Consider the following 72,089-nt stretch of genomic DNA (forward strand, 5'->3'; position numbering starts at 1 on the left):
GTGGCACAGTACCATCAAAAACAAATCTAATCCACTGCGTCCACAGAGGTTCGGATGTCTGAGAAAATTAAGACTCATGTTCACTTTTACATCAAATACAAAACAAAAAGCTGCTCGAGCGCCGAGAAAATGGAAGACAGCATACCACTGGCTGAGGGTAGAAATATGCTAATACAGGACAGTCCATCAGCGGTCGTGGGCGGGGCTTGAGCAATATATTGTGCAATCTCATATTGTGCAGAAAATCAAAACAGCTTGATTAGTGAGAATGTTTAGGTTTTTTGGGGATTAAAAAATATATAATTTTTTATTTTCATTGTTGGTGGTTGGTGGTTGTGTCCACACACTGCAAGGACACATTTATATTCTTTTGTTTAGAATTTTTGTTTCTTTGTTTCTATGTTCTAGGAGAAACAAGCAGAAACAAGGATCAGAACTTGATGAAATCTTAACCTGTTTGAACCTACGTTCCCATGAACACAAAGGCAGCTGTATCATAAACAAGTGCATCATCTACCGTGCCACTTTGATTTTTTTAAAGGTGAAGTGTATAATTTGTGCACCACTAACACCACCAAACCAAACTTCAAAAAAGATCCAACAAACAGTCCACCCCAAACTCGCAGTCGTGTATATTTTAGCAGGGGCTCATACTGACAGTTTATAAGATATCCTTATGCCTCATACACTAATATAGCATATAGTGTCTCTCCAGGGGCAGATGAAAAGCACAGGTCTCATTTCTCTGACACCATCTCACACTGTTTGTAAGATGAGAGGCCTTTTCCCAAACCTGGAGCCTGCAGACAGCTGTTGTTGCAACTCCTTCTCTGTCTGCCTCATGTTTAATATCAGAGAGAGGTTTTGCACCCCATGTGTTGCAGAGGTTAGCATGCATTGACAACAGTGAATATGAGATTGTACAGAAAATTATGAGAATATGAGATTGGAAATTATGAATATGAGATTGTACAGAAAAAGTCAGAAAATGTGTTCTAGTTTATCCCCTTTATACATAATCTGCAGTAGGGCTGGGCGATTTAATAATATTATTGTATATTGATGATGTCTTGCAAGCATTACAATGTTGATAATAAAAGTCAGTTACAGACGAAAATCCCCAAATCAAGAATTAAAATATATATATATATATATATTTATTTAGCATAGTCCCATAGTTACCATGCACATATTTATTCACATGAAATTGCATGAATGAAATATTTTGTGGCCTTTGCTAGGAGCTAATTAATAGGGAAAAACAAATATATTCTGGAATCACTTAATTTACTTAAGGCCAGGAATTACCCTATTATTTTACTTATCAATAATGTGATTTTATTTTTAATCCATTCTGCAAACACTTCTATAGCCACCATGTACTGTATTCGGAGTTGCACACAAATCCAAAGCATGCACAGAGAGCCGCCTCATAGATTATTTTTTGGACAAATATGCACAAAATTATGTCAAAATATCCCCATAAACACTGTTTTGTTACGTTACTGGTTGAGAAAGAAAATGTGTGTGTAACAGCCTACATTGGATTAATGGATTGACATCAACCTACCCACTAAGGATGTTCATTTCTGTTTTAAATAACAAGAATGTTACATTACAAAAATGTACATTTAATTAGAATGAATAAGTGTCTATGAATCATTAAAAATAACATTTGTTTTCTAGGGGTTTCATTTTACATGAGCAAATACCAGCATAAACAACAGAACAGGATGATTTACATCACATACATGCTGCACAGGATTAATTTATATTAGCATATATATAAGGAATAAAGATGCAGAATATATTCACTTAAAAAATTTACAGATTAACAAAACGAAAGAAAAAAATTGATGGCAAGTAGTAACCTATAGGCCTATGTTGTGTTTGTTTTTATTTTTGCATGCTCTCCTCACAAACAAGCTCAAGGAAAAACTTGAGATGACAGAAAGCCGTATCAGTTTTCTTTATTTTACAAAAACACAATGTTTTGTTTTAAGGAAATTAAAATTATCCTGAAATTTGTGTTGTCATGCAACAACATCAAAAATTAAAGAGAAACATTGGACCTTATGAAAAAATAGGCAAGACACGTTGCTATGTGACATCAACATGCATTTATCATTCTTACAATCACCACCAGAATGTCCACCTTCACAATGAACTCTGCTAATCTCTGTTCAAGTCAACAGTTTTCTTCACGAAACATTTCAATTTCAATTACTGGATAAGAGCAGTTTAGAAATTAACAACACTAACATAATAACAAAGCTAATGTTTTATATTTAGCACAAAGTAAGAAAAGAAAAACAAACCTTTATTTAAATTAAGCTTACTGAATTGCAGGCTAACTGATGTGTGTTTATGGTGCGTGCTGGCTATGTTGTCTCCGGCAGGGGCAGGGCGTGGCTCGAATAGACAATATTATCAGATATCGCATATTTATTAAGGTGATTATTAATAAAATATTTTGTACGTATCGCCCTGCCCTAATCTGCAGCTGTATTATTAATGTGCGAAACTGCATTATAATGCACTGATATTACAATTTAGGTTGATACTGATTTATGGATGTAAGCACTATTCTGTATCAAACACTACAATGTACAGTACAGTATGAAAAATAGAAATTCATGATCATGTGCACTGTTGTGAAAGAAAGGTGTGCAACGAGAGCATCATTGCAAAACTTCAGCACAATAATAGCTGTATTTCAATAATCTTTGCAAGCCAAAATGGTTATTGACAACAACATTTTATTAATCGCCCAGGCCTAAGGCAAAGTTGATCCAGTCCTCCAGCCCATCCCTAGCCTACAGCTACACCTTCATGAGTTTCAGTCAACTAATATTTGTTCATCTTGCGAGATCCTTGTAGAAATGATGTAACATCACCAGCGCAGAGAGCAATAGTCGGTCTGGTTTTCGCCTTGGAGGACTGTCACTGTTCACTATCACTAAAATAAAACCCATTCAGAGAATGTCAAGCAGACAAGGTCAAAAGTTCATTCTTATCCTTTATTCTACTCAGTCTAACAGCACAAAGCATTGTTAAAGAGCAGACGGTTACTTTCACAGTTCTACACTTAAAAGGTTTAATGCACACAGGTGTTTCCAATAAATCTTGCTTTGGCTTCCAAATGCAACTGCAAAATAACCATCAGTCTCAGGCAGCACACTAAGCAATGTTGTGCATAGACTCTAGTCCAGCTCAGCAGTCCACTCCTCCCCCCCAGGACAAATTAATCCCTCTCACAGACTCAGTGAGTGAAGGCTCGTGGTCAAAAAAAGTAATCCAGGGGTTTGAAATACTAGGTCAGATAACGCTAGTGTACATGAGCACACATAGTTTACACCGTCCAAATCACCTGATCATGGTACAGTAAAAAAAAAAAAAGCCATTATGAATGAGATAAAGTGTAAGCGGATCTTTACAGTAAAAACCTAAATCTTTTTCTGCTAATCAGTAAGTGCAATATGGGTAGATTTAGAAAAGCAAATATGAGCTGAAAGACTGTTAGTGTTTAGAAAGACAATTGGTCATTTTGAGATTAAAGGCTAGAAGTCTGAGAAAAGCAAGTACTTCCTTTGTTTTCAAATATTTCAATGAATTTTAAATATGTCTTGCATGTAAAAAAAAAAAAAAGAAGCTTGTTTAATTTACATCTCAGAAGTAAATAGTACTAGCTTATATCTCATATACTCTGTTAATTATATCTGCTTAGTGGGTCCATGTGGAAATCTGATGCCCATATTTCTTTGTGAATTTGTCCTAAATCAGTCTTTGGGGCTCTTCTTTATCTATTTATTTTAAAATCTTCAGTTCACAAGGCCCCTAATTTCCTTAGTTCACCTCACAAACTGGTTTTATTATTAAATTATCTTAAATTATTTTAAATCATTAAAAAAATTTAAAGAAATGTTTATAGTATGTAAAGTATACCATCAAATATGCTTCGCTTCCTATTCATACTTGTAAAAGGTGGACCTGTCTGTTCAATTTTTGCCATCCTCTCTTGGATTTGATGTCTCATTACAGCAAAGCAATCAAATACACAACAAATTATTCATGATTAGAGGAAATGAAAGTAAATGTCTAGAAATCGATCACTGAAAACGCCATATTGATTGACCACTGTACTGCCTGCATGTCTACGGTGGCTCTGCTAACAATCCCTGAGAAAAGCATTACGGTAACATTTTATTTTAAAGTCTCCTCATTACAGTGTAATTACACAAATAATTACTGGGTAACATTAAAAACATGCACTTACTATAGGGTTAGGATTAGTTGCTTCTAATTATTCATAACTGTTGCTTTTATAGTAAGTAGCTACATGCAATAAGAACATAAAACAAAATGTCACCAGCATTACTGAAGCAAACTAAGAATTTATCTAAAAACACCCATTCAAAAACAAAAACTGCACACTCTTCACAGTTTTTTCTGCTCACCAAATCATTAATGAATTGCCATCTTTCCTTGTGTATGTTATTTACTATTTGCAGTGCATCTTATGTAGGAGTAAACAACTGTTTTGATGACTTCTGATGTTTAATATGCTTATAGAATCTGTATAATGTGGTCTGGGCCTATTTGATGATGGGGACTGGTCCAGATATCTATGAATGAAGCAAAACAACATCTCTCGCAAGCGAAATGTCAACTGCCTCATCTTAAATGCAGCGAGCAATATCAATAGGAATGAAGCAGCGATGGCAATATCAGGCAGATCGAGGCCCGTTCTTCTGGCACGACCATCTGAGCTGTTATTGCTTGTCGTCGTCTACAGACAATGTATCATATGAAATGGGCTGTAGGCTGCTACAGATCCCCGCTCGCCGCTACTATAACGTTACGCCCTAAATGATTCAGCACTCCTACTCAATCATATCACACATTTACCTCTCGGGCTCGAGTCCTGCAGGTACGGCGAAGCGGTGGGCGTGACATTCCCCGAGTTCGGTGCTGACAACAACGGGGATCGTTCATCCATACCATCGGAGGCCATCGTATCAGTAGATCAGCACGGAACAACAGGAGAGGGGCACTGAGACTCTGAGCTCAATGCAGGGCAGTGGAGAGGCGGAGTCAAAGACGTAAGCAGGAGGATGAGAAATCACTGCTGGACCGGACGGGATCTCCCTCCCTCCTTACCCCCTTCCATCTGCAGACAGTCAGTAATGTTGCCAGTCTTTCGGCGAGTCTATTTATTTGACATTGTAAAGATGCATTTGGTCATCTCAGGAGAACATTGAATTTTCTGTCCTAAAGCCCACTCCCTCATTCTGCAGGTAGGTCATGTTGGATGACAGTGACAGAAGGAAATGCCTTATTTGGTGTTCATGTTCAGAATGTACAGAGCTGGGGCCAGTTGTATAAACATTGCCACTATGTTAAGATTGTGTCTTTTAAGATTGGGGTAAACCAAGTTCAGGTTACTTTTTTTTTGTACCCTTAGGTACATTAGATGGAAGTGAACAAGTTCAGGCCTTCTACGCACAACACAAACAATACAATATCCAGTAATCCAATAAAAGACTTAAAAAAAAAAGAAAGAAGAAAAAAAAAAGATATTTGGTGTAATTGATTTCAGAATAAAAATAGTCCAATCTATCTTTTTATGCAACTGACTTTACAAAGTTGACAATTTTTTAAAGGTTGAAAATAATAATAATAAAATCAATCAATAAATAAAATAAATTAGAAATTTAAAGTAGTGGTATTTTGTTTCGCCTGAGAAACGACGTACTGCGCATGCGCATGTCAGTGCAAAAGATACACGACAACTGCGTGAGCACCGTGCTCAATAATATCGATTCTTTCAGGTAAGAACAACATCATTTAAAGAAATATTCATATGTGGCACGGAGCAAGCCAATGTTAATCTTAGGCATTGCATTTATCAACTGGTTCCAGGCAAACTAGCCCGCTGCGTCTTTACCTTAGCTTTGTTTTTAGCCAACAACCAGTCATTAGCGATGCTCGCGCACGAACTCGTGTGTCCAGGCCTACCAGTGGTCTTCTATCATTTGTATTTCTATTTTACTTCGGACATTTTTCTGATACATAAACCTAATCGATGTCTGATCTGGCTGGGACTTGCTGACATCGTTTTTATTAACTTAGTTATAACGTAACGTTAACGTTACTCTCTTAAATGCACGACCGTTTCAGCCAAGTAAGTTACTTTAACGTGATTGTATAAGAAACAGTTCTCCGTAGAATGCTTTCTTTTACTGTCTATGGTAGAATGTTATGAAGTTTTGCTAGGTTTAAAATTTTTTTTTCAATAATGAATCTCATCATTTAATGTAATGTACTATTGGGTTCTCAATTAAGATTGTTATATATTTTTATTTTATTTGTTAATCCATTCTGTTTATGTATTAAACATTTTATTTTATTCGATTAACGTTACTTGCTTAAGGATCTTTTTTATTCTATTCGTTAAAGTATTCAATTTTCTATTGAAGATTTTGTCGTATTTGATTCTCTGCTAACGATTCTATTCTGTTCTTTTCGTGTCTCTAAATCAGAGGTCTCCAACCCTGCTCCTGGAGATATACCGATTTCAGCTTAAACCCCAATCAGACACACCTGAACCCAATAATGGTGTTCAGGAACACTTGATAATTACAGGAGCAGGGTTGGAACTGAAGTCTGCAGGACGGTAGCTCTCCAGGAGCAGGGTTGGAGACCTCTGCTCTATAATATTTTCTTCTGATTCTTTAAGATTCTGTTATATTTGACTCTTTCTTTAAGATTCCATTCTATTCGATTCTCTAGTTTTGTATTAGATTCTCTGCTGAAGATTCTATTGTAATTGATTCTCTATGAAATATTGTTTTATTCATTTCTCTATTAGATATTCTGTTTGGTTTCTCTATTCAAGATTCCATTCTGTTTGTTTCTTTATTAAATATCCTGGTCTACTTGGTTCTCAATTAAAGATTCTGTTTCATGTATTTCCCTGTTAAAGTTTCTGTAATGTTTCACTGTATTCTATATTTGCTATTCACAAAAATTCCTGCCGTATGTGATTTTTAAAGAGGTTCTATTCTATTCGATTCTTTATTAAAGGTTCCGTTCTGTTTGTCTCTAAAGATTCTGATTCTTTATTTACCGTTTATTATTATTTTTTAATTAAATATTCTGTTCTAAATAGTTTGGGTGATATTGGATATGCACAGTATTAGTCTAGGCATTCTGAAAAATTCTGGTTTGATCGTAGATAATATGCATTTTTCACCAATATTAAAATTTGCTCTTGTCTCCAGGTGTAAACAATGGGGAAGGCTCTTTCCCACCTGCCGAAGCATACCAGTCATGATGAGTGTAAGGACAACCTGACCTCATCGCATGGGTACAGCAGCATGCAGACTGATGACAGTAAGAACGGGGGAGACGTGTCTCAGTTCCCTTATGTGGAGTTCACTGGCCGAGACAGCGTCACCTGCCCCACATGCCAAGGCACTGGAAGGATCCCTCGAGGTACATTTTTAAACTCATCTAGAGAGTTCCTGTTAAGTGAAATGTTTAAAAGTAACCCAATCTGAAATGTCATCTCTCACTAAAAAAGTAAACCGTGTGACACACTGTGACATGTGTATGCAGGTCAAGAAAATCAGCTGGTGGCCCTGATCCCATACAGCGACCAGAGGCTGAGACCAAGAAGAACGTAAGAAACCTTGACAGATTTTTATCCTGATGCATTTTGTTGAACCAGTTACTTATTGCTCAAGTATCAATCCATTCCTTTCGTGAAGCTATTAAAGATCTTGCATTTGTTTTATGTTATAGAATACTGATCGAACTGTCTAACTAAATCTATGTTATGTATGTCTCACAGCAAGCTGTATGTGACTGCTTCAGTCATTTTGTGCCTGCTGCTCTCCAGCCTGGCTGTGTTCTTCCTTTTCCCACGTTCCATTGATGTCAACTATGTGGGAGTGAAGTCTGTCTATGTGTCCTACGACCAGAGCAAACGCATTGTGTATCTCAATGTCACGGTAAGTTACTGCAGAGCAATTATCACTGAACTCACTTGGCAAAAGTGTAGCTTTTAAAAGTGTTTGACAGTGTATCTGGTTCAGGAGGAAGATTAAGAGATCCCCCAAAAAGACGATTCTGTTGTAATTTGGCTGGAATACATTATACTGAATAAATTATAAAAACAGTGAGAGTCTTGAGAAATTTGCACATTTGTAAAATGGAAAAAATGGGTATCATACACTAAAAACAACAGCTGAGGATCACTTTCAGGTTGTCCCGAACAAAAAATGATCATACAAAAACATGAAACGTGTCTTCGATGAAACCAGATGCATGACAAACATGCATGTCCTAAAATTGGCTCAAAATATTGAAAATGTCCGATTTACTCCTGACTGGATGGAATAAAAAAAAATCAGAGTCATTAAAATAGACCAAAGCTAAAATATAGCTTCCGACTGAAAAGATTCATGGTCTGAAGCTATACAATCAGAATCTGTGCCCATCATACACTATACAGTTTTCTATGAAATCTGCCAGCGGACTGCCTGAAAATCTGCAGACTGGTTGGAGTATTTACATTAAGACACTTGTCCCATGAGATGAGATGATACACTAGACTGGGATCACGAGAATGAGACATGATTTAATTTTTTTTTTAAAGAATCCCTCAATTATGAAATATATAGGGAAACATTGTCTTTTATTTAACTGAAAAAAAATTTAATTATGAATTATATGCAGTAATAAACATGTAAACACTGCTAAATGTTCTGCCACAAACTGACAGGCAAGTAACTGCACAAAATTATAAGTAGTATAAATAAACATAAATAATAAAACACATCCCTTTAAGTGCAATCAGTCACCATAATAAGTGCATCTATAATAAAAGTAATGCTCTCTTAAAACTCAAAGTGCAAAATAAATTTTTTTTTCTTAAGGATGAAAAAGAACCAAGAGATGATAATGACCTACACAGAACAGCCTAAGATATGGTCGTGTTCTTTTTTAAGAATAAAAGCATATCTACGTTTTCTGGCAGCAGTTGTGACCTCTGGGCAGTAACCATGTCTCCTGCAGTTAAAAAGACACGCTCCCTTAGACCAGAGGTAGCAGGGAAAGATATTCTATGACAAGTGGAGACAGCAAATGATATCTGGAGCAGTTTTCTCTCCACCACATCAGAGGGCAGCAACTGAGTGGGATAGATGCCTCTCTTCATTAATACTCTCCATACTCTTCTCATCTTTGGGCTTTAACAGCACAAACACTGGCTTTAACATTAGTACGCACCAAGGCAGTCGCCCTCTCCATTTAACACAAATACACTCACTTTGGTGCAGTCATGTTTCCACTGTCACTTCCGGGGCTTGATCGTGCCTCACCTGTGCTTCATTGGGGCCAAAGACCCGGCTAAAACCTTGGGTCAAAGCGGGCCAGCTGGGGCTAGAGGAGTGGTTATGAACGAAGGTGGAGTTTCTTCGCGTCTGGAGAGCGTCAGCGCTGCGGATCATCTATACCTACAACAGCTATAACACCAGCATTAAAAACTTTTTAAAATAAGTTGAGCTCAAAACTCACTTTCAGTCAACAGCGAGTGTTTGAAATAACTTGATCCGATGTGGATTATGATCACCATACAAGGCAGAAATATTTATAAGCAATGCTAAAGACGCTATGCACGCTAGCCATCAACATTACCATAGTAAACATGGTAAATGCGAAAACTTGAAGAAATCAGACATCAGCTTCTCTATCAGTTATTCTCTATCACAATCGTGCATTTATTTAGTAACATATTTTATCGGCCATAAGTCTCGTCTCGAGTTAGCTCCACGTAGCCTGTGTCATAAAATTATAATAATGTTTTTTGGTCAGGAGCTTTTATGAAAATATCTAAATGATAATTCTTTCTAAATGTGATTTATATTGCCTACTGTGACTACAAATAAACAGAAACATTATTATTATTGTTCATAATACTGTAATAATTTCTGTGTGACTAATTTTCAATCCTGATAAATTAATTCATTATGATCAATGTATCACTTATTATTGTAAAACATTGATGCTTTTGGATTGAAATATTTAACAAAACATGCAAACAAACGGCCGCTTTTATCATGTTTGTTTTGTGATAGCGCTAGTTCCAGGGACTTATTTCTTATCAGTTTTCTGATAACTTCTCTTTGTTGGTGAAATGATGGGATTGTGTGAGGTTGTACTAGAGAAGCATGTAAAGGGCGGGTTTTAGTGAAGTGCAGCAGAGCTTCTTGCTCGACAGTGGAAACGCAGTGCTATTTTAGCCTCAGTGCTACAGGTCCGAGGCCATTATCCCTGCCCAGCCTGTTTAAAGCACTTGCTCGCACTGGCCCGACAGTGGAAAAGCGGCTAATGAGAGACACTGTGGGACTCTTCCCTTCACACAAGACAGTGGTAGCTGTTTATAATAGATTCAGCAGCTTCACAAGGTCTTCGGCATTAACAATGTTGCAGGTGTCCAGTGTGTCAGTGTTTTGGACATTTTGTCTTATGTCTGTGATGGTGAGTGCTGCTGCAGGTAACGAACCAGCATATCCAATGTTGAATTCCATGGTGTGGTGACATCCATTATTAATTTGTGTGGTAGCAGTTGTAGCAGCTTCTGCTTAGACGTCAATATCGTGGCAGCTGATGAACTCCAGCCTGTGTAGCAAGGTTTATTGTGTATGCAAACATTTTATGTGGGGCTCAAATCCTGCCTAACACACATCCACATCCATATGGTCAGCCAAAGAAGCTGAGTACCCGTGCTCAGCATCATGTCCAGAGGTTGTGTTTGGGAAATATATGTATGAGTGCTGTCAGTATTGCTGCAGAGGTTGAAGGGGTGGGGGGTCAGCCTGTTAGTGCTCAGACCATACGCCGCACACTGCATCAAATTGGTCTGCATTGCTCTCATCACAGAAGGAAGCCTCTTCAAAGATGATGCACAAAAAAACCCACAAACAGATTGCTGAAGACAAGCAGACTGAGGACATGGATTACTGGAACCATGTCCTATGGTCTGATGAGACCAATATAAACATATGTGGTTCAGATGGTGTCAAGCGTGTGTGGCGGCAACCAGGTGAAGAGTAAAAAAAGACAAGTGTGTCTTATGGTGGGAGAGTCATGGTATGGGGCTGCATGAGTGCTGCCTGCACTGGGCAGTTAATGTTCATTGAGGGAACCATGAATGCCAACAAGTACTGTGACATTCTGAAGCAGAGCATGATCCCCTCCCTTTGGAGACTGGGCCGCAGGGCAGTATTCCATCATAATGACCACTGCCTTGCTAAAGAAGCTGAGGGTAAAGATGATGGAAGAGCCAAGCATGTCTCCAGACCTAAACCCTAGGACAGAGGACTCCAGTGGACACCTTGTGAAGCTCTGGTGAACTCCATGCCCCAGAGGGTTAAGACACTGCAGGAAAATAATGGTGGCCACACAAAATATTGAGACTTAGGGTGCAATTTAGACATTTTCACTTAGGGGTGTACTCAGTTTTGTGGCCAGCAGTTTAGACATTAACGGCTGTGTGTCGAGTTATTTTGAGGGCACAGAAAATGTACACTGTTATACAAGCTGTAAACTTAATACTTTACATCATAGCAAAGTGTCATTTCTTCAGTGTTGTCACTTGAAAAGATATAAAATATTTACAAAAATGTGGAGGGTGTACTTACTTCTGTGAGATACTGTGTATCCCTTGAAGTTGTACTTTAACTTTGATAATTGTCTTTCTTTCTTTTTAAAGAACTCATTGAATATTACTAACAACAACTATTATTCGGTGGACGTGGCCAACATCACAGCCCAGGTGCAGTTTTCCAAGACCGTGATTGGAAAAACCCGCATTAGCAACATAACCACTATTGGCCCTCTGGATATGAAACAGGTAGAACATTATTTGCACTAGCGGTTAAAAATAAGCATGTTTCAGCGTATAAAAAACAAAATGTTTTGTAATACTTCTGCTTTTCTTTTTTTTTGTCAGATTGACTACATGGTGCCCACCACTATTGCAGATGAAATGAGCTATATGTAGTAAGTTTAAACACTTTTCATACATGAAAACATAAGGTGTAATAAATAGGTATACTTTTTTCATGGCAGACCTTTTCAACTTCCTCTGTTTTCCAGTGACTACTGTACCCTGCAGAGCATCAAGGTTCACAACATTGTGGTTATGATGCAGTAAGTATTGCGCAAAACCTGTACTGTACTTTAAGTATTTGGGCATTAGCAAGGGGATTGATTTTTAACAATAATTTTTAAACATTTAAAGTACCGCTATGGTTAATCAAAGGTTCATATTTTGAATTTAGGATTCCCCAACAACAGGTTGACATGCATGCAAGGTCAAAAAACACTTTTATTGTTCTAATATGCATTTTTTTTTTTTTTTACCTTACTTGCTCCCAAACGATTTGCTTAACGATTCATTTTTTCAAGCCCCTCCTTTGTGTTGACACTAATCTGCTGTGATTGGTCTGATTTTCATTTCATCATGTCTATAATGCCTGATAAAGCAGGTTTGTGAGCCAGTGCTGCTTTGTGTACAGCGTTCCCAGGAAAACCACTGTTTTACAAAAGCTACACCTAGTGGCAAAGAATGAAATGCACTTTTATTCAGACCACTGGGAAAAGACCAACAAGTGGGCGGGCAATATGTTAATGTTTCATTTTGTCCTCAATGCTTTTGTTCAAGCCATCAGCCCATATTCATTTAATATAGTTTTTAAATAATCTTGTTTAACAGCAAAATTCCAGGTGGAAAACTATATTGGTCATAATTCAGCTTCAAAAGGAACTATTTAATTTTTGATAACACAACGGAGTTGCTCTCAAATGACAGATAATTTGTGCACATTAAACATTTTTGAACATTCACTGAACAATTTTAAAACAATACTTTTATCCAATAAATCAGTAGTTTTAACTTTAGTCTTTAGCTGTCATTTTCATTTGATTGTTAGCCTCTTATGAGATTGTAGTTCTTTCCCTCATTATAGCCATCAGATCTTTTTGTTAGATTTTCAAATACTATTTAGCTTAAGTTAACAATGTTTATTTACCTTGTAGCTTATTGGTTTGGTTCATGTTTTATAACTCTTTAACATAAACTATAAAAAAATCCCTGTGTGGAAAATTACTTTCAGAACCTAGGCCACCGAAAAAATTTACAGACACTGTTGAACTCCAATGTCATTTATTTCTAAATACTTTTTTTTTTTTTTTACTGACATTAATTGACATCAGTAACACAGACAAATGAAAAGTCATGAATCAGTTGTATTATCTCGTTGACAATATTTAGTGTTTAGTTCACCCAAAAATAAAAATTCTGTCATCATTTACTCCAAAGCTGTATGATAATTTGAAGAATGTTGGTAACCAGACAGTTGTTGGTACCCACTGACTTCCATAGTATTGAAACAAATAATATAGAAGTCAATGGCTACCAGCATCTATTTGGTCACCTCCATTCCATTCAAAATATCTTCTTTTATCTTCCAGACAGATGAGCTAACCCTTTAAAAGTACTGGTTTTATTAGTATTAAATTAATTGAAATGGAAATATTTAACTATACATTTATAAAATAAATTAAATACGCATATGCCTTAATTCTTTGTACACAAAACATGTTCAGCAGTGATGCTCACACAGGAAAAGCAGGTTCGAGTAATTGTTGTGCAGTCATGTTAATGAGCTTGGTTTACTTGTTATTAACTTGGCTTGTTGTTCTGCAGGATAACCGTCACTACCGTGTACTTTGGCCATGCTGAGCAGGTGTCTCAGGAGATGTACCAGTATGTGGATTGTGGAGGAAACACTACTGCTCTGCATGAGTACAGTCTGAATACCCCTGTGGGAGGCTAGAGCTGAGCCTGATAGTGTAACACATCATCACCCTGTCCCTCACCGCTCCAGTCCATGTGTCATTGTTTTGGTGAAACCGGTTGAGGGTTTACTGCACTTCTGCCAGTTAACCACTAGATGTCAGGCTGTGTGCAATTCCCAAATGATGCACTTTATTGTCCATGTTCTCCAAGCAATATGAACATTGCGTGGTCTCATAGTTCTCATTCCAGTTCACTTTGCAAAACTGAATTGTACCCTGCACATTTCTTTTTTTGACAACGTTCTCTTATTTTCAAGCACTACCTATTTAAATCCTTTATTTAAAGACCCTGAGGTGGCATTACATGACGCTGTCTTCTGAGGGGGTGTATATTTGAGACTACTGAGGGAATGTCAGTGTATTTAGCGAACAAGTTGGTAAAAGGTAAACGCTTCAATCTATTTATTTTGTTTGGACTTTAATAGCAACGTTTCTCATTGTTAATCTGTCAATCTCTCCATGAGAAATTGCCTCCAAATGCAAGCTGATAACACTAATTACACAGAACAACAATCACTGTCATCTGAGAGCATCCGGCTGCTTGAACAATGGAGGATAGCAGAGATGATCAGTCCCTAATGTTCACTAGATGTGATGTTTAGATTGAGAGAACTTTGATAACATTTTTTACATTTCTCAAAACGTTACATTTTTAAACATTTTAATCATGTTGAGAAAAAAAGCTTCACAGATTATTTTTGCTTAGAGATGGTCTATTTCCTGTAATAGAAGTGGCTGCTAACACGACGTTGCATTTATGCAGTTCATAACCGCTGGCTTGATGTACTTGTTTATATGGAACGCTTGTGGTTTTTGAGAAAAGGTGTTTGGAGAGACACTGAAATAAAAAGATGCTGACTGTTTTCCATTAAATAAACTTCTTTTGAGCCACTTGTCTCTTTTTATTACTAAATGTCAGAAAAATAATAATAATAATAAAAAAAAACAATTTTATTTTAGGAAATGCAGAAACCCCAAACCTTGAGTATCTTGCTTAAGCCCTTGATTAAAAAACACCTTTAAAAGTCTATTTCTAAATCTATTTAATGCTACCATTTTAAATATACTTTTCCTTCAGCCTGAGGTTTATTCATTAAAATGTTTGGTGTGGAAGGATTTTTATATTTGCTATAAATAGAACTTCTTATATTAAAAACAATCAAGCCCAGCTAATATTTAAAAATTAACGCTAAAGTAACGTAGCGCATTACTTTCCATAAAAAGGAACTAAATAACATAATTAGTTACTTTTTTAGGGAGTAACACAATATTGTAATGCATTACTTTTCAAAGTAACTTTCCCCAACACTGATTATTTTATACACTAAATGGTGCCCATGTCCATATGAAGTGTATATCTATTATCTAATGCGTAAAAGGACCTCTCAGCCAATCAGATTCGAGAACCAGAAAGATTGTTTCGTTGTATAAATAAATAAATAGCATGCACTTATTCTACACTTTATTTCTCTCTATAAAAGTATTTGATTAAGACTGGAAACCTGTATGTACTCGGCAATAATGTTAGAGCAACATGCAATGAAGTGCGAAAATAACTCCACGTAATTAGGAGATTTTCATTTCTGATGCTTCACCATGACAACAATAAAGTAATCATGTACAATTAGCTATTGTAACCCACTGTCTAATTAGTGTTATTTCATAACCCCAATACATACCGTAACCAGTATTTAGAGCTTATACAGTGGCAGTTCAAACAGGGAGCATGCTTTTATTAGCTAGCTATAGACAAATTACTCGGTAGTTGTCATGGAGACAGAACTAACAATGAGAAGCATGGTTTTGTTCAGTTACTTGCTATAATTATGTCGCCATCGCTCGTCTCTTTAAATAGAGGTTTATCAAAACTGCAGAATTGTTAATGCGGGCACTGGGAAACTTTGGGAAAAGTTTATCTTCATTCGCTAGATGCAAATGGTATATGAACACAAGCCAGAAATCAGAACCTGAAAGTGAGGCGAATGATTTCTTTAGAGCCTGCAGTGATCCTCACATTTGATCACAGTTTACTTTTTTTAACTGAGGGTTTTGCCACAACAGGGAGTTATATGAGAATCACCCCAGGCCTCTTGAGTGATGCTTTTTCATTATGGGAGGATCTGCATAATACACTGCTGAGTTTGTATCACATGATCAAATTTTCAAATTTTCATGATCGTTCACAGATCCACAGAGACCCAGATCTGTCCAAAGCACAGATTCCTCAAATGATGGTTATCATGGAGACAGAACTGCAAGTTAGGAGACAACTGAACTCTATGGGGCAATTAGGCTACATATAATTCTAAACATATGCATATGCAGTTTATATATCATTTTCATAACCATATGCATTGTATGAGCTAGCCTGAGATTTTGTGTAATCACTTACTGTCTTGTCTGTGCAATACATGTAATATTTGTACTCATTTAAACCTGGTAACCTCTGCATAATAATCATGTGAGGATTCCAGAAAACAAGTTTAACATAAACATGTGTAAAGCATGACTTGGCACAAACTTCACCCAGATAGATTTCCTTGGAAATGCATAGCCGAAGGTATTCCTTGTTTTTTTTTTTTTCTGTGGTACTCGGCGACATGCCACAGATTCTGTTGTTTAGACTTAAGTTATAATTAAAGTGTTTTGGAAAATTCCTTTGAACACAGATTGTTTACTGGTCTTACTTTCAGTTCAAATGAACTTAATGCTCAGTGACAATAAATATTGTTTCTGTAGAGCTCGACCAGTGACATGTTTCAAAACATCTACTTATTATTAAAGATTTTTACATTTAAAATAATAATAATTACCTCATTAAAATGATATAACAAAATAAAAATAAACTTGAAATAAAGTATAAATTGATATATTAATTTTTTTTTAGTTTCCAAGGAAATATTTCTAAATGTATTTTAGTTTTACTTGACAAAAATAACTAAAAGTAAAATGTAAAGTAAAAGTATAAAAACCATATAGACATTATTTTTTTTTAATGAAAACTAAAAATATAAATGTTTATTGTATTTAACATTTAGTTATAGTAGCTGCAACATTAAAAAAAGATGCAACTTTAAATTAAAATGGTAAGATATTTGTCGTATAATTATCATTTAAGGAATCTTATATTTAAATGTTAAATAGCATAGGTTGCACCCTATATAAGTGCTCAGTACTTCAGGAGCAGTGGAATGGCGTTCTTGAGCACAATCCCAGCAGAAAGCTTCTCATGTGGGCCTACAGATTGGAAATGGTCCCTTTTATTCAAGATGAACCAGTTGTTAAATAGAAAGCAATACTAATTCAACATGACTATTTTTTCCCTGAATGATTTCTTGAGAACAGTTTCACCTGGGTCACCTGGGTAAGGTTATCATCATCATTCTGACATCAGTAATAAAACGTCTTTTAACCCTAGAAAGCCTGTACTATATCATATTTGATACACTTTTTTTTGAACACTTAGAAGATTAACACTTTTATCCAAAGTGACTTAGAAATGAGAACAATAGAAACAATCATACAGATATCACAGCACTTATAATCAAGATTCAAGATCCAAGATTTTTATTCGTCACATACACAATGGACCGCTCCATGGACAGTGCAATTATTAAAGAAAACAACACAGATGAAAATATACATAAATATAGCTATGTAAGAATTAAATAAAAGTAAACAATAAAAATATAATAATATAAAAAATGTATATTGTAGAATTAAGTATAGAACGCAAAATAATGTGCATGAAAGTAAACTGTAGACTTAAATATTAAGATACACAGCGATGTACAATGTGCATATGTGCATTATACTGTAGTCTTAAATATTAAGATACACAGGGATGTATAATGTGCATATGTGCATTATACTGTAGTCTTAAATATTAAGAGACACAGGGATGTATAATGTGCATATGTGCATTATACTGTAGTCTTAAATATTAAGACACACAGGCAGAGAGGCAAATGTGCAAACAGATTGACTCTGTCAGTGTGTCAATGTGAGGTAGTGAATGATGAAGATAAAGTGAATATTAAGTGAAGACATGAAGATGTCAAGAGGCTGGTTTTGAGTTTATAATCATATAAAATAATAATAAATGCTAATAAAAGTCTCGGTTAGCCTAACGAAGTACATGTTTTATTTTAGTATTATTTTTTATTAGAAAACAAGAAGATAATCTAGAAAACTAATACAGAATGCTAGTGTTAAAGCCTGTTTACACCAAGAGTGATAACTATAAAGATAACAATACAGATATAGTTCTAAAAATCGTTCGTAGTATTAAAGTATAGCAGAGTCCACACAGCTATAACGATAAAGGCACAGAGTAGCAATATCGTTGGAATCACTTTCAGAATTATTTTTTTTTCCAGCTGATGAACGATTGACAGCCAATCAGAATCAATCCTGCTATAACGAGCTCGAGAGCTAAAGTGGCAGATGAGTGTGTGCTTGGAATAATGTAATACTAATATAGTTATCTTTATAGATACTGTTCTTGTTGTGAACTGGCATTTTTTAAAGAAAAGAATGAGTTTGAATAGAAATAGAATTTTAAATATAATTTTTTTAAGAATTAGAATACAGAGTGCTAGAGTTAGAGGGTCTAATAAAGATGGAAGGATGTGTTTTAGCAGTTTCTTGAAGATGGTGAAGGACTCAGCTGCTCGGATTGAATTGGGCAGGTCTTTCCACCAGGAGGGAACAGTTTGGGGGGGGGGGGGGTGAAATGCTCGTTTTCACTCAATATCCTGTTAATCTTGAGTACCTATAGAGTAGTACTGCACCCTTCATAACTCCAAAAACTCTTTAGTTTTATTATATTTATAAGAGAAAGATAGTCTGTACCGATTTTTCCCGGAAAAACACGAGCGCCTAGAGGCGTGACGTGAGGGCAGAGCTAAAGAATCATGAGCGCGAGTAGGATTTTGTGTTGAGAGCGTCTGGAAGCTGTGACACAGATCCAGAGGCTGAAATTGAACAAGAGCAGCATCAGCAAAGGCGTCTTTATGTGGTATGTACTGAAACTGTATATATTTGCTTAGCGGTTTTGGAAAAAGTTCCACTTTATGTCGTCTTTTTTTTTTTTTTTTTTTTTTTTTTAAGCTGTACATGTGGAAAGTGCAGTTTGATGACATCGCATTTTGTTTACTTGATGTTTTTTTTTTCTTCTTACTTTTAGATGTAATTTTTTTTTTTTTTTTTTTTTTTATTGAACCACACAACAACAAGATACATACTCTAGCAGAGGAACAAAAAACAATACAAACGATTACAATAAGGGGCATATTTAGAAAAAAGGAACCAAACCCAGCCACATATACATGTCACAAACAAACAAAAAAATTATAATAAAATAAAATAACAAGGGAGCTATAAATTAACCTGTACAACAACCTATAGAAACAAAGGAGCAGTTCAACACTCTAAACAGTAAAAATTCTGTTATGTCACAAAGTATTTTTTTGGCTGACTTGTACATTTTAATTTTATGGAGAGATGAAAAAAAAAGTTTGAAATCATTGATGAAACAATTAAATGACGGCTTAGAATTTTCCATTTACTACAGTGAATATGATATTTACACAGAAGAATGATCACATTAATTAAGTCCGATACGGACAGATCCAAATTATCCACAAAATACAGAATATCAACAGTATCAAGCAAAGGAACACCATCTATTTTTAGAGACAACAAATCCTTTATATCTTTCCAAAAGTCTTTGGTAACCGGACAAAAGACAAATAAATGTTCCACAGTTTCCTCGAATTTTCCACAAAATACACAAGCGTCCACCACGAATTTAAATCGCTTTTTAAGAAATTCAGCAACTGGATAAATATTACGTATTATTTTAAAATAAGTTTCTTTAACTTTGGGAGAAACAGGCCATCTAATAAATTTTGAGACAGCCTTTACCATAGTGGACTGCGATAGAAATTCAGGAACCAGCAGTGGTTTGTTAAAATCTGTATATATTTTAGATCTTAACACCAAACCCATTACTTTATTATGACATTTCTTATCAACTAAATCTAGACCGTTTACCATTATATTTTAAAATACCACAAATTAAATGTAAAAGGGGAAGAGGAACGGCTTTACAGATTTTGTCAAATTCTTTTGTTGTACAAGCCACGTCGTATTTCTCTTTGAAACTCTCAAAACTAAGGAAATTACAACTGTGATCAAGGATATCAGTCACAAATAAAACGCCCTTCTCAAACCAATTCCTCTTAAATAATGATTTTTTATTTATTAAAATTACCCTATTATTCCAGAGTGTGGATCTATGGGGAGTAAAATTATGTGTAAATATCATTTTCCAAAAATGAAGGATTTGCTTATGGAAATTAGACAATCTAAGAGGGATTTTATTAACTTCAAAATCACACCTTAAAAGAAATTCCAGGCCACCTAACTTATGGAACAGCCTTCTGGGAATGTGGAACCACATTGAATTTGGTTGAGAAAGAAACTCTTTAATCCACTTAATCCTAAACACACCTACTAGTGCCTCAAAGTCAATGGCCTTAATTCCACCTTCATTATAATCTCTGACTAGTTGTGATCTCTTAATATAGTGGGTTTTATTTCTCCACAAAAAATGGAATAAAACAGAGTTGGCTTTACTAATATTGCTGGAGGAGACATAAAGAGAGTGACAAGGATAAGATAATTTGGATATACCTTCAGCTTTAGTCAGAAGAACTCTACCAAATACTGTTAAATCTCTGGTTAACCAATGACTTAAAGACTTCTCCGTAACAATGATTCGATTGGCAATATTTACATCTTGTCTTCTAATTGGGTTTTTAGATATTGTGATTCCTAAATATTTTACTTCTTGAACAATTTTAATATTACTAATGGTAGAATCCACACTTGTATGAACTGGAAGTAATTCACATTTATTTAAATTAAGAGTTAAGCCAGAAGCTTTAGAGAAAGTTTGAATGATATTAATTGTTTTTTTCAACCATAGATTTGTCTTTTACAAATATAGATGTATCATCAGCAAATTGGCTTAACCTAAACTCTTTATCAAATATAATAATACCTTGTAAATCATGTTAATTATTAATAAGTAATGTTAATAACTGAGTAGTCAAAATGAAAAGTTTTGGAGAAATGGGGCAACCGTGTCTTATTCCTCTTGACACTATAAAACTAGAAGTCATACCAGAATTTAACGAGACATAGCTACTAATATCAGTGTAAAACATTTTGATAATGCTACAAAATTTCTCACCAAAACCAAGAAAACGTAAAGATTCTAAAAGGAAGGGATGTTCAATAGTGTCAAATGCCTTAAAAAAGTCCAAAAACATAATATAACTCTCTGTGTGTGACGGCTGGTGAAAGACAGTCCGGAAACAAATGCGAGTTAACAGGATTTAATGAGATAAAGACACACTCAAAAAAATGACTCTTTGGCTGAACATGATTCTATCATGGACAGTGGTTCCACATGTTTGTACCATGTTATTTGGACATGAATAAATCAAGTTATAAGGACTTGTCTACCTTTAGTTGAGTTTACTCAGTTTGCTTTAGTTCATCCTACATGAAATATCTGAGTAGAGATAATATGTTTACATCATGTAGAACCACTGTCCATGCAAGTTTAGCCAAAGTGTTATAAAAACATTAGCAAGTAAGATATAACTTTTCTTTACACATGATGTTAATTGTTTGCAGTTTAAGGATGTTACTATGTGTACATCATACACTAGCACTCTCATTAAAGTTGCTTTTTTTTTAATTAAGTATTTTAGACGTTCTTTCAACCAGGTCCTCAACCCAACCACAAGCTCCACACTTCACCACAATGGTAACTCGCACAAAATACACCAATATAAAGTCTTTTAAAATGCCCACATAATAGAGCATTATACATGAAAAAGTCTCCTTATTATCACATTTTATTAAAAACTGCATAAAATAACACTTTATTTCAACATTTTCTCTCCCCATATCCAGTCCTGTGCAAAGCATGATGGGAAGTGTAAAACTTATTTTGAGGGACTTGATTGAAACATGTTCTTTCAAAATGAAAACTTTATGTTAAACCAACGAGAGACAGGTTTAAGTCAGTTTAACATGACACAATCATGTTGAAATGAAAAATAGCCAAAATGGCATTAATTCAACATGAATTGTTCAGGTAAAGTGAACAAAACTAAAAATTCATTTTTTTGAGTGCAAGTAGAACAATGACACACAAAGACGATGGGACGATAACACTCCAGGGAGACGGTGGTTGGTGAGTAATCCAGCCTGAAGTGGAGTGTAGGTGGGAAGTCCGGGTCTTGGTGGCGTGAGGCAGCAGGAGAGAGTGGCACAGGAACTGCGGGGAATAGAGCCGAAGGTAAGTGTCCGTGGCTGAGTGATCCTGCGGAGAATGGATGAGGTTCTAGGGAAAAACACAGACATCCAAACGCAAACTAACACTAAAGCCAGACGGGGGTAACACAACGACATGAAACAACGATCTCACAAACACAAGACGTGAGACAAGCCATTATATAGGAGATGAGTAATGAGTGGCAGCTGTTGCTGATACAATTAACGGAGACGCCCACAACTAATCAGTGCAGACGCAGAACACACAGAATTCACCACAAAGTGTAAACAACCCGAGATCACGGTTTACCAACCGTGACAGTACCCCCCCCTCTAAGAACTCCTCCTGGAGTTCCCAGAAGGGCCTACCTGCTGATTGAATTCATCAATAAGGGAGTGATCCAATATGTCCCTAGCAGGTACCCAACTCCTCTCCTCCGGACCGTAACCTTCCCAGTCCACCAGATACTGGAATCCTCATCCCCTCCGTCTTGAGTCCAGAATACGATTAACCGAATATGCTGGTTCCCCTTCTACGAGACGCGGCGGCGGGGGAACCGGAGTAGGCGGATTAATACGTGCATAAAACACGGGTTTAATTTTGGACACATGAAAGGCGGGGTGTATCCTCTTGTACGCAAGAGGTAGTTTGAGGCGGACTGTCACCGGACTAATGATCTTGGTGATAGTGAACGGGCCGATAAATTTGGGAGCTAGTTTGTTAGAAACGGATCGCAATGGAATGTTACAGTATTGTTCAAAATAATAGCAGTACAATGTGACTAACCAGAATAATCAAGGTTTTTCGTATATTTTTTTATTGCTACGTGGCAAACAAGTTACCAGTAGGTTCAGTAGATTCTCAGAAAACAAATGAGACCCAGCATTCATGATATGCACGCTCTTAAGGCTGTGCAATTGGGCAATTAGTTGAATTAGTTGAAAGGGGTGTGTTCAAAAAAATAGCAGTGTGGCATTCAATCACTGAGGTCATCAATTTTGTGAAGAAACAGGTGTGAATCAGGTGGCCCCTATTTAAGGATGAAGCCAACACTTGTTGAACATGCATTTGAAAGCTGAGGAAAATGGGTCGTTCAAGACATTGTTCAGAAGAACAGCGTACTTTGATTAAAAAGTTGATTAGAGAGGGGAAAACCTATAAAGAGGTGCAAAAAATGATAGGCTGTTCAGCTAAAATGATCTCCAATGCCTTAAAATGGAGAGCAAAACCAGAGAGACGTGGAAGAAAACGGAAGACAACCATCAAAATGGATAGAAGAATAACAAGAATGGCAAAGGCTCAGCCAATGATCACCTCCAGGATGATCAAAGACAGTCTGGAGTTACCTGTAAGTACTGTGACAGTTAGAAGACGTCTGTGTGAAGCTAATCTATTTTCAAGAATCCCCCGCAAAGTCCCTCTGTTAAAAAAAAGGCATGTGCAGAAGAGGTTACAATTTGCCAAAGAACACATCAACTGGCCTAAAGAGAAATGGAGGAACATTTTGTGGACTGATGAGAGTAAAATTGTTCTTTTTGGGTCCAAGGGCCACAGGCAGTTTGTGAGACGACCCCCAAACTCTGAATTCAAGCCACAGTACACAGTGAAGACAGTGAAGCATGGAGGTGCAAGCTTCATGATATGGGCATGTTTCTCCTACTATGGTGTTGGGCCTATTTATCGCATACCAGGGATCATGGATCAGTTTGCATATGTTAAAATACTTGAAGAGGTCATGTTGCCCTATGCTGAAGAGGACATGCTCTTGAAATGGTTGTTTCAACAAGACAATGACCCAAAACACACTAGTAAACGGGCAAAGTCTTGGTTCCAAACCAACAAAATTAATGTTATGGAGTGGCCAGCCCAATCTCCAGACCTTAATCCAATTGAGAACTTGTGGGGTGATATCAAAAATGCTGTTTCTGAAGCAAAACCAAGAAATGTGAATGAATTGTGGAATGTTGTTAAAGAATCATGGAGTGGAATAACAGCTGAGAGGTGCCACAAGATGGTTGACTCCATGCCACACAGATGTCAAGCAGTTTTAAAAAACTGTGGTCATACAACTAAATATTAGTTTAGTGATTCACAGGATTGCTAAATCCCAGAAAAAAAAAATGTTTGTACAAAATAGTTTTGAGTTTGTACAGTCAAAGGTAGACACTGCTATTTTTTTGAACACACCCCTTTCAACTAATTGCCCAATTGCACAGCCTTAAGAGCGTGCATATCATGAATGCTGGGTCTTGTTTGTTTTCTGACAATCTACTGAACCTACTGGTAACTTGTTTGCCACGTAGCAATAAAAAAATATACTAAAAACCTTGATTATTCTGGTTAGTCACATTGTACTGCTATTATTTTGAACAATACTGTACTGGTAGAAAGCCACACTTTTTGACCCACGACGTAGATGGGAGGCTTTGACCGGTGGTAATCGGCCTTGGCCTTAGTGCGCTCCCTCACCCGGAGCAGAGTCTCACGGGCTCTGGTCCAGGTGCGGTGGCACCTCTGGACAAACGCGTGAGCGGAGGGGACCGTGACTTCAGATTCCAGACTGGGAAATGCTGGTGGCTGGTACCCTACACTACACTGGAACGGAGAGAGGCCCGTAGCTGACACTGGCAACGAATTGTGGGCGTACTCCACCATAGAGAGTTGTTGACTCCAGGAAGAAGGATTCTTGGAGACCAAACATCTCAACGTCCTCTCTAAATCTTGGTTGGCTCGCTCAGACTGTCCCTTGCTTTGGGGATGATTACCCGACGACAAGCTAACTGACGCTCCTAATAACTTGCAAAATTCTCTCCAAAATTTGGATATAAACTGGGATCCCCTGTCTGAGACCACGTCTACCGGGAGGCCATGAAGCCGAAAGACGTGATCTAACACAGTAACCGCTGTCTCCTTGGCTGTCGGTAATTTGGGCAAGGGAATGAAATGTGCCGCCTTCGAGAACCGGTCCACTACAGTCAAAACGACTGTCATGCCATTAGAGGGCGGGAGGGCGGTAACAAAATCTAGAGCGATATGTGACCAGGGTCTCGAAGGGACAGACAGCGGTTGAAGGAGCCCATTAGGAGGTCGGTTGGATGACTTACCACTGGCACACACTGAGCAAGCCAAAACAAAATCGCGGACGTCGCGAGCCATACGTGGCCACCAGAATCGTTGTCTAACCAACCCATTAGTTCTACTTATCCCTGGATGACAAGCCATGTTGGAACAATGACCCCACCGGACAACTTCGGACCTTAACTCCTCCGGCACAAATAAGCGGTTCGGTGGGCAACCGGACGGAGGCGTTACCCCTTCTAAGGCCGAGAGCGAATGAAGGCTCCCTTGGCCTTCTCCAAGTATAAATTGTCAAATTTCGCTTGTAAGTTATTTAGCGGAATCTGTTGATCTATAGTTAAATCAGTTTTGTTGCCAAATTTGTGCATTTCATTTATCAATTCAAGCCGTTTCATACTTTTAAATTTGCTAATTTGTTTACCAGTCTCTATAGCTAATCCTCTAACATTAAATTGAAACCATTCCCATTTACTCAGGGGTGACTTTTCCATTGCATTAACATCTTTTAAAGCTTCTTTAACCTTTTCACAGAAACCCTCATTTTCAAGAAGACTGTTATTAAACTTCCAAATGACACTGCGCTCACACCCTGATTTAAGGAAGGAAAAGGATAGCAAAACTGCACAATGATCGGTTAAGGGAGAAACTGAAATGTCACATTTCGATACGTTGTTAATTAGATTATTAGATATCAACCAGTAGTCAAGTCTTGAGCATTGGGCCTTATTAGAAGAACTGAACCATGTAAATTGTGATTTATGAGGATTACTCCATCTCCAATAATCTGTTAAGTGTAAATCTGAAATCAAATCTGAAATAACTTCCTCATAACAATGACAATTTGCTTTTGGAGGAGAACGATCGAACCAAAGATCATGAACTAAATTAAAATCCCCTCCCAAAATAATTCTATCAACAGCATAGGTGATTCTCCATTTTTTGACAGACTCCTTAAGAAAAACAAGCAATTCCCTATTCAGTGTTTTTTGGTTATATCCATAAATACACAGTAAAATAAAATTAACACCTCCTTGTTCAATTACCACCATAAGCCAATGACCCTTTGAATCACTTAGGTGGCACATAACATTACCTGGTAGCCTATTAAACAGAACCATAACGCCTGCAGAATGGGATGTACCATGACTAAAAAAAGCTGAATCCCCCCACTGATTCTTCCAAAATTTAACATCAACTTCCTGAGAGTGAGTCTCCTGTAAAAAAACACAATTCGTCTTTTGCTCCTTGCAATAAAGAAAAATAGCCTTACGTTTTAAATGATCTTTTAGCCCCCTACAATTTAAAAAAAGAAATGATAACACCATTAATTCGAACCTCAAAAAACCAAACAACAAGGACGATGCGCAGGAACGAGAAGAATATGTTCCTTTAAATTCTCAGCAACAAAGGAGATGCAACAAACCAGAAAAGCACTTGTCGTCAAGTCAAAGATTACCTCAGATTACAAAGCATTAAATCAGTCATTCGGGGTCCAAACGCCGGTTATCAATCAAAGCGTAACCTTGTTTAAGCAACGCTCGCGTCCCCCTCTTCCGAGCCTCTTGAACCAACGGCCATAACTTTGCCAGAGCTTCCCGGTCTTCTTTGGAAAAGTCCTCCTTGAACCGAATATGCATTTCTTTGCAAACTCTTGCGTCCTTGGACTTTCTCCAAACATCATCACGTACATTTCTCATTCCGAACTGAATGATGATGGGCCTTGGTGTGCCATCACTTCTCTTGATCCCCAAATGGTGAACAACGTCCACCGTGTCTCGTAGCCGATCAACAGAAAGCGGAACCTCTCTGGTTAAAATCCCAATCACCAGTTTTCTTGCATCCTCTCCGTCTTTTTCTTGTAGACCAATCATCTTCAAGATTCCATCTTCGATTGTAGCGAGCTTGTTCTTCGTGGGCTTTCTTGAGCGAGCTGTTCACTATCTGTAATTCGGCGACTTTCTTCTGCAACAAAGAGATTTCTGCCTTGTTCTCAGAGATGGCGCCCTTGTTAACTTCAATACGCTTATCAAAGCCTTTCAACAGCTCGGTCTGCTCATCCACTTTTTTGGTTAACAGTTGTAAGGCACTGAGAATAGCCATACTAGTTTCACCTTCTTCCACGGATCTCAACCTTTTTGGGAGCGGGCTATCAATCGGCGTGTGAGTAGGATTGGTAGATTTTGAGCTGGCTACAACCATGCTTTCTAAATCACTTTCGTCGCAAGCCTCCTGCAGGGCTAACAGATTATAGTTTTGAATAGACATCTTCACAAAACTGAAAAAAAAACCTTCAGTGCGACTGATAAATACTCCAAAAGTATTAAAACAATACTTCCAATGAAAATTATATTTGCTGCATCTTTGAATGTCAAAATCTGGGAACTAAATAACAACTAATATACAGAGCCTGCAAAAGTTAGACCTCTCATTCCGCCATCTTGGATCCTCCCCTTGTTTACTTGATGTGCTTACGCGCCGATAGCTAAGTTAACAACACAGAGATATTTGAAGCAGTTTTACTCCCCGCATGCGGTTCCAACACACAATCGTGACCCTTTTCGTTGGGACTGCTTTATCCTTAAGAAATAAACTATGTGCAAATCCGGCGTCAAACTGGACCTTGTTTGTAAAACAAGCATCTTCGAAATGCAGGGAACAAACAAAAACACTTGCACAACTCCTGATTTTTTCACATAATTTCACACACTTTTGCAAGTACTGATAATGTGCAGGATTTGTTCATTTTTGTTATAGATTGTAAAAGTTCAATTTGTCATGGTTTATTTGGCATCTCTCAGTTCATGCTGTTGAGTAACAGCCTGTTCCTCCGGATTCTGAAGGGTTCAATTAGCACCTGTGTTGGTTTAGACTGTGATGATTTGATCTGACGGGTTGATTTAGTCTACAAAGTGTTTCTTCTTTTTATTATATATGTCATATGTTATTCTCTACACATAACATGACCTGAAATGACAAGTCAAGCCCGGGAGGAAATTATCCTATATCATTTAAAAACCTGGCTTGCTGGAGGCTGCATTGGGTGGAGTTTTTAACGTTTTGACTAATTGTATTGCATAGTTGTGGATGCTTCGTTTTACCACAATCCTCCACGAAGGACTAGAGGGCACCTCACTGGAACTCAAAGGTTCATTTCCCAGCACTCTTTGAAGGAAGCGACCGTACCGTATATGACAGTTACACCCTTTACCTGAAACATTGCTGAAAGATGCACACAAATGTTTCCTTGTTAGTCACATGGGTAAACCATGTGTCAGTGAAGGATTTGCTGCATGAAGTAACTCCTTGTTTCTTGTTTAAAGTGAGATCTTCATATAAAATTACCTTCCTCTTAAAAATGTTTTTTTCCAGTAGTTTTTATTATATATATATATATATATATATATATATATATACATTTTCTACCTAACCTAATGTAACCTCAACCCCACCCATCTTAATGAATCACTAATTCCAGCTGCAGCTGAAATATTTTCAATATAATTTATGATACATCTTCAATGTTGATGCAAAATAAGCTTTCACATATATAAATCGTGCACAAGTGTATTTGTGTCCTCAGAAAAGATTTTGATGCTAAATTTCTATGGGACTAACTGTGGTAGATGTGCATGCAAGTGTATACTCAGTGTATATAATATCCAAGTGAAAGATATATAAATATAATATATATATATAGAGAGAGATTTTAAATATAAAAAATGTGGTAATGTGCAGGCCCTGCAGGCACCCTTTCAAACTTTTGTACTATTCCAAATGGTAGACAATCATCTATAACTGTGACCCTGGACCACAAAACCAGTCATAAGGGTCTATTTTTTCAAATTGAGATTTATACATCATCTGACAGCTGAATAAAAAAGCTTGCCGTTGATATATGGTTTGTTATGACACTGTAGGACAATTTGGCCGAGACACAACTATCTGACAATCTGGAATCTAAAGGGTGCAAAAAATTTTAAATATGGAGAAAACCGCCTTGAAAGTTGTCTAAATGAAGTCCTTAGCAATGCATATTACTAATCAAATATTAGGTTTTTATATATTTACTGTAGGATATTTACAGAATATCTTCATGGAACATGACCTTTACTTAATATCCTAATGATTTTAGGCATAAAATAAAATAATAAGAATGTAATTTTGATTTCTTCTGCTATTGTTAAAAATATACCCCAGTGACTTAGTTCTGGTTTTGCTGTCCAGGGTCACAAATGTAAATAAATTAATGTAGTTTTAGCTATTTTATATCAAATCCCCCTTCATTAGGGATTACTTCTACTACATTTACTATTACTTCTCTAGAGTTTCGGTACACCACTTCAGACAACACTTTCCGTTTCATTTTCATTATAGAGTCATTTAAGTTAATTAATATGCAGTAGGTAAATGCAATAAAAGAATACCACATGACTCAATATCGTTTTATGCTTCTCCCTCTCTCTATGCATGTTGAACTACTTCACAGTGTTCCTGAACACGCCCACTTAAAGTGTCAGTGGAGACATCTGCACACCACTGTTATTATTTCAGTGCTGTCAGACCACTGAAGTACACTGTCTGTCTCTCACCACATCTCCATCTGACCGCTCTCCAGCATGGGGTTTCAACACAAAGAGTTCGAGCAGGCTGGCCAGCACCCAGGTCTACAGATATGGAGAATTGAAAAGATGGAACTGGTCCCTGTGCCTGAAAACTTACATGGGAGCTTCTATATAGGTGATGCCTACCTGGTGCTCCACACGGTCAAACAAAATCACTATAGCTTCTTCGATCTGCATTACTGGCTGGGTAAGCAGTGGATTTCCTGTCATTTATAAAAGAGCTTAGGTCTTTTGAATCAACTTTTTTATGTTTTAAATACTCTTTTTATATATGTACTATGTATAATATTTTCTATTACTTAATATTGCTTATGACTCTGTAGTTAAACAGTAAAGTGTCTAATCTCACTAGCTTGACTTATATAGTTCCTTAATGTTAAAGAGGGTATCAGTTAAATTGTCAAATTGTATTCATAAATTATTCCAGAACCGTGTGGTTATTTTAACGTTAGTTAAAAAAAACAAAAAACAAAAAAAAAAATCTCAGTCACTTAAAAGGTTGAGGAAAACTAAGGCAAATTGGCTGACAGGATACTCAGATGTGCGCATTGTAAACACGCCAGCAGATAATCTGAGTAAAGCAGAGTATATGGCCCTATAAAATGTTGTAAAGTTTGTTCTCAGAAGCGGGCACTGCATGGGTCACCTGAAATTAAGACTGAACTTTCACCTATATACATTCTGTATGAGCATGATTTTTGATCTGATACTTTGAACCTCAATGCTGCATAGGTCTGGATGAATACATCTCTTAAAATACTTTAAAATGTGATTTTAAAAATTATGAATAGTGCATTCCTAAAATATGGCTGGGTTGCTTTAAAAAGATGTCTCACGTCAATTTCAAAAACCAACTTCTGTGGTTAAGTTGCAAAAGAACAGAAAACATGAAACTCACGAAGATGAGAATTACCATGGTTTATGCATTTTTACTATTGTAGACTCTACAAGAAAAATATTAAAGTTATGTTAAAGTCACCAGTTTTCTCAAAAAAGATCACAGCAATTTAGAAGCCATTTAGTGGCCAGGAACCGTGTGCATTTAATACAGTTTCCTTCCTCGCTGAGAGAAAGCACTTTCTCTTCTCCATGTTTCAGAACTGTCAATATCACTAAGATGTTATGGCCTTGAGCGTATTTGTGGCCATACCCACACACACACACACACACACACACACACAAACGGATTCCATTATAAGTCATTAACCACTTCCAATACAGATGGATTCCTTGATGTTTCTGCCCATAGTGTCTTTTATTGCCAAGTCATTTGCCCTAAAAAGCCTACTACAAAATGAGCAGATCGCGTAGAAGGAGCATTTTACCTCTGACAACATCTTTGGTCACAGGCAACAGCTGATATAGCAGGCTTTAAAGTTTAAAAATTTATGCTGGGTAAACAGAACAGACACTTTGGCTATCAGTCGTCATCAAGTGAGAAAACAAACAACTCTGTTTGGTTTGCAGATGCAATGTTCATGCATCTGATGAGCTGAAAGTGTACAAGAAAAAAAGAAAAAGAAAAACAATCACTTAATTATTAACCTGAATGAAAAAGGATGAATAGGCCACAGAAGTAGGTGATCCTTTTTTCTCTCTTTCTAGGTAAGGAGTGTACCCAGGATGAAAGTACAGCAGCAGCCATCTTTACCATTCAGATGGATGACTACCTGGGAGGAAGACCGGTCCAGTACCGTGAACTCCAAGGTTTTGAGTCCACCAACTTCACCAGCTACTTCAAAGGAGGGATCACATACAAGGTTTGAGATGAGATATAACCCTCTAAAACTACTCTCACAACACTTTTCTTTTAGTTTTTGTGATCCACTTAAAACAGCATGTTATTATTATTCACGTTATTTCGGGTTTGTCATAGGTAAAACATAAAGCTACTGTTTAAACTGATGGAAAGATGCTGTTTTTGCAAACAGAGAAAAAAGTTCCTAAAGTTCACCGTGCAAATCTATAGGATTAGCCTTTTTGTTTACAATTTGGGTGAGGTAAAACCTGCTACTCTAATACATTCCCACTGTACATAGGACCTTATGTTTTTCAGAAACAGAAACTTAAATATGTGGTCTGAGGGAATGTTGTGTTACAGCATGTGTTTGGGAGCATTCTCCTCTGTGTTGCAGTTGGCCTCAGAATGAAAATGACTCACGGGTTTATAAACTGGAAGGGTTTAAAGTTGGAAAAACAAGAAGAAAGATAGGGGGGAAAAAATATTTATATTTTCCAACCTTCTCAGGCCGGAGGTGTGGCATCAGGGTTTCATCAAGTGGTCACCAATGATCTTAGTGCGCAGCGACTCTTCCACATCAAGGGCAGACGCACTGTCCGGGCCACAGAAGTGCCTCTCGCCTGGGCCAGTTTCAACAATGGCGACTGCTTCATAGTTGATCTGGGAGCGGTAAGATTTGCACAAAAACATACAAATGGCTGTGTTAGGTGTTTTTAAAAGAATGTTTTACCTTAAAATGAAAATTCTGTCAACATCCATTCACCTTCATGTCACTCCAAATGGATGATTAGACATTTTTTTTGTATTTTATTTATTTTTTATACATTTTATGTGGAACATCCATGGAATTGTTTAGCAAAATATCTACACTGTACTTTTCCATATACAGCAAAAAATGGAAAACCGCAGCTGGTAAAGTACAAAAAGTGATCCACATCTATAACGACTTGTGCAATGTATTCCAAGTCTGCTGAAATCAATAGTTTGTGCAAAACATAAGTCTTTTTTTTTTTTTTTTTTGCAAAGAAATCTCAAAATCACTGCAAAATACCAAATGATGACTGATTAATTAAGAAAGAGGGCAATCATCTTTGATTGCTAAATGACCAAATTCATATTTTTTATTTAATTTTGAGTAATACAAACCTTTTTTAACCCTTCAGACCTTTCACAGATAACACATAAAATAATAATAATAATAATAAAAAGTACAAATATAATAAAATAATTAAATAAGTATATTCTCAGTAAGGATAATCAAGATAGAATCCCATTAGAAATGCCATATTTTATACTTCATTTCCCATAAACAATAACTGGCTGGTTCACTTGTGCTGCGTGCATTTAATATCCTCTTTGTATGCACTTTGGGTGGGTTTGATAATTGGATTGCTGTCGAATTACTTGACTGTCAACATACTGTGTCAAACTAATGTTATGGGAGCACAAGGGCTGAACCATGTCTCATGCCTAAAACCAGATGCATCTATTAAGCTTTCACCAGGCTCTTGCTGACCATTATAGGATAGTTTGAAGGAAGATTAATAATGAAAATGCCATTTGACAGCACACTTAGTGCTGTACTCTCTCACTTCTCCAAAGGAATTTACAGACCGCAGTTAAACAAACAGAACAGACAAATCCTGATTGATACCATTCCACAATGACAATATGCAAAAACAACTATATGGTACCTTTTTTTAAAGGTAAAGGTGACAAAGAAATCTTGTCACCAACAAAATTACCAGGAACAAAACAGAGGCCATTTTCTTCCTAGGAAGTCTGCTATTGTACTTCTAAGAAACATAAGCACACATTGCCAAGCAATCAATTAAACACATTTCTGAAACTAGGAGATCTACCAATGGTGTGGGTCTAAGTGCAACAAGTTTGAGCGCCTCAAAGCTGCACAGGTCTCCATTGGTATCCGAGACAATGAGAGGAACGGACGGGCCAAGCTGGTGGTTGTAGAGGAAGGACAAGAGCCTAAAGAGATGATAAAGGTATCAAATAAAAATGACCATCAAACATCTTACGTAAAAAATAATTTGCATGCAACCCAATCTTATCCATCCAGAAGAACTTATTAAAGTTTATTTTTGCTGGTAGAGCTTATCTTTCAACCCTGGTTATTTTAAAGTTAACTCAAAGTTTGCTTTAGGCAGTGCAACATCAGGTTTAGCTGGAAGGTTTGACATTTTTATACCTCGTCTTTGCACATCACAGGTTCTCGGTGAGAAGCCTGTCATCCCTGAAGGGGACGAAAATGAGGATGTGGTTGCAGACGTGTCAAACAGGAAAATGGCCAAACTTTACATGGTAAACAAGTCTATAAACTTCACCTACAGTATATGCAAATTCAATAGACACACGCACACAGTGGAAATGTAATATTATATAAATACAAATGCACTTTACAGGTATCAGATGCAACAGGGAAAATGCAAGTTACTCTCGTGTCAGAGGAAAATCCGTTTAACCAAAGTGACCTGTTGTCTAAAGAATGCTTCATTCTGGACCATGGAAAAAGCAAAATTATCTTTGTGTGGAAAGGTATCAGTAAACTGAAGCCATTAAATGAAGGGGTTGTGTAACCGTCTTACTGAGATTCCTTGACCTTATTTTTTGTTGATCTAGGCCACGAAGCAAATCCAAATGAAAGGAAGGCGGCCATGAAAACAGCTGAGGGCTTCATTAAACAGATGGGATATCCTGCCAATACCCAGGTTCAGAAACATTAAATATGCATATATGTTTTGCTGCATTATAATTTACATTCACTTGAATGAGTGAATCACCACAGTTGGGTGTAGCTAAACTGTCAGAAACAAAATATGCAAAACATTTACAAGAGCTTATGGAGCTGAGTCTATGGAGCAGAGCACTAAAACGGACAACTTTGTACCTTATTTACCCCTAAATCAAGGGTGTCCAAACCTGTTCCTGGAGGGCCATTGTTCTGCAGAGCTTAGCTCCACACCTAAACCAGCAAAATTAAGGTCTTTATACTCAATAAAATCTTCTAGGCTAGTGTTTTGGAGCTGGTTGGAGATCAAATCTGCAAGATGTCAACCCTCCAGGAGCAAAATTGGACACCCGTACCCTAAAAGGTTCATAGTAGTAACTTAGGGTACATGTTACTAATATTATTTGCAACAACTATAAGCTGTTGCATGCCTAAAGGTAAAATGTTTGCATAAGGAAAATGTATAGTATTTTTTCACCCAGGTCTTTTCACCCTGTACACAGATCCAGGTTCTTCCGGAGGGTGGAGAGACGCCCATTTTTAAGCAGTTCTTTAAAAGCTGGAAAGAAAAGGACCAGGCTGAGGGTCTAGGCAGAGTCTTTGTCACTGAGCGGATCGCCAGGATTAAACAAGAACAGTTTGATGCCTCCAAGCTGCACAAGTCTCATGGAATGGCTGCTCAGTTCAACATGGTTGACAATGGCACTGGACAAACACAGGTCACAATTTGCATACAAGAGATCAGAGATTGTATAAGTTCAATTTTGCTGGCATTTAGCATAGGTGCAGATGAGCATCTTTCTTCCAAAATGATAAAATTCTGATAAGCTGCTGAACGACTTTTGCTCTCTAAAGGCGTTTACCGTTGTTCGGGGAAAAAGTGTAATTTTATCTGTCGCCGTGCAGATTTTGCAACAGGTTCAAGGTAGTCACGCAGCATCTGCTCTTGTTTCATAGATTTGGAGGGTGGAGTGTGGTAATACCACAGGTGATACCAAGGTTCCTGTTGACCCAGAGACATACGGCCAGTTCTATGGAGGAGACTGCTATATCATTTTATATACCTACACCAAGGGAGAAATCATTTACACCTGGTGAGCCTCAAAGAAGCAGATAGTTTCCAAAGGGGAAGTCAAATCATACACAAAAAAAGTCAAATATGGCTTATCGCTCTATGCTTTCACCCTCAGGCAAGGTTCCAGCAGCACAATAGATGAACTGACAGCTTCAGCCTTTCTCACTGTTGAACTGGACCGTTCGCTGGGAGGAAGAGCTGTTCAGGTGAGTGCGATTTGAATTTTATCTTTAGACCGTATTTTCCGGACTATAAGTCGCACTTTTTTCCATAGTTTGGCTGGTCCTGCGACTTATAGTCAGGTGTGACTTATTTATCAAAATTAATTTGACATGAACCAAAAGAAATAAACTAAGAGACATGAACCAGGAGAAAACATTACCGTCTCCAGCCACGAGAGGGCGCTCTATGCTGCTCAGTGCTACTGTAGCCTACACTGAAGACATAGAGCGCCCTCTCGCGGCTAAAGACTGTAATGTTTTCTCTTGGTTCTTGGTTCTAAATAAATGCGACTTATAGTCCAGTGCGACTTATATATGTTTTTTTCCTCATCATAATGTATTTTTGGACTGATTTGACTTATACTCAGGTGCGACTTATAGTCCGAAAAATACAGTACTAATTTACTGAATGTAACTGGGTTTGGACTACGGACTAGATAAGGAGTGTGCTCTGAAACCCTGATTGAAAATCTAGAAGAAAACATAACTAGACTCTTATTTTAATAGTTCCGTCCGTTTCATGTCCTTTCAGGTGCGAGTGACTCAAGGAAAGGAACCACCTCATTTGCTGAGTCTCTTCAAAGACAAGCCTCTGATCGTGTATAAGAACGGGACTTCTAGAAAGGGAGGACAGGCACCAGCACCTCCAACACGCCTCTTTCAAGTTCGCAAGAACCTGGGCACCATTACACGGATTCATGAGGCGAGTAGTAGTAGCTGGTCCTAATTGGTTTAGTTTGTTGATGAGCTAGACTACCATGTAGTAGAGCTGAGGACGACTACCTAAGTCATTCTGGTTAGCACTGGCAGATCACTTAGACCAAGATAGTGGAGATCTGCTTAATTTTCCAACACAGCGTTTAGCATCTTTGGTTAGGCTGACCTATTTTGAAGTGTCACTTCAGATTAGATATGTCCTTAGAGAGTGCTGGTTTGTGGTCTAACAGGTAGATGCTAAAGCAACAAGTTTGAACAGCAATGATGCCTACCTGCTGAAGTTACCTGAAGGGGATGGGTATTTGTGGAAAGGGAAGGGGGCCAGTGATGAAGAGGAACGAGGGGCAAAGTACATGAGTGAGAAGCTGGACTGCAAAATCAAGCCAATTACTGAAGGAAAAGAGCCAGGTATGGGCAATGTATTGTGCAATACTCAATTCATACTCTTCATACTTCATTCTCACACACTGGTAACTTTACATACTTGTTGCTCATTTTCCCATTTGAAGAGGACTTCTGGAATGCTCTGGGTGGAAAGATGGCATATCAGACGTCTGAGATGTTGGAGAGCAAATCTATGACACATCCTCCCCGCCTGTTCGCCTGCTCCAACAAAACTGGAAAGTTCATTGTGAGTATCCCAGACCTGATAAAAGAAAGCCAAAGTCCAGTTCAGTTTCACATTGGGCTTTTGCTTTCGAACACGTCAAACACGACTTGGCTTCCTGTGCTAACTGCTCAGAAACTGCTACATACAGGCAGACTGTTGTTTGGACTCTAAACATTCATTTTTACCACTGTAGATTGAAGAAGTGCCTGGCGAGTTTAACCAAGATGACCTGGCAGAGGATGATGTCATGTTACTGGATGTCTGGGATCAAGTAAGAGAGCTATCTCTCTTTATGTCTTCCTCCGGGAATATCCTGAAGATTCAAAGGACAGCAGTTATCACTGATTAGATTTCTGACTATCTTTATTCAAGTTTTTAAAGATATCTCCTGTCTTTCATGGATTAGCATTCACTACGTGCCACTGATCCTTGTTTTCATCTCTCAGGTGTTTGTGTGGATTGGAAAGGATGCCAATGAGGTGGAGAGGACCGAGTCAGTAAAATCAGGTGTGATGCTTTAGGCACACATTCCTTAAAACATTTTCTGCATAATCTGAATACAACCTGAAACCACTTAATACATCAACAGCATACTTGAAAAACCACATTATTCTCACATCCAACAGCAAAGGATACATTTTATGCATAACAATATGTAAAATACGTCTTTTTTAATCATGTCCTCTCTGTTGTAATCTATTATAGTCATTCAGCTTTTTTGAATATGCATTTGTACCTTTGCAGCAAAGACTTACATTGAGACGGACCCATCAGGACGGGACAAGGGGACATCTGTTGTGGTGGTAAAGCAGGGACATGAGCCCCCCACCTTCACCGGCTGGTTCCTGGGGTGGGACACCTCTCGATGGGACAGTGACCTCATGACAAGAGCAGTGGAATCACTGATGCTTTAGTGAAATCCTGAAACCCTTTAAGTCAAAAGGCTTGACTGGAATGATAAAACTGAAAGTTGTTTATTAGTCTATTCCATAATAAAAGCATACAAATATGGCATCATGTCCAACATGTAAAGTTACCCAATATACATCAGATCTTAAAGTTGTGTATTTCAGATTTATATTTCTGCTCTGGATTCCTGTATGCATGATCGGAATTCAACAATAAAAGAATCAATTAACTTTTTCAAAAATGTCTTGTTTCAGTCAATGCGGTACACAAGAGCCCCCTAGAGACGAATAAAATGTACTACAACACGAGTAATACAAAATAAACGTTCAAGAAGTGATTTTGTGGTTTTGCTGACCACCAGGACACACAAAATACTAGAAATACTATGATTAAGTGTTGGTATTAGAAAATAACACTATATTACTAAACTTCATGTACATAGTGGTACATGGGTGAATTCGTGGCCTAGTGGTTAGAGAGTTTGACTCCTAACCCTAGGGTTGTGGGTTTGAGTCTTGGGCCGGCAATACCATGACTTAGGTGTCCTTGAATAAGGCATTGAACCCCCAAATACTCCCTGGACACCACAGCATAAATGGCTGTTCACAGTTTGTGTGTGTGGACTTTGGATGGGTTAAATGCAGAGAATTCTGGGTATGAGTTACATCACTTTCACTTTTTACATCCAGGTACTACAATGGCACATGTCATACACAAGCACACTGATTATAATTTAAGAAATGCACATTTCAGGGTTAAAATTCATGAAACCCAATGAGCTGCTTGTAAATATTTACCTAATTTGCATGCAAATTGTAAGTATTTGATCCTAGAAGGAAACAATATTGTAACATTATTTTAAAACTAGCCTGCACATTACTGATGGGGATTTTCACTATTAATTAATCAATCAGCATTGGAACAATGGTTAAATATGCAATGATAATGTATTGTACATGGACAATGAACAGCTAAATAGTGTCAAGTGCATGAAACGCTTGTAATTAAAGTCATTAAAGAAGGCGAGAATCGTATTATTTTACCATGCTAGTGAGAACATCTCATAGAGTACCATTGTTTGTATATTAGGCTAATCATAACCCGACCTCTACCCCTTAAACTAACCCTCACCTGCACATTTATTATATTTAAAGACTAACATCATCTTGAACATTTATGAGCATTTTTAACTTGTGGGGTCCCAGGCTCAATAGATGGTGTTCAACAGGTTTTCACATAGTGAGGACAGAGTATTTCCACACTTGTACACAAAAGATTGCTCTGTAAATGTCAGATTCACATTCTAGCCCCCCAACACTCCCTGCTGTAGCAGCTGTGACCAGGAATGATACTTTCAATAACTTTCAATACCACAAGATGGCACACAAGTGAAACAAAACGTTTAACGCACAAAATCCATCATTGGAAATTCATAATCCTTCATACAAACTATAAATTTCACATATTGAGTGCTTTTTAATCTATAAAATGCTATATGTTTAAATTTTTAAAACAGGAAAATTGTTACCACAAAAGGCTTTTTAAGTGATAGACTAATGTATACTGAATTGACTATAGTTTATTATGAAGATCAAACGAACGATTGTTTGAAGACAGGCAATCGTGCAGTCAAGTGTATTGAGTTAGATCTCCGGTGGATGAATAGAAGTGACTGACAGCACGTCTATCACGCGCTGATTCTGTTTTGATAGCACGTCTAATTGTTCTGACACCTCCTTTCTTTTGATAGTGCTGGGTCACTTATGTTTATTCCCATTTACTTATACGTTTTCCTTCAAGATCACATTTTCTTGACTTCTTTTAAAGTTAATATTCAGCGGCACGCAAATAAATTATGCTAAATCCATTGAATTTGAAAATAGTTACCAATCATGTGTGTTCTGTATTTTCTCTCTTTAATAATCTTATAGCCTACTCGGAACCAGTGATGTCACCAAGACAACTAACAACCCAACATGTTATATTTGAAAACATTTTCGTCTTAAATGTTTTATCGCCAGTTATTTGACCGCACCATTTCCCTTAAATGTCATAACAGTTGTTACATTTGCCGCTTGCTTGCAACTGCTGTGTTCACAAAAGCTTTGCGTTCAAATATTTAAACTCAAATCAATATCTAGTGTCTAATTATTTACTTATGTGGCAAGTAGCCGTGTAATAAGCGGGACACTGTACATATTATGTATACCTTACACAATGCATTGAACAAATCCTGCACAACCATCCTTTAGTTAAATAATTGAAATACTGATAACCTAGTAACGCTCACCTGTAAGCGCGTCTCTAAAAGTTTAAACGCCTAGCTACAGGAACAGGTGATGAAGGGGCGTGTCCAAAAAAAAGACGACAGGCTTGACTTTTCACCAATCAAACTCCAAGGAAAATAACACGCGCTGACTGAATTGAGCCAATCAGCGCGTTGTCCCACACAGTGGGCGGAGACATCCCTGCTAGAATGAAGTGGAAGCGGCCGGCTGTCGAGTCAGTGTACAGGCGCTGTTTTAGGGAGAGGATACACTTGTCTGCTCAGCTGATCTGAATAGCAACAATATTTTGGAAATCATCATCTAACGAGTAACGCAAGGGTCGCACTAAATAAGGTGGGTGCCGAACGAGATTTTATTTCTAAATGCGTGTGCTTGCAAAGCTTACATTGTAGAAAGATAACTGTTTAGAGTACCTTGCTAATTAATCTTTTGCGTCCTGAAGCCCGTTAAATATTTTTAGTGCACAAATAATAAAGATTATCATTTTGAATCACTTGTTGGGAGAAAATGATGAAAAAATTAATGTATTTATGTATGGAGATGAGCCCCTCCTTGAGCGCTTTTACAGATGGCCATAGAGATCTGCGACAGACTCGGGTGTTCACCGTTTACACAGGCCAGGTTGTGCTTTTTTCTCTGCAACTGGCAACTACGGTTGAACAATAAAATGGCAAGAATAGATTGACAGGAGCCTTTGCGCCCGAGGATTTTTACCAATGCGTAATTCTGGTACCCCTGTGGCGCTACATGTGTAAATGGGCTTCCTGCTGTTTCATCCTTCATTCACCATCACTGGGACTGAATGACACCCAGCTAGGCTGAATCCATGTGCCTTTTAGAATGACAAAGTGAGAGCTGTAAAAGTGTGTGTGTGTCGTGGTGCTCCACTGCTGGCCTCATTGCATCATCTCCTTTTTCATTTGGTTTCAGGTTATAGCAGCAGCAGCTTCTCAGGGGAACGAGAGAAGCCTTGTGAATATTTGGTGAAGCATCGGCAGTAGCAGCGGCGACACTTGGTCTCTTGAGTCTCCGCGTTCACTTTCATCCTCATCAGAGTGACGGAACAAGATGGGGAATGGATTATCAGAGCCCCATGCCCTCTTTCCCTGCCTGCCGTCCTTTCAGGCCCTGCACATTGTTATTCTCGGCTTGGACTGTGCCGGTAAGACTACCGTATTGTACCGGCTACGCTTTAATGAGTTTGTGAACACTGTTCCCACCAAGGGCTTCAACACGGAGAAGATCAAGGTGACTTTCAGTGGGAAAAGCCGGACTGCATCTTTTAATTTCTGGGATGTAGGAGGTCAGGAAAAGCTCAGGCCTTTGTGGCGCTCCTATACGCGGTGCGCCGATGGCCTTGTGTTCGTAGTGGACTCAGTAGATGCCGAGCGCATGGAGGAGGCCAAGACGGAGTTGCATAAGATCACACGGCTACAGGAGAACCAGGGGGTGCCCGTGTTGGTGGTGGCTAACAAGCAGGACCTACGCAGTGCGTTGCCATTAGGTGAGGTCGAACAGATGTTGGCACTGAACGAGCTCGGCTCTCATACACCATGGCACCTTCAACCGGCCTGTGCCATCATCGGAGAAGGTCTACAAGAAGGCCTGGAGCGTCTCCACTCCATGATCATCAAGCGGAGAAAGATGATGAGGCAGCAGAAGAGAAAAAGATGACTGTTTGGTGATGGGATGTGAGCTGGATGTGGTTGTAGGCCTCTATGATGGCTCTGCTGGTGACGTGCCATGGGCCATTGTGGCTCCTGACTTCTTGGAATTATTGTTTCAGGGGCTGAGTTCTATCAGTCAGATAGTTCTGGAGAAATAGAGTTCAGAGAACGCAAGAGGACAATATTGATTTACCACATTGGTTGTTGGATTGTAGCAACAGTGGGACGATGACATGGAACATTTACATCAATACGTGTTACACAGTGTCAACAGGTCTAGTGGTACATTGAGTTCTCATGAAGGACAACACTTGCGTCTGCAGTGTTACACATATCCTAGTGTCCTAGCATTCATGTAAAGTCTAGAAATAGAGGGATTGATTACCAAAGCTGCCATTGACATCATGAAAAATCCAATGTGAACATTCAGGTGATGTGTTTTCCTACATTGGTTTTATCCAGAATGGCCAACCGTCATTTTCCCTGGGTGTTTGTTGTCCCGGCGGTCAGGGGAACCAGAATAAGCTTTATGGATCACTTGTTTGGGAACGCACAAATATTTAAATCTGATTGGAGTCATGGAGAAGGGTATTTGGTCGACCACTAAAGTAGTTCAACAGGTGAATGTGGTGATTGTCAAGATATGTAAGAGATTAAAGGTGTACTATCCTTCTCGACTTGTTGGTGCAGTAGTAGCTTCTCCCAAGTTTGAGGATTACTGGTGTCATTTCTAGCTAAAACCACATTGTGTGCTTCCCTGAACGACAAGAGATGTTTAAATGCACTTTAGCAATTCCCTTTTCTAATCTATGAACTTACAGCATCTGATTTTTTTGTAAAGAGTTTATCATACTACAAAAAAAGAAGTAATGTATTGCTTCGAATGAAGCGGTTTTTTTTTTGTTTTGTTTTATATCCATTTCCACATTCAAATGTGTCAGTTTGTCACTCAGTGCTTGTGTCCTGGGCGTGTTCATATTTATGTTTCTGAATTTGTACATTTTGAATAAATCCACAACTAAACTGAAGATAATAGGTTTTGAGTCCTACTTATTATCTGTTGCATGATAACTCATGCTTATTATCAATGTTTATGTACTAACAATGTCTCTGATTGCATTTTAAGTCTGATAATCGTTTGATGCACTTTGAAGCTGAGTCACCGAAGTTGTTCCTTTATAGAGTCATTATGACATGAAAAAGAGGTAACATGACATGAACGTCCGGTTTTAGGCATAGGACCGAACAGGATGTACTTTGTACTTAGTCTGACGTCAAACACCTATATAAATGTTGAGGGTGGTGCAAGACAGCAATTATTACATCTCCATATTCAGTGTAAAAGCTTAATTTAATTTGTGCATTGTGTTGTTTGTGTGTTTCTATTTAATTATGTATTTCGGAGTCATCCATGTTAAAGGGTAAAGTGCTCATTTCTTTGTATGGATTTATTTAAAAAATATATATTTTTTATGAATTTCCAGTGAATGCAATTCATACAATGATTTTCTATTTCTGAATTGTCAGAAATGTCAGGATACAACTTATTTTGATATCAAAATGAAGAACAAATAATTTGTAAACAAACATGACATGACATTTTCAGACATTAACTTTTGTTGGAGTTAAATAAACAAAAAAAAAAAAAAAAAAAAAAAAACGCATGAAACCAACATGAAAACAAAGAGTACATCACAACTTTGGATGTGTTTTAAACTAGTTGGTTTACTACTTCTTCATCATCGACAGTCTTACCTGTCATTGACCCACAAAACTGTTCTTGCATAACAAGCCAAACCGACTGAGAGTTCATGCTTAAACATTAATCAAACAAGACTGCACAAACAGAATTTGCTCTTTTACAAACTGCAGTAAGTAACTGCTCAGAGTTTTTAAACACAGCTGGTTTGCACAAAGCCCCACAGAGTTGCATATTGTGTTTGGAGAGGATCTGGCACAGCTGGTTCTAGCGCAAGAGCATTTTCCCTGGGAACAATGAGGCTTTAACACAGCATGAGAGGGCCCTGCACACCAGATGACCAGTTCAAACAGGAATCCTTCGTTGGACGTTGGTCTGTTCAGAATTCTGATGGCAGGTGGATGACAGACGGAGATCACATGATACCAGCTTCAGAGATAACAGAGGTGGGATTTGCTTCAAATTGGGTCTCAAATCATGAGAAAAATGCACACATATCCACCACAAAAGCCAAGGCACCAAGCTCATTGGAAAAGCTACTGTATTTGTTGCTCGTACAAGGAGGTGGAACAAAGAGAATTCACCATTTGGCATCTAAAACAGTTGCAGGCTTTTATATATATGCTATTTTGGAGGGCAACAGCTTTAAGACAGCTTGGCTGGGCACGAGGCTTTGGAGCGAGGTGTGATCTGGCTATCTGACCGTCTGCTTTGATTTGTTTGAGAACAGCACTGGAGAATTATACCTGACAACCTCAGCTTCACAAGCCATGTAGATGAGCTGAGGGATTTTAATTAACCAGTGTGCCATGCCTTTTGTCTTTGCTTGAAAGTACAGCTCACTTCTATAAGTAATACTGCTGAGGGGGGCTGGTATTATGCTCAATGCTCCACTAAACCATCATTTAAGCAGAGCAGAGGTTAAGCCTTGTGTGCCGTTCTCATGGCAGTTCAAGGAAAAAAGCCCAGTTTATCAGAATCAAACTGAGGTTAGCAGTTCCCACACTCCCCTATCACTCCTGACTCTTCCTGTTCAAGTTCAGGCCACTTTCCCTCTGATCCTGTGATATAAGTGACGTGGGACTGAAGGGCCAGTGTTGGTAAAGGAGATCCGAAATCAGAGCAGGCTTCCTGTTCGCTCCACCCTAGAACACGCTGAGTCAGTTCATGGCATCGAACACTCCCTTCACCGGGTGTCCTGCTTTCCTCTGCACTGCTGCACGTCATAAAAGAGCCACTTACGCTTGTAAAACTGTAGCTAACGGTCATAAAAGGTTCACCAGGCCATCATTAAGTCCATTTGGGAATGTAGTATCAATCTGGAACACTGAACGTTTATGCACAGCAGATGTTTACTGTAATTTGGTTTTTCCGTGACTTGGAGATAAATGTTTCTAATGAGCAAGTTTATATATTTCCTCAGTCTATTGGCTACATATTCTGTTGACACAATATGGTGATACATGAGGAATTATGACAGCATGTTTCACCAGTGATTCTGAATAATGAGGCAAATATGTATTTGAAATAATAATGTATATCTGAAAGCAATCATTCTTAAAGTACAAGTCACAGTTGGTTAACCAAGACTAAATATTTAACACCATTTAAACTTGGTAATTACGTATGAAATGCAAAACTGTGATCGTAATCCACTAAGGCCAATTTTTCACATTTTGTGTCTACTACAGCATTCAACATTTTTAAGCTAGTAACTTTTTTTAAAATAACTGTACTTTTATTCAAAAAGGATGCATAACATAGATCAGAAGTACAGTAAAGACATTCAGAATGCATTCATTCAAAATTTGTTCATCAAAGAATCCTGAAAGAAATGTATTACAGTTTCAACAAAAATAATAAGCAGCACAACTGTGTACAACATGGATACTAATAAGAAATGTTGAGTAACAAGTCAGTATATTGGAATGATTTCTGAAGGGTCATGTGACACTGAAGTCTGCAGTAATGATGCTGAAAATTCAGATCTGCATCACAGGAATAATTTACAGTTATTTAAAATTGTAAAAATACAAAAAAAATTAATGTTTACTGTATTTTTTGTTCAAAGATATGCAGCCTTGGTGAGCCTAAAATGACATTTTATGAATCATACCAACTTCAAACATTTGAACAGTAATGTAGGCCTATATGTAATATTCACTCTTATCAATAAAGCTATTAAAAAAAGACATTTTCAGCAACTCTATCTGAACTTGAAAACGTAATTGAAAATGTGTTATACTGTACACAAGATCCACACTTCTGCATTTTATCTACAGCTGAATTATGTGTGTCACATGCATGTGGCTGATTGACAGATGAGTAGACAGTCCTACAGATCAGCATTTACACTTCAAATGCAATGTAGCCACACATGTTTCCGGCTGTCTCCTAATGTGCTTTGTGTAATTAGATCACAAAATGCCTCGGACGTCATCTGAAATGGGCAGAAAAACCAGAATCAAAGAACTCCTTCAAACAACACACTATAATCATTACTTTCATTTGTGTTCCTGTTTTTAGATGGCAGAGGTACCTGGCAGACTTAATGTTTAGGCCGTTTAATGCTTGGCCTTAAAAGTGTGAGTCTCATCCTCAGAGCTTGAATTGTGATTAACATATGTTTGAAGTCAGCACATTTATCTGTGTTGTCTGGCTTCAGTGGTGAGGTGTGAATATCTGAGCGCAGGGGCGAGTGTGGTGTAAACGGGCGGGTGGAGGATGATAGGCCTGAGTTAGGGGTTAAAGCAGAGTGAGATAAGTGCTCCACCACTCCCTGCCCTTCCTGAGAAGCACAGCGGCTCCCGCCCTTCTTAACACACACGCCAAGCTACGATGACACAATCATGATGTTTATTCATCTCTGTTACAAAGGAAGTCTTTTCCCTCTCTTAAACACAGTCCTTTTGGATAACTTACTTTTATTGGCATTCAGAAGTGTCCTGGGTTTAATTGTACTGAGCAAAATGTGTAGTCACTTGGAAAATATTGTGCTATGGTGCTTTCACACATTGCAAAATCCAAATGATGGAGCTGAAATGAAAGAATTAGACAAGAAAAGGACCAATAAATGAGACTTTTAACATCAAAACCACCAGAAACTACCATACACCTTTAGTGAGAACATTTCTCTTTATATTCAGTGCTTTAGGATTGGTGAGGTTCAGATGACGCTCAGTGTGTCTTATGCAACTGGTTGCAAATTTCACGAGTAAGTGATCACGGGGGCACTTTCCGGGGAGGTTGTTTAAAAGATGTTTTCATGATAAGGGTACGACTTTATGATTTAAACAGTTTAAGCCAACTTTTGAGCTCAAATCAAACAACTGTTTATACTTATGTTGATTAAACCAATTCTCAAATAATAGTTCAGGAGTTGCATCATGCTTTTCTTACTCCCTTAATTTTGGCCCCCAAACCATACCATAACACAGCACAATACAACACAACACGCAACACAAAAAAAATATCTAGGAGGGGATTAATAGCAAAATAATTAAAAATTCAGCATTCATATCTGTGAGCATACAAGAGGAGAAGAGGGAGAGAGAGAGAGAGAGAGAAAATGTGCATTTGAGTATCTTAGTATAAATAGTAATTTAAAAAAAACATAATTAAAATACACAGACAGACAGACAGACAGGCAGATAGATGTGTAAGAATTCAGTTTGAAGGTGCTCTGTCCTCTGAATGAGCTCTCATGAACTGTGATTCTAGACAAATGCCATCATTACTTCATCCACAGACTGATGATGATGGGCCTGACCTGATCTATGAAGTGTATTTAGTAAAAGTGCTGTTATCTCCACCACATAATAAGGAGTATGAAAATGCCCCATCATGGTGCAATTCATAGGCATGATCTTTTACAGACTGTCCTTGTCATGAGTTTAGATATGGATACTTGGTAACCTCTGTAACAGCTACAAAACGAATGCAAATACTATTAAATACTATGCAAATAAAACAAACTATAAACACTAATTAGAACAACATTTTTCATACTCTTTATGTTGTTTGTCATTCTCATCTCGTAGCCAAAATCAGTGCACACTGTATATATTTTAGTATAAATTGTTTGCCTAAAGTATAATTGTGGTCCGTCTGGCTGGAGGCACACTAGGGTGGTTTGGGGAGGGTGGGAGAGGATGACAGGGCAGTTTCAGTGGACAGGAACTCAACTGTTGGGTTTTGTCTAGAGAGCTTTTGTTAACACAGAGGGTGTGGATGTCCAGGGCTTCCTGTCATGGTCTTGAGAGGGCTGTACAGGGCCAGTTCAGATAAGACCAAGTCAAACAGAAAGGCAAAGAAAATGGGTGGAAGAATTTAGTGGAGAGCAGTTCATCAATCAAACCTCTGCAAATGCAGTTTGGCTTGAAAATCAGTTCATATACAAGCTCAACTGGAACAATGTTGAATTTCATATAGGAGTTACCATTATTATTTTATATATTTGGTTATTTGTTATTGGGAAAGTAGTGGCCTAATGGTTATAGAGTTTGACTCCTAACCCTAAGGTTGTGGGTTTGAGTCTCGGGCCGGCAATACCACGACTGAGGTGCCCTTGAACAAGACACCAAACCCCTAAACCCCCGGGCGCCGCAGCATAAATGGCTGCCCGCTGCTCTGGATGTGTGTTCACAGTTTGTGTGTGTTCACTGCTGCGTATGTGTGTGTGCACTTTGGATGGGTAAAAATGCAGAGCATGAACACTGAGTATGGGTCTCCATACTTGGCTGTATGTCACGTCACTTATTTTAATAAAAGTACAAAATAAAAAATGCAGAATAAAAAAAAAAATTCAATATTTTGTCCCACTGGCTCAACCACAAAAAAAAAAAAACAAAAAAAACACTAAAATTAAAATAATTTTATATGAAAATATAGTTTTTCATTAAATGCTTTCTTTTTACAGCAACAGGAACAGCAATAATAATAATAATAATAATAATAATAATAATAATAATAATAATAATAATAATAATAATAATAAATAAATCCATGATTATATTTATACATATTGTATTATTAATAAAATAATGGGATATAATGAAAATATTATACTTTTTCATAGCGAGTGATGTATTTTAGTAAAGTATATTTTAAATATTTATTTTAAATGTTCAGGGGTAGACCTTCATGTGTACTTACTGTAGAAAAAAGTATGTTACCATACAATTCACATTCATAAATTATCACCACCTCACAAAAGTTTGACATTATCCCGTGGGATCGGATTGGGACATCTTTACTGTTGAGTCCTGACATGGCATGCTTCAAAACTATTTTTAACGTCTCCAAGAAATCTACTGCTCCTTCCTCTTAAAACTTAACCTTCATTTGCACCTTTCCATCTCACCCTGTGGAGCAAGCCTTTGCCATGTGCCGTGTCATCCCCTTTATTAAACATTCATTTAAAGAAACACCTTAGCACCTCCATCACGAAGCCACTCTGCTTAAGAGCGTTTTACTGTCTGTGCTCTCCTTGCTCCTCTACGCTCCCCGTTTATGCGCCAAACCTTTTCCAGGACACCTCAATGCTTGACAACAATCACTTCTGGAAATTATTTAATGTTTCAGTTCTCATGCACATCATATGCTCACAGAGCCAGAGGAAACATAAGCCTTTTTGCTGCATTAAAGCAGGAAATACCTTGGGGTTATGCAACTGTTGACACAGTACTTCAGCAAACCTCTGTGAAAACAGCATGGAGGTAACGCTGGAACCTGTGAGAGTTAGGCAGCTGTAGGGCCACTGTGAACAAACCTCTGAAAGCTGTCAGCTCTTATCTGAGGCAGACTGAGAGCTGAGTGAATGACAGCTGTCGGGAACAGGGGCTTGTAGATGTGTGTCTGAGAGGAACAGCGGCGTACGGCGGATGTTTACTTGTGGGAGATTATCCTCTCAGCAGGTGAAAGTATCAGAGCGCCGGCTCATTATCACTGCTGATGCCACAAGGAAATGAGACATTGTGAGACTGTAGACACTCGTTCATTTACACAGAAAAATACTTTTGGACTCCATTTACACCTATTTTAGATGATCTGATTTCAGGATTGAATACAGGTGGTCCAAAATGTTGTATGATCAGATGACTCAAACCACAACTGAGTTGTGGTAAAAAAAAAGAATTGGACCACATCACATTAGGAGTTTAAACAGAAGCAGAATCTCTTTAGGGCAAGTCATGTGATTCTGTGCCCATTTTTAGTGTTAATAGCCAATGCGATCTATTTTAATGGAAGAAGACAGAAAATTATTTAACAGTTTTAACATTTCATAGTTTTTTTTTCCTTTAATATTTTAAAATAAGTAAAACAAGGAATCAATAAATTGTATTGAATGTTTCTTACAGTCATCAAAGCTGCATTCATTTGAATAAAAAATATTATGGAGTTTGTATTTTATACAGTATTTATATATTGAAATATTAATACAATTTAATATACCTGTTCTCTGCTAGAATATATTTTCAAATTACATAAATGCCTGTGATGCTGAAACTGAATTTAACCAGTTTTCAGTGACATGGTCCTTCAGAAATCATTCCAACATGTTGATTTGCTGCTCAAGAAACATTTCCCATTATTATCAATGTTGAAAAAATGTATATATGTAACAAATGTGTATATATATATATATATATATATATATATATATATATATATATATATATATATATATATATATATATATATATATATATATATATAAACACATATACTATATATATAGTTTACTTATAATTTTTTCCCTATTATTTTTGCACTTAATCACGTAATCAGCATGCATAGTCAGTGACATATGAAGTTAAAAGAGATTTTAAGACAGTTCAGATGCACGCTCATTCCAGGTGTAAACAGAGCCTCAGACTAAATAAAGTTTTCCAACTCTCTCAGCAGATGACATATTTCTGAGGTGTCTCAACCACTTCTTAAATGAGTCCAAACTGCTCTGGAAAACTGGCAGAGCTGCTCTGATGCTGGCAGAAACAATAACACAGTCAAGGACCGCCACATTTGAGCTGCAGTTTCCACATGTCACACAAATCTTCCACCATTGTCCTCTTTGTGGCCACAGCACCATGTTCCTTATGCAGATGAAATCTTGATTTAGCTCCAGTTCAATCCACATTTGCTGTTATATGACACAAAGATCATTTTTTTCCCCCGATCATGATAATTTTTGGGATGAAGCTGGCTGTGAAGATTTGGGCATGATGATAAGACTGTGGTTAGCATTACATACATTACATTATACACCTTATTACACAAGCCATGTGCCCTCTGTGAACGCTGATAAAACATTGACGGAGCTACACAGAAAAATTCAATAGGCTGTTTTTAGTACTTAGGCTATTTATTAATGAACCTCTGCTTTTCATGCAATCACACATAATATATGAGTGATATCTTTTCTCTTTGACTGATCTTATGTATTAATATATTCACAGAGCCTTGAAATTTAAAAATAGCATGCATGCAATTACGATTTGAATGGCTAACAGCTTATGCAAAGTGTGTTACATTTTGGCACACTGTTAGATTACGCTAACAAAAGACCACTCACAACTGAGCTATTTTGAGTTGTGCAAGTTCTGCCTCTACGTCACAACACCATATGGGAAAAAGCCGGAGTAAAAAATCCCTGATTTTAATGTCATATTGGCTTTGTCTGTTTATCCCATCATCTTTTGCACTTTTTCCTGTGCGGGAACTGTTACCTTTGCTCTTTCCTGCTCGCTCATATTCCATCCTCATACCCTTTCCTTTGCCGTCATTTGCACTCAAACATCTCCTAATTCATTTCCAGTGCTTTCCCTGTACAACATGTTCCTGGATCAACATCCTTGTTGATCCTTGAACAACATTCCAATCTACCAATCAGAATTCAGATATAACTTTTCGGGAAATATCTGTTTTAGGCTTAAATTTGGGTTTAGGCGTTTCTCTTTTTAATCAGCTATAATTTCCTACAGATTATGGGTAAAGTTAGGTTTAGGGGTAGGGATTGGGAATCTATATTTTTAATAATAATGTTGATTAAAGAACATGTCTCGTTTACACCTAATATGAAAATCTGTCATGTGTTATCTGATCACAAATGATCACGTCATGAAACAAATAATAACATAAACTACCATTCAAGAGTTTGGAGTCTGTAAGATGTCTTTAATGTTTTAAAAGAAGTTTCTTCTGCTTACCAAAGCTGCATTTATTTGATTAAAAATACAGTAAAAGTGGTAATATTGCATACAATTTATAATAATTGTTTTCTAATAATTGACAAGAGTGAGTAAATAACATTTTTATTTTTAGGTGAAAAGCCGTGTCAGCCATTTCTTAAACATTTTCCTGACATCTCTTCCTTTGCACACCTCTGTTTCGCTCACTTAATTTTTTACATCCTCTAAAGGTCTTGTTGATATGAAGTTAATTGGCCTGAGGGTGGAAAAACAATTGCAGGACAAAGATTTTCTTCACCTACATTCAAAATGCACCGCAGGGGGAGGATGTTGCCAGGAGCGCTTTGTGTGGTGCCAAAGGCAATGGTCAATCATTTAATTTGTGATAGATGACCAGCAGAGTGGCTTCTCAGTGTGAGCCTGATGCTTTTGCAGTTACTAAAGCAGAGCTTCTTTGAAACAAATCATTTGTAAGGCGTACAAAACACCGTAAGCTAAACCTTTTTAGCATTACCTTTAACTTCTGAAAGACTGCCCAGCTCTGCTCCCTATCTTACTGATTTTCTCTGTCTGGCTCTGATCAGTGAACTATTCAAGTTCTTCTGTCTGTTTTGGACCAGATGAGATTGCTGGACTCGGCTTACACCAAAAACACTTGTGGCTGTGTTACCAAACATCTGGGGTTCCAGGAAAAGCACAAAAAATGGATGGAGGGAACTTAAGATCCGTCAGTGTTTTTTTTTTTTTTTTTTTTTTTTTTTTTTACTTTAGGGGAAGAAGAGCTGTAATTTTATGCTTTTACCCAGCAGGCTTTGAGGTGCCAACTCAGTGTCAAAGAGACAGGTGACAGGTAGTCTCAGCCTGAGACGGCATGACCCATGGACTGCAGACAGTCTGTCTGCTGATGTCTGATGCATATTGCATCCACTGGTAAAGACTGCCCCGGTATTATTTATTTTTCATGCAAGCCTTTGTTTGTAGTGTACTCCATTTCAGACAAATCCATTCCTACACATCACATAAAATAAATAAATAATAAAAAACCATAGTTAATCATTTTACATGTTAATCAGTCAAACAATCTCTTCTTGTTTAAAGGGATAATTCACCCAAAAATGTCTTCGTGTTTTTGTTTTGTCTATTCAAAGAACATTAATGGGGTCCTGTGTTGTTTTGACAAAAATAGTCTTCAGAATCTTCTTTTGTGTTATGCAGAAAAAGGGAAGGTTGAAAGGCAGGTTTGAAATTTTCTGAATTGTATTTTTGGGTCAACTCTCCCTTTAAGAAGCTTGCATACTCATTGTACTTCCTGTACTCATTGTATACAACTTTTGTAGTAGTGGAAAAGCATGTGTAAATGTGGGATCTGTTTGACCGTTACACTTGCAAATCCAGATTTAGTTGAGGCACTATCACCACAAACATTGTATTTGAACATCAGCCGCTCTGCTGCATGTCAATAAAGAATATAGAGGCCAGAACAGTTATATTTATGATAATCTTTCTTAAAAAGTCCTACTAAAAATTCAGGGCTAATCCCTTGTACTGTCATAAATTGGATGCATTCTCTTGATCCTGCTCCTCTGCCTGAGGCCTAACAATTATACTGCATGCCAGTCCCATCACTGAAGTACAACCTGATGATAAACAAGAGAAAATGCTTTGTTGCACAGAAATAAATTACATGGAATGATATTTGACAAATATAACATTAATCATTGATTTCTCCTGTTTTGTATAGCAGATAAGCCTGTGTGATGGAAAATTTAAGAAGTTTTATTGCCTTGGTAATAAAGTTGTAGATGAAAGCACAGACGCCCTCACCTCCCCATGGTGATAAGATCACGTCTGTCATCAGTCGTTCCCATCTGAGCAGCACAACCTCCCTCTGCTGCACTGGGAACACTGGAGGAGGTCTAGGAGTGTGTTGAACGAGCAGGAAGAGGAGTGTGTTTGTGAAGGAGACAGACACACATACACAAATAGCATGTAAAGGTTACGATAATGTGTGTTGGTGAATGCCTCAAAGTTACTTTGAGGGATCTTTCTGATTTAATCTACCATTATGTAAGAGTCACACACCCAATTCCTAAAACTGTGGAGAGGACTTGACCACAACAACAAATTCACACAATGCAACTCACATTTGTGTATGTAGTAAAAACAAAAACAACAAGCAAAAAATAACTAAAAACTAAATAAAAAACATAGACAGACCACAATAAAACAAATCAAAACACAGAGACATTCATAAGACAAAACAAAGAGATAAAACATAGAAACAGACAAAAACATAAACATAGACAGGCTGAGAAAAATAAAATAAAATAAATAAAACACAGAGAAAGACAAAAAAAATTAGAAAGAAACATTCAAAAACAGACTGAAAAAAAAAAAACAGGAGACAAAACAAAATGCACTGACAGAATGAAACAAAGCAAAACAAAATGAAACCAAATAAAACACAGAGGGAGACAAAACTAAATACATAGACAGGCCAACACAAATAGCAGAGAAACAGGCCAAAACAAAACTATAGACAGGTTGAAACTAAACAAAACACAAATACATATATATATATATATATATATATATATATATATATATATACAAAAACTGTAAACAATAGTTTGAACGAATCACAAGTTAACTATTGTGTTCTGATCCCAGTTAAATATTTTCCAGTGCTGTAGTGTGTGTTCAGATGGAGATAATTTTGATGTCTTCACTGACTAACCATATCAGTGCAGTGGTAACCGATAATGACTTTGTTGAAGGACAAACTTTGTTGTTTGGTGCCTCCTGACTAAAGGTCTGTTGAAACTAAATATAGACAACAAATGACATGACACACAAACATACAATGCATAGACTGACTGCATGATGTAATGAAGCCTCATGACCTTTATGAAGAGATGAGCAAAAAAAAAAATATATAATAATTAAACAACTAAAAATTAACTATTGATTTCAGCAACTGCTCTGGATTTGCCCTGTGGCTGAAAGGCTTACATCTCAGTTTACAGCTCCACACATTTTAAATCGAAACGTTTCCAAAGCTGATTTTGATTTGGAATTCCCCATTTCATTCCCTATCTCGAGCTAACAGTCATCTTTGGCTTTGTATGCTAAAGCACCTCTCAAAAACATGTGCTCTTCAGCTCCAGAGTGCAGATTAGTAGCTGCTGCCTAAAGGGCAAGCAAGCCTGTTTAAACCCAGAGTGGAAGCCAGCACAACCGCATGAACCCAGGACCTGCGCTTGATGAGCCAAAACTCAATCAGGGTGAATCCTTTTTAAGCCATCCCAGGAATGCAAGACACCTAAAATAATCACTGTAAAAATACCTCATCAACATAGCCACAGATGTAAAAACACAGCTATATTTAAACCCTATGCAACTGCAAGCACTCATGATGTGTGTTTGTCAATGCTTGTCCATCAGTGTGCAGTTTTGTGAGTTAACTTAGATTAGACTCTCTAAATTTAACATGTGAAAAATAGCATTTGAGGATTTTGTTTAAGCCTGGGGTTGCAGTTGTATGTTTTAGGACTTAAGACATACATTTACATTTTTTTTTGTAAAATTAATATAAACGAAGAAAGATGATTCAGTTTTGAATATAATATTTGACCTGTTTTTTTTTGACATAAGGAAGACAGCTGAGTAAATCTCTGTTTGTAAAAAATTAATTAAATGTGAAATCGAAACAAGTTAAAAAGCTCTATATCATATAATGAGGCAAAATGTTTAAACCAGAGAAAAATAAATAAACACCACAACAACAGTTTCAATACAGGTTTGGTTAAAATAGCACCTACAGTAGAAGTCTATGGGACAAGGCATACTAGAGAAACATGCAGCTTGTATTTTTTTACATAATTATATTAATTCTTCCAAAAAAATATGTTACTTGAGGTTTAGTAGTCTAAATGGTTTAGTTTTACTTTATTTACATCATGGCAGTTATTTATGGGTTATCAGGGGCTATTGTCTCATGTGAACAAGTCAAATTTTTTTTTTTTTTGGTGCAACATCTTAGACTTGCATCGTGAATTCACATTTTTAAACACATTGATGAATGAGTCACAATAATTTTCTGTGGTCAAAGATGCTGTCAATAGAGCTTAACTTGTGTATATCCCATAACATTCCTTTAACCGTTAACAGTTTTATGGCTTCAGAAAGACCAGCATTTAGCATTCACTGCAGGAATCCAATTTGTGTGTTTCTATGGATGTTTTGTTCATAAAGATTCCCTGAGGCTTAAGCATTTCTCAAATTCTTCAGGTTCTGTATATTTCGCACATGATTTTTGGCAGCAAACATGCAATGATATGATACCATAATCAGAGCTTGCTGAATGGTTTAGATTGAGCACTTTTGGGTTTATCTTTAACCACGCAATCCCAAAATCCCTCATTGTTTCCAAGAACGCTCCCAGCACACCCCATTCAGTTATCAGCTGCATCATTAAAAGAGGTTTTTCCTGAAATCTGCAACACTAATCTGTTATCCACATGGTCTAATCTCCATTTAAAGGGGTCCTATTATGCTTTTTCAATTTTTGAATTTTAGTCAGTGTGTAGTGTGTATGTTTGGGCATAAAAAAATGCACAAAGTTACAAATATCAAAATCCACTCCAGGGAGATCTTTTGTTAAAAAAAAAAAATCCCTTTTCAAGAATTACAAAAAATTACTCGTTTGGACAATAGTGTGGTTTACCGTGTTATGTGATGTCACAAAACAGCCCGTTAGAATATCATCAAAATAATGGAGCAAGGTCATGGTTAGAACGCTTGGTTGAGTGCATCAGACAAGAAGACAATGAAGAAAGGCTGCTGTAGCTGTAATATGCAGAATTTACACTTCAATTTTGAGACTATGGTATAAATAAATTTAATTTAATTAAATTCAGTTTCACTGCAATTCATGTTATAAAGTTAACATAACACATATGCAATTATCTGTATATAGTAAACCGAGTTATTTTTAAGAGGTTGTTGACATCCTATCCAAAATGTGATTTAACAAAAACAAAACAATAACATTACCACTCTAATATGTCTTGCAATATCCGTGCGTGCAAAGGTTCTGCGCAATTCTCTTGTTCAGTATTCTCGGGGTCTGAATCCGGCTCAAATTGACATGGCAATATTGACGGGATCTTTAACTATCCTGGAGCAGACGGAACTTGCTGCTTTGGCATAAAATAAAAATGTATAATTTAGACCCATACAATGTATTCTTTGCTATTACTACAAATATACCCCAGAGACTTAAGACTGGTTTTGTGCTCTAGGGTCACATTTATTATGTAAACAAAAACTTTTATTTTGGATGCGATTAATCGTGATTAATTGATTTGACAGCACTAATCTAAATACCTTATTATGCTATATTATTACCAAATGGATTCAATCTTTTCATCAATTTTTTTTCTTTTTAGAACTGATTGATCATCGACCATATTAATCTTCATTAAATATTGAATTATCCACAAGTAATCTTTTTTCAATGAGGCCTATGGCTAATCAGTTGTGCTAATTTTAATTAATCTAAGATTTGGTTATAATAAAGCATAACAAGGCATTTTAAAAAGGCTGGGCATTTTTTACTGGGAAATACAAATTAGGTAAATAATTTTCGGCACAGCATAAGAAAATACAATATTCCTTAATTTAAATATATATCAGTTAAAGGTAGTAATACAAATTACGCATAAATTGCTCGGCATTAGATATTGTGGGCATCGATAGACTTGTGGGCAGTGCGCCGACATACAGCACTGTTCCACTATGGGTGTTCTGAATATGAATCCCAACTTGAGGAACTTTCCTGATCACGCCCCCTCTCCTACTTCACTTCCTGTCAGCTCTACACTGTCTTATCATAATAAAGCATACATGCCAACCCTCCAGATTTTTCCGGGAGACTCCCGAATTTCAAAGCCCCTCCCGAAAATCTCCCGGGCCGACCTTTCTCCCGAATTTCTCCCGATTTCCAACCGGACAACACAATTTCTACACCATCCGTCACTTGGCGCCGTTTCAGACCGAACAATAGGGACTTAGCAACAGCCTCTGGTGGAACGGCAACGCCATTCTGGCGTTATATTGCACATGCGCGAATTTAACTGCTACTTTGTGACGTTCTACTTTAACGGTTTACTACGGGAGAACAGCTGATTTGCCGGAGTCGCTTCAACGTGAGAGATTAGGTAAATAAATGTTATGGCATATGACACTGTAATTTGCATCGGTTTATGATTGTCTGATCACAAACGATCTCATTGGGAATCCCGAGAACATCTATATTAATAAAAAAATATTTTATTTTACCATGATAGGTAAAAAAAAAAAAAAAAAAAAAAAAAATATATATATATATATATATATATATATATATATATATATATATATATATATATATATATATATATAGCTTGAATGCACTGTAAGTCGCTTTGGATAAAAGTGTATGCTAAATGCATAAAAAAAATAGTAAATAAAATTGGACCCAAGACTGATCCTTGAGGTACACCACAAGATACACTCAGAGTTTCTAATTTGGAATTATCAAAATGAACACACTGAGTTCTATCTGCCAAGTAGATGTAGATGGTCAGAAAAAACATTATTTCGTAGCTTTTCCAGCAAAATGCAATGGTCCACTATATCAAATGCTTTGGCTAAATCTATAAAAAGAGCTACACAAGTGTTCTTGCTGTCCATTGCCTCAATAATGTCATTTATGACCTTCATTGCAGCAGTAGTACTATGCTGCCTTCGAAACCCAGACTGTACGTCAGAAAAAATATGATGGGAAGACAATAAATCTTTTAACTGATCAACAACCAATATTTCTAACACTTTAGCTAAAATCGGTAATTTGGAAATTGGTCTGTAATTATCCAAAAACAAGGAATCTCCTCCCTTTAAAAGAGGGAGTACATATGCCAATCTGATTTCCAAATTCGTGTTATCTCATTGTTGACTAAGGTTTGATTAAAAATAATTACAATTGGTTCAGCAATAAAATCAGCAGCAATTAACAAAAATAGCTGGATTTAAAATCTTCAGGAGTACTGAGGCTATTAATATAAGGGCCAGGATTAGGATGTACATTTCCAGAGATCAGCAATAAATTACCATATATGAGCATATATGTTGTATATATGCAGCATATATGTGCATATAAACTGCATATAGGTTTCATATATACGCATGTATCCTCATATAGGTTCTTTCCATGTGGGTATTGTCATAACCGGTTTATGAGATGCAACCAACATTATTAACATTAAATTATTGTATTATCCTTTTATAACATTATTTTATCCTTTTATTTGTCCATCTGCACTAAGTGAGGTAGCCTGAAAAACCCTCTCAGACACACATTCAAGGACACAAGCAGCATATACCTTAGAAGAGTTGGATGCACCAAGGCTCCTCCATAAATATCCCACATAAAAAAAGGAATTCTTCATCTACTGGCTATTAATGGCAGGCCTGCTGCACTAAGTTCCTCTTCCACGCCTGCTCCAAATCAGCAGCTCGTTAATCTTCCCATGAATACATCGCCCCGTTCTGTCCCCCTCCGTCCGCATCACCCTAAGGGCCTTTTAGAAGAATGACTCTCCATCACTTTGCTCATCTTTAATTTTGTCGCCTGGTTCTTCACTATTTGTCCAATTAGATATATAACACATGTCAGAATCCGAAGACAGAGGAGGTGTATTTGACTGTAATTTCCTAGAGTCTCTGTGCTTTTCTTTCATTAAATTCAAATAAAGGGTTGTATTGCTCACTAATATTCAATAAACTTACATTTTTGTTGTTTACATCAACACTTTCCTTCACAGGTACACAAGAACCCAAGAGACACACATCATGACCATGTTTTTTTAGCTCATGTTGCATACAAACACAAACTCAAATACAAACAAACTGAGTTAATTGCATCACGGCCAATCTCAGCGTGATTACTGTTTTTCACATCACTGTTTTCACAACTGTTTGATGAAGAAGGCGAAACACAGAGAGCAAGCGAGAGAAGATGACTGAAGATAATGTGCTGAAAAAACTAATTAAAGAAGAAGGCCATGGTCCATTATCAGTTACCCAACCGAGCCTGAGTCACCCATTTTTAGATCAAACAGAAGTTGGTGCATTTCAGCTTTCTTGTACTCGTACAAAGTGAGACGGATCGGGTGAACGCCGTTTGAAGTGCAATGAAATCCTACATGCCAGGTGGCAGATTGAACCCCAGACAAACACCATTCTCAACCTGACATTGTGTAATTAATACAATTATTTTCTGGGGGGTCGGATTATTAAAAGGAATTTAAAAAAACTTCTAAATGAGTAAATTAAATTTTCTGTGCAACGCAAGCTGCCTAATGACACAAGCACAATACCAATTATTTAAAATAATATAAAAAGAAACACTAATGTTGTATTTTGGATTTATTTGTGATATGTAAATGTTTGATAAAGTGATATATAATGACAGTAGTTGTAAAAAAAAATAAAAAAAATAAATTAAAAAAAAACACGATTAACTTATCTCAGCATCCACAGTCTTGAAGATTGTGCAGCTGTACATTGGAACATTTTAAAATCCTGTTTAAATTAATACATATACTACCAGTCACATTGTTTTGAAAGGAGGTATGATCAACCAGTTTTTATCAAATGTATAATAAAACCAGTAATATTGTGAAATATTATTGTTTAAAATGTTTGAATAAATTTAAATTTGTAATTTATTCCTGTGATGCAAAGCTGCATTTTCAGCATCATAACTCCAGTCTTCAGTGTCACGTGATCCTTCAGAAATCATTCTAATATGATGATTTGCTGCTCAAGAAACATTTTTTTTACTATCACAGTTGAAAAGAGGAATGTGTTTGTAATCCACTGCTTTATTTTTGATCAGTGTCATCAGATATAGAAGGGTCTTATGTGTGTTATCTCTTTGTCCCAGTGTTGCATGTTTGTTGTATAGCTTGTTTTAGCTGGATTAGCATAGAAACATTTTAACAACATACTAGTAACTTGCTAATCATTCTAGCAACATGCTAGTCTTTTGCTAATGCTGGAATCATACTACCAACATGCTAATTATATGCTAATCCGGCTAATGACATGCTTGTCACATATAGTTATGCTAGCGACATGCTAGTGACTTGACATTTAATGCTAGTGACTTGACAAGTCAAATTGTTTTGCCTTCAAAACTTTAAACTTTAAAACTACTTTAAACTTAAAACTAGTTAAAATTGAAAACCTTCAAACTTAAAGCTTTTAAAACTACTCCAAACTTTCTGGTTAGGCTTTTTCAATCCAACTTAAAGTTTGTCTTTTTTTTTATCTAGTTAATTATAATTGTTAAACAAGCAGCGTAAGTGTGAAAGGTGTCACATAAATAAATAAACAATTAAATAAATATAAATAAATAAAGCTAGCAAGAAAATTAATGAATAAGCAAGCAAATAATGTAATAATAATAAGCAATTCATTAAATTAGTAAATAAATCTATAAATATAAGCGAGTAATAAATAGTGCCAGAGATAGGATCCAAGAATGCGTGTGTTCTAGACTAAATTTATCATTAGAATTACAATTAGAGATAGTAGCATCAGAGTGTTTGTGTGTGCTCATCTGTTTATGGGTGTTAGTCTGTGTCAAGTCTCATAACTGCTGTTGGGACGCAATGGTCTGGACAATCAGGCGAGGGGAAGAACAGCTCATAGAAAGGAAGGAAGAGAGGCATGGAGACAGGAAGACCACCAGCCTGAGGAAACAAACTGCAACATTATGCCTCCCCACACACATGGGCCTATGTCTCCACACGAAGAATGAGACAGGAAACACAAATACAGAGAAAAAGAGAATAAAATACAGTTAAAGAGCAAGATAAAGAAAGTCATAGAGTGAAAGAAAATGTATTAATGTTTATGAGTGAAGAAAATACTAAGTGTATGTATGTGTGTGTGTGAACATGCTATATGGTTGTAAACATCCTTCAAAAACTCTAAAGACTCAACATTTCCACAAAAATATTAAGCAGCACATCTGTTTTCAGTATTGATAATAAAAATACAGTATGTGTTTCTTGGACATCAAATCAGCATATCAGAATGATTTCTATCCATCCATCTATCTATCTATCTATCTATCTATCTATCTATCTATCTATCTATCTATCTATCTCAAGTGGACTAACTGTATATACTAAAGGGCAATGAGTGGTCTTTTCATTTCACAGTGCACATATCTCATTTACATCCACTGATTTACAGTAATAATCTGCATTCAATAACCCACAGTGTTTCTCTAATATTTACCTTTAGTAAAAACAGCAAGCCCACCTCACTTGAAATTGCATAACATATTGCGGTCTGACATTTATTTCCCCAAATGTTAAATTTTGTGAGAGGAGACACTGCATTTATATGCAAATAGACAGAAAACCCCTGCAGGTGCGTTTGTGTTACACAACCATCCAGACTCACCGGCGGCCAGCACCATCCTTCCATGGGCTTGCCTAGCTTATATGAGTGTGTGTGTGTGTGTGTGTGTGTGTGTGTGTGTGTGTGTGTGTGTGTGTGTGTGTGTGGGTGTGTGTAAGACTGACAAACCTTCCCTAGTGAAAGTTATACATGAAAGCAATCCCCGTCCTTTAATTCAAGTCATCGGTTCAACAGGTAACCCGGTCACCATTCAACCAGGTTACTAAAACAATGACGTTTTTGTTTTCAGGATGTTTTTGACTAGGGTAGGCAGGGATTTCTCGTCTGTTTGGTGCATGTTTATATGGGTGTGTATGAGTGGTACAGGGAAATTGAGGGCTGCTCTGTGCTGTCAGATTGAGTGTGTGTCTGCATCTGCTTGGAATGATATTTGTGAGTGTGCGCACATGTGCATAAGTGTGTGTCATATGCGTAAACACAATAGACATGACAGAGCAGTAAACACTAACAGACAGACACACTGCAATCTCAGTACAGCCTTTTGTGAAGGTTACTTGGAAAACACAGGCTGGATACAAATATGGGCAATCTCAATGGGCAGAAGCTACCAGACCCTTGTACAAAAATAGTCATGACTGGGCAGAATACATTAAATGTGAGAGGATGATTGCTTTTAATTTATTAGTTAAATATAGACACCATTTTAGTGGTGATAATTAAATGGTGTCTAGCATTAAAACACACACGCACATAGATACATATATATACACTGTATATATATATATATATATATATATATATATATATATATATATATATATATATATATATATAAATATGAATAGCTTAATAATTATGATTTTTCCTTTTAAAAAAGTCCCTTATGCTTACCTAGTCCGCATATCACAATTTTAATTCATAAATATCCTATGGTTTTTGGGAAGTCCTATCACGTGATATTTACAATCCGAACTAGCCATATCTTGAAAAAGGAAACGTCTTGGTTACCTATGGTAACCCTCGTTCCCTGAAGGTGGGAACGGAGACAACACGCAAAATGGGATATTGCTTCGATAGACCAATCTACTTAGAGTGTAAACTAAACGAGCCATTGCACATTGGCATGCAATTATTGCATCCAGCTTCCGCTGATCACAGCATGGGTATAAGAAGGCAGCAGGTGCAATGCATGCCAGGTTTTCACTGAGGAGCTGAGCCGGAAACCCCGTAGCGGTACAGCAACCATGGCGATGGGACGTGGTTACAGACGCAAAATGGGATCCCTACAAAAGTGCCATGGGTAGATTCCCTTCCAGTGCCCAGTGCGAGCCACCTGTGCTCCTATTAGGTGTAGGCCGGGACTCAGAACCAGTAGTTCCACTCACCATTGTCAAAGCACTACCTCATTGGGTGAGATTGGATAACACTAGGAAGACGTACCCGTTCTGCTTGGAACAGGGACACAGGGAAGCACCATCCTTCCAGAAGGAGGTCTCTGAAGCAAATTAACATATAGCATCTGTTTAGGTGTATATGGAGAAATTTGAGGTGATTAAAATCCTCTTGGGAATGCAGAAGTCTGCCTAGGAAACACAGGCTCTAACGCTATAACCTGTACTATACACATACGAGTACCGCTTAGGTCTCAATATGGAACCCAGCCTTCCATGGTTCTCACGGATTCATCATGAAGGCCTGGCGCTGGACGTTCCGCTGCATCCAGCTGCCTAGGGTGATGGATGATCTCAACAGGGTCTACAGTATGGACACTCTGGAGCAGTTTAAGCAAGCCGACACTGACCGGGGCCTCTCAGTGCCACTACCCGTTTGAGGTGAGAACACAGGAGGATACTGGCTCTACAAAAAGGCTATAGAATCTAGAGAACATGTTAGGGGTCGCCCAGCCCACAGCTCTACAAATATCTGTCAGCGAGGTGCCACAATCCAGCACCCAGGAGGATGCAGGTCCTTCAGTGCCTGAACCTGGTGCACCTGCAATAATGCCATGACATGTAAGGTGTAAGCAGCTTTAAGCAATTTAAAGAGGGCTTAGCGCATTCTGTGGGTTGCTCCACTGGATCGGAGGTGCTTTAGGAAACGCTCTTTTAGTGCTGAGGCACACAGGAGAATTGGCCACTTGGAACACGACAGGGGTAGTGCAGCCTGAAGTGCGCCATCCACTCGACACAGGAACGACCACCGCTGAAGCGCCATCTCGCCAACACACGAAGCTTCTGAGAGCGTGCTGAGCTCGTACTTCACAGCAGACACAGTTGAGCAGAGCGATACTAACGCTCGGCTCCGAAGCGAAAAGCTGGTATTCATTGCAGCTGCTGCCTTCCTATACTCACACTGTGATCAGCAGCAGCTGGATGCAATAATTGCATGCCAATGTGCATTGGCTCGTTTAGTTTACACTCGAAGTAGATTTGTCTATCGATGCGATATCCTATTTTGCGTCGGTCACTGACGTGGCGTTGAGAGTCACCGACTGAAAGGAACTAATTATATGATATACACTATTGTTGATATGTATATTTATATGTATGCTTGGGGTCAGTAAGATTTTATAATTTTTTTTATAGGACTCTTAAGCCACCAAGACTATATATACTGTAAAAACACAAGTATTGTGAAATATTATTAGAATATATAAAATAGCTGTATATTACTAATAAGCTGATTTGTTGCTCAAGAAACATTTATCATTATTATTATCAATATTGAAAATACTTGTGCTGCTTAATATTTTTGTGGAAACTGGTAAAAACATTACAGGAACCTTTGACAAATAGTCAAAGATAAAAAAGTTGAACAGTCAGATAAAAGAAATATAATGAAAAGTTAATAGATATACATAGTTAAAGTAAATAGATATACATTATTAATCCTACATTATGATCAGGTGATCAGGTCGGGGCTTTACTGAACTGAGAATTGGGTATGGCAGTGTTAAATATTATCTTTTTAACAAATAATGGTTTGTTTGGTGTATGTTTTTCTTGGTTGTTTATTGTCTCTAAAGGAGATTAATCTTTATAAGGTGTAGTATTAAAACATACATTCAATAAGTGGGTCATGGCTTGCTTAGTTCTTGTCCTGTCAGCAGATTCACAGAGGAGCTGCTACTATCCCTGGCTCCTGTGTAAGAATGCTTATGAATATCTCGCTCACTTTCTAGGTTATTAATAGCAATGAGAGCAAGTGGTCTGCCCTGTGCAGCAAACCTAGATACCTGATACTGGGTTCACACACACACTTTCATCCCATAATGCAAGTAGGTAAACTGCTCACTACATTAATAGCAGACTATCTGACTTGAGTTGAAAATTTAGATTTCTGTAACAAAAGAAAATATATAATTTGATATGGCTTACCAAGCAAGTTTTGCGGTTTATTTAAAATACATGATGACACACACACACACACACACACACAAACAAAAAGAGTGTTCTGTTCCTAAACACATATTGTAAAACAGACACTTTTATGTTGAAACTATAATGGAAGACAAACCAAGTAAAACTAAAGTTGAGTTTCAAACATCTCTCACTATCTCTGTCAGCTCTGTGTAAAGATGAAGTGTTTCTACTGAGACGCACAGAGTGTTTGATATCAAACAGCGAGAGTCAAGGAGGTTTCGTGGAGCTGCATACTAACTGGGTTGCGGTGTGTTTACCAGAATCCCTCCAAGGAAATTTCCGTTGTGCCAAGGTGAGGTTGAGGGCGTGGATGGGGAAAGTCAGAGATGGAGGATGGATGAATCCTGTAACCCAATGCTATATGTGAGCGAGCAGATATTTGTTTGTGGAATCATGCCTACAGACTCATCCATGATCTCATCCTTGGTAAATGTGTATCTGCTGTGGCCCCTTGCCAGAAGAGGAATGAAGTGTGTGATGAAGCACTCATGCTGTTGCTCACGCATAATTGGCTTAAACAATTTAAGTGCTCGGCATTTAGATAATTACCCCCAGTCAAATCACATTTCGCGATAGTGAGCAATGGTAATGAAATGAAGAAAGATGGGAAAAAGCGCTGTTATCCAACATGCTTTAATGTTACGGCATATTAGTCACTGAACACTTTAATGCCACCTGAAAAAATCTGACATTTAAAGGAATAGTAGGTCATTTACTCACTCTCAGTACTGCAGCTCCCTATGCGCAGATTATGCAGTATTAATATTAACATGTACATATACATAATAATCTAAACATGGATACAACTAGGCTATATCAGGGAAAAGACATCAGCGCAGTCCGGCCTAGAGAAATGAAAAAAGACAGAGATTAAGCCCATGCATCACTTTTAGGTAGGCCCTTAACTACGTTCATAATCCTGGGAAACTTTTTTGACTATTGATGTTGTAACGTGTTTTAATGTCTGTAATAATTTCAATACCACCAACTACGCATCTGACTTAAAGCTGCAGTCGGTAACTTTTGATGCTCTAGCGGTTAATAAACAGAACTGCTTGCGTCTTGCGGAAGAACATCGTAGCCGGAACTACTTCTCTCTGTTTATGTCTATGAAGAATCACAAAGGTACTGGGTTACTCCGCCGCGGTATCTCCGAAGCAATCTAAAATAGTCCGAATATAAACACTTATTATAGGTGCACCCTAGTGATTCAGGACAAGCTAAAAACACGGTTTGGAAAATGGATTCATGGTGTACTCGCTTATTATGTTCATTTTTCTACATTTTGAACACAAACAAAGTTACGGACCGCAGCTCTGATTGGTTGTTTTTTACCGGGAGCGCATAACTTTCTGCAAATGGCAATAGGACTACTGGGAGGAGCCAGAGGAGCTTGATTTTTTTCACAGATTATCTGTCTCATATTCTACTGTCAGGACATAATGACAGGTTTAACAAATATGTAAAAAATAATTCTTTACAAAAGTTCCCTACAGCACCTTTAATAATGAAGTTTCCATGACTTAAAATGTATTATATGAACAATACGAGGCAATTCACGAGTTCACCCTTACATCTAATCTGAAGGCAAATAGTAGGCATATTTTGGCGTGCTGTCCTGGGGGAGGGGTCCGGGCCCGGAGCATAGCCCGAACCTAAATAACTCCCCCTATCCCTAATTTGGGATAAATAGATTAGAAGTGAGGAGTTGGGGTGGAGGAGGGTTGCCGAAAAACTGTCGTGGGACAGTAGGTAGGAAGACTGGATATATATACGCTTGCGTGCTATTTAAGATGATTAGCTAAACGAGATGCACCTGTGCCAAATTGGATGATTATCTGATCGTGCTTCTCCCGAACTTTGTTAATAAAACCACATTAGATGGTATATGGTTAAATATGGTTTAATTGAACATTGTTAAAATACATAATGTAATATAAAATAAACAATTTATATTATTTTAAATGCCTGCAAAGGGCTCCAAAGGCCTGATAATTGCTGTCGTTACTCTACGGAAGGAGAATCAAATCCTTGTTTAATATTGGCCAAACATTTAATTCAAATATCCACTTAATTTTTGGACACCCTTTTGCAACGGAAATGATACAGCCTCTTTAATTTCTTCAACAAAAACATGTGGACATCACAAACCTGATAAAAATTATCCATGTTTTTTTCATAGTAAAACTGCTTTTATTTTGTGCGATTTCTGAATGCTTGAGACCATAAAATCAATCAGACAACTGTATTAATAAAATCATAGCCATGGGTATCTGTCTAGAGCTACAATTGTAATTTATAAATAACACAATTAAATTACAATTTATTTATTTACTTTTTTATTTGATTAAAGGTCTATTTTGACCCCTTATAATAGGAAGGTTTTTTTTTTTGAGATAGAGGGGGCACAACATTACTATTCTGCTTAGGGGACTCATTTGGCCAGCAGCAGCCCATGCTCACATTCATCACTCATCTTCTGTGGAACACAGATCACACTACTCTTTTCCATACAGTGAAAGAGAAATGTGACCAAGGGCTGTTTAAAATTGACAAAAGACACCAAATTGGCTAATTATGAGCATTTCAATTTGTCAACTATAACTGGGTACAGGACATGTGAGAAACAATGATTAGGTATCACTGAAGTCAAACATGGTGTGATCATGACCCATCATATTTAAATATATGAACATTAATGATGTTATATATATATATGACATTCAGCCGAGTATGGTGACCCATACTCAGAATTTAACTTATCCAAAGTGCACACACACACACACACACACACACACACACACACACTGTGAACACACACCCGGAGCAGTGGGCAGCCATTTATGCTGCAGCACCCAGGGAGCAGTTTGGGGTTCAGTGCCCTGTTCAAGGCCATCTCAGTCATGGTATTGCCGGCCCGAGACTCAAACCCACAACCACTAGGGCACGACTTCCCATGTATGAAAAAAAAAACCCCACCATGAAAATATGGTAACACTTCATAATAATGTCCCATTTGCTAACATTAGTTATTGCATTGGCTAACATAAACTAACAATGGGCAATATATTTTAAAAGCATGCATTATTTTTTGTCAATGTTTGTAAATGAAGATTCAATAGTAAATTTTAAAATTAGCATCAAGTATGGCTAATAAATACTGTATAAGTATTGTTCATAGTTATTTCATGTTACCTAAACTAGTTAAAGGAATAGTTTTCCCAAAAATTTAACTTTTTCAACTTTTTCATCTATATACATAGATGAGCCATATTTTGATGAGCAAGTGATGCTAAATTTCTCAAAACCTGTTCTAATAAACAAACTCCTCTACATCATGAATGGGCTGAGGGTGAGTACATTTCAGCAAGTTGGGTGAACTATCCCTTTAATTAAAATTAACAAATACAACCTTATACTAAAGTGTTTAAAAAAAAAGCTGAATTTCTACTTTTGTAATGAATATATATATATATATATATATATATATATATATATATATATATATATATATATATATATATATATATATATATATATATATATATATATATATATATAAACAAACATACAGGTTTGTAATGATTTTAAATTGAATAAATGGGTAATTTTTTTTTTTTCCTTTTGTTTATAGCTCGTATATGAAATGTATATTTGCTGATGATGGAGGAAAACAGAAAACCCTTCAAAACTCCCACTGAGAGACAGCTATGATTTTCTCTCTCATCACATCTTTCCTCTTCCTTATCTCCCTCTCAAAGACATGTGGGACGCAGCTTTGGAAGTAGGTCAAATCTGTGCAGGAAAACAGTGATCCTGGCAGACAGAACTGGCTCAGTAGTGTGGAGCATGTGGTCTTTTTACCTTCATGCCTTAAACAGAATAACGACAGCAAAATGCATCAAGAAAACACCAAGTCTTCAGGCAATGAAATGCAGACATTCAGTTAAGCAGCAAAAAACCTATTAAATGTGGTCAGGAAGTTAATTATGAGCCAGTGTTTAAGTGATGTGTTTTGGTGTGAAATAGTGATAGTGTACAGATGGTACACTGGGAGATCTTGCAGTTATATATGTGTATAATAATGAGCTGATATCTATCTGCACTCTGCAAACTCTGCTAGAAAATCTGTGCACACTTCCTCTGATTGTGACTTCTCTGTTCTCTTTCCAGCTCACCATGTTTAACGCGTCTGAAAGCTCACAAATGGGCCTTGACTTTGTGTGTGTGTGTGTGTTGGATACGGCAGGAGCAGATGACCAGAGAAAGCATTGGCTCGTCTCTGCATTCATGGACCTCCTGAGTTGTCATGGAAACACTATCGCCTGAGTGTGGTAGACTAGTCCTTGGCTTGTGTTTGTATTCTTGTGTTGTATTTAGACCAATCAGGGGATTGTGATCCAATGATGTGATCACAGGAACACCCTTTCATCTTTACCCTTTATTATTAGTTTATTTTAAGTTACATTCACACACCTTCTACACTTAAAGCAGTATGTAAGTGACTGATTTGGAAAAGATATTTTAAAATGACAGCTCTTCCTTGTTTGAGAGTCGTAGTAGTTAAATCATAATAAAATTAAGTGACAATTACATGAGATAAAATGGTGTTGTACTGAATAATACCCTCAAATATTGCGAGCGGCTGAATCATGTTGGTATTCAGAATCAGACCAAACAGTACGATTGCAAATGTGACACTGCTTTTATCCAACAGTTTAAAAAAATGGTAAATGTTAAAATAAACAGAATAAAAAGTCAAATAATATAAAAGTTCACCAAAAATGTAAGATTATTTTATTATTTACTCCCTCATGAATATACCGTACTGTTTTTTTTTTCTTCTATGATTGTGATGATCATCAAGCTGCTAAAAACATCACAAATGTAGTCCATATGACTTATATTGAAAATCTTCAGAAGTTAAATGATAGTTTTGGGAACACACTGATAGGTTTCAGGAACACACTGAATTTATGACTGCAACGGAAGAAATCATGAAGAAATCGATTTTTTGAAATTTCAGTGAACCTGTGGATATCATTCACAAATTAGAATAATGTGATTCATTTGCTTTACTCACGGACTTAATAGAATAAGTGTAATAATTCTTCATTACATTTATATAGTGCTTTTCTTGATATTCAAATTGCTTTACATTGGGGGGGGGGGGGGTCTCCTCATTCACCACCAGTATGCAAGCATCCACTAGAGTGCCCACCACACACCAGTTTACTGGTGGAGACAAACCAATGAAGCCATGATATGGGGATTGTTATGAGGCCATGATGGTCCGAGGCCAATGGGCAAATTTGGCCTGGATCCCTGGGATTTTTAATGACCACAGAGAGCCAGGACCTCGGTTTAATATCTCATCTGAAAAAACGGTGCTTGTTGAAAGTGGTGTCCCCGTCTACACTGGGGCACTAGGACCCACACAGACCACAGGGTGAGCACCCCCTGCTGGCCTCACTAACACCTCTTCCAGCAGTAAACTAGTTTTCCCAGGTCTCCCATCCAGGTACTGACCAGGCTAAGCTTAGGGCTACGGGGTGATATGAATTAATGCCCCAATATACTTCAAGCAAAGTTAAAGAATGAACTGTTTGCTGTCATTTCTGGGAGAAACAGCTTGTCAAAATTAACTTTCCTTAAAAGTTTGCTCCGGCTGGTAAATAGTTTTAAGACTGGTCCGTGGTGATTATGTAATAGGTATGTGTGCTCTGAAGCTCCACCCTTTTTGACATTTAATTCTTCTACAGTTCATTGCTATTTAAATTGTATATAAATTAATATGATGTGACTTGACTGGATCGCCAAATTACAAAGCTAAATTGCAAACATATCCATATCGCTATGATCAGATGCTTTCTTTACAGCTGATTTCTCACCACTGTCATGTTTGTTATTGGGAGGACAGCATGCAGCATATATTTACATTTTCATCTAAATGTCACTCTCAACAGCACGGCCAATATTTCCACCTTCTTTTCACCCTTAAGTGTTCAAAGTCAAGTTAAGTGCCTGGACGAGCTCTAAAATTTCTCTAGTCGAATTTGGTAGGATGGCAAAACATTTCATTTCAACTTGCATTTCAGGCACAATATGGCCAGCTATTTTATGTGCGTTCTTTGAAAATAGTTTCAAAAGAACTCAAAGCATGATCAAAGGTTATGTGTTGCCAAGCAACACACAGCCTGACAGCCTGAAACACAGTGAACACAGACAAGTGAAGTGATACGAATAGTGAAAAACGGCTATGAAAATCAACCAATCAGATTCAAAGATCAGAACTAACTGTTTTATAATAGGTTGATTTTGCCTGTTTTAATCACATTTTC

General features: G+C 37.3%; 3 protein-coding genes across 3 annotated transcripts; all 3 read left to right on the plus strand.

Annotated features, from left to right (window-relative positions):
- The first annotated feature begins 5,729 nt into the window (after positions 1–5,729).
- On the plus strand, positions 5,730–14,820 carry LOC113091454 (transmembrane protein 106B). The gene is made up of 8 exons (XM_026257001.1): positions 5,730–5,831; positions 7,284–7,497; positions 7,621–7,684; positions 7,856–8,015; positions 11,780–11,920; positions 12,020–12,069; positions 12,166–12,219; positions 13,778–14,820. The coding sequence occupies exons 2-8, from the start codon at positions 7,293–7,295 to the stop codon at positions 13,905–13,907; spliced, it is 804 nt and encodes a 267-aa protein (XP_026112786.1). The 5' UTR covers positions 5,730–5,831; positions 7,284–7,292; the 3' UTR covers positions 13,908–14,820.
- A 15,104-nt stretch (positions 14,821–29,924) lies between these two features.
- On the plus strand, positions 29,925–38,245 carry LOC113091468 (adseverin-like). The gene is made up of 16 exons (XM_026257020.1): positions 29,925–30,172; positions 31,591–31,745; positions 32,234–32,395; positions 33,580–33,729; positions 33,953–34,045; positions 34,147–34,279; positions 34,364–34,452; positions 34,976–35,191; positions 35,430–35,566; positions 35,663–35,753; positions 36,301–36,471; positions 36,716–36,893; positions 36,995–37,116; positions 37,289–37,366; positions 37,542–37,602; positions 37,840–38,245. The coding sequence occupies exons 1-16, from the start codon at positions 29,980–29,982 to the stop codon at positions 38,007–38,009; spliced, it is 2,199 nt and encodes a 732-aa protein (XP_026112805.1). The 5' UTR covers positions 29,925–29,979; the 3' UTR covers positions 38,010–38,245.
- Positions 38,246–40,482: 2,237 nt separating this feature from the next.
- On the plus strand, positions 40,483–42,992 carry LOC113091456 (ADP-ribosylation factor-like protein 4A). The gene is made up of 2 exons (XM_026257004.1): positions 40,483–40,625; positions 41,223–42,992. The coding sequence occupies exon 2, from the start codon at positions 41,361–41,363 to the stop codon at positions 41,964–41,966; it is 606 nt and encodes a 201-aa protein (XP_026112789.1). The 5' UTR covers positions 40,483–40,625; positions 41,223–41,360; the 3' UTR covers positions 41,967–42,992.
- Positions 42,993–72,089: the final 29,097 nt, after the last annotated feature.

This window comes from Carassius auratus, unplaced genomic scaffold (assembly GCF_003368295.1).
Source record: "Carassius auratus strain Wakin unplaced genomic scaffold, ASM336829v1 scaf_tig00214186, whole genome shotgun sequence".
Lineage (NCBI taxonomy): Eukaryota > Metazoa > Chordata > Actinopteri > Cypriniformes > Cyprinidae > Carassius > Carassius auratus.

Coding starts and splice junctions, on each gene's coding strand:
- LOC113091454 (XM_026257001.1), top strand. CDS start 7,293: ATGGGGAAGGCTCTTTCCCACCTGCCGAAGCATACCAGTCATGATGAG. Junction 7,498..7,620: donor CACTGGAAGGATCCCTCGAG/GTACATTTTTAA, acceptor ATGTGTATGCAG/GTCAAGAAAATCAGCTGGTG. Junction 8,016..11,779: donor TTGTGTATCTCAATGTCACG/GTAAGTTACTGC, acceptor TTCTTTTTAAAG/AACTCATTGAATATTACTAA.
- LOC113091468 (XM_026257020.1), top strand. CDS start 29,980: ATGGGGTTTCAACACAAAGAGTTCGAGCAGGCTGGCCAGCACCCAGGT. Junction 32,396..33,579: donor TCATAGTTGATCTGGGAGCG/GTAAGATTTGCA, acceptor TTCTGAAACTAG/GAGATCTACCAATGGTGTGG. Junction 34,046..34,146: donor AAATGGCCAAACTTTACATG/GTAAACAAGTCT, acceptor TGCACTTTACAG/GTATCAGATGCAACAGGGAA.
- LOC113091456 (XM_026257004.1), top strand. CDS start 41,361: ATGGGGAATGGATTATCAGAGCCCCATGCCCTCTTTCCCTGCCTGCCG.